This window comes from Lissotriton helveticus, chromosome 2_1, assembly GCF_964261635.1.
Source record: "Lissotriton helveticus chromosome 2_1, aLisHel1.1, whole genome shotgun sequence".
Lineage (NCBI taxonomy): Eukaryota > Metazoa > Chordata > Amphibia > Caudata > Salamandridae > Lissotriton > Lissotriton helveticus.
Window position 1 is genome coordinate 1,325,885,320 of NC_136059.1, and position 72,089 is coordinate 1,325,957,408.

Genomic DNA, 72,089 nt, shown 5'->3' on the forward strand with positions numbered 1-72,089 from the left:
GGAATTAGCATTTAAAAAACCTTATTTTACTCACACAAAACCATTGAAATTCCATATATAGTTAGTTGTACTAACTATATATCGCGCACCCGCAATCCACTGCTGATGATGTCACATATTACATAATTCATGACATGGTCAGTGACATCACTGATGACATCACTGATGACATCTCAAATGACATCACTGATGACATCACTGATGACAACATCCAGTGACTGTATGTTTCAGTAAAGTTAAAATATGTCTTATATATTGAAGAATGAGTGGATGTATAAGTGTCTGGATGATGTATTTAGTAGGTGCATGACTGACTGTATAAGTGAGTGATTAAATGTGTCTCACTGAGTGCATGGGTTAGTGACTAAACTGTTTTAAATTGTGCACCATTGTGTCTGTTGTTTTGTAATCTGATGCAATTGTTGATCATTAGCTATATGACTAACTATATGGGTTATTGATTAGTTGGCCAAGTATTTGTATGGGAGACTGAGTGTGTGTGTGGGTGTCTGGGAGGTGTATGACTCTGTGCATAGATGTGTGAGCAGTTGATTCACTAGATGTATGGGTTCAAAAGTGCATGTGGAAACACCTGTATGGGCGGTTTATTGTGTGCATGAGTGTATTGGTGAGTGAATGGATATCTCAGTGCTACATGTCAAAGTAAGTACATATGTAAAACACAGTACATGTGGTAGTTGACATATATAAATAACTGTGCATAAGAGCCAGTGAATGTGTGAGTGGCTGTATGGATTATTGTGAACTTGTATCAGGGATTGTATAACAGAGTAAATATGTGTTATTATATGTTTCAATAAGTAAGGTGTGTTTAACTATATAGTTGAGGAAATGGAGGTGTGATTGATTCTTTGCAAGACTGATTAGGTGTGTGAGTAACTCCATGGATGAGTGACAGTCTGTGAGTGTCTGTTTACACTGAGTGTATCTAAGGTTATATTAGAGTCTGAAGAGGTTCATCGTATCATCACATGAATGATGTCATGAGTAATGTCAAATGAGATGTCATCAGTGATGTCATCAGTGATGTCATTTGAGATGTCATCAGTGATGTCATCAGTGATGTCACTGACCATGTCATGAATGATGTAATATGTGACATCATCAGCAGTGGATTGCGGGTGCGCGATATATAGTTAGTACAACTAACTATATATGGAATTTCAATGGTTTTGTGTGAGTAAAATAAGGTTTTTTAAATGCTAATTCCTAACTATATATGGTCTATAACCTATGGTTTTTTCAGTGAATTTTCAAGGTTTTGTAAATGCTAATTCCTAACTATATATGGTCTATAACCTATGGTTTTTTCAGTGAATTTCATAGGTTTTTTAATAGCAAATCGTTATAAAAATAATACATTTTAAATCGAATTTTATATTTTATAATTTTTTTATTTTTTTTTATATTATTTTTGGTGCGCTCCCGGGGCGCGGACAGGTGAACGCACGGGTAAGCGCAATCTTGCGGCGCGACCTGGGGCGCGTACTGATGCGCGTCCCGGAAGCGCTATTGCCGCGAACGAAAACAACATCGTGACGTATCGCGTAGCCGCCACGCCTTGCGTCATAAGACACGTATCGCGTAGCCGCGAGATGCGTCTTATGACGCACCGCGTAAGCGCACCCGGAAGCGCATACGATCGCGCAACGTAAGCGCCCCGATGCGCTTACGATACACGCCCGGGACGCGCCCCGGGGCGCGTAGCGTAAGCGCGTCAAACCATGTGACTTTAAAATAACACTTTTCATTGGTTCAGAACTTTTTTATTTCCAAATTGTGTGAAACCCACCCATTTCTCTCACTATTGCTTTGTACTTGGAGAGAGCAAGAGCTGTTCTATCTACTCTATCTCCTACTTTTCTGATCTCCAGCAATGGCTGCAAGAGAGTCATCCAGCAGTGATTCAGATGGATTTTTAGATGAGGACCCTCCTCAGCAAAAGAAAAAAAGCCATTTCATCTGGAAATTTTACGACATCCCTGAAGGACAGAAAAAAGTCAACGCTCCCAAAGTAACCTGCAAAATATGTGGGAGTAGTTTATCCAGAGGCAATCCTCTGAAAAAATATAGTTTTGGGAATGCTAATTTAATCAGGCATGTGAAAAGAAGACACCCTAACAACTTTGCCAGGGAGAGTGTCAGAGAGCTGGCACGGAATGTACCAACAGATGGCGGCAGCACCTCCACTGGTGGAGCAACACCTTCGGGACCACCCCGTGGAAGAATGGTCCCTAACATTCAGCCGGTGTTTGCAGGCATCAAATTTTTGTGCACGGAGTGTGACGAACTGCTCTGCTATGGGGAGCAGAGTGTTGAACTCATTGCCCTAAAGAAACAGCAACACCGCTGCTCTTCCAGTCCCTAAATTTTCTAATTTTTTTGCTCCTGTTGAGCAGTTTTGGAATCCTTGTTTTTGTTTTTCCCTTGACAAAAATCCAAAAAAAATATAAAATTGTTTTAAAAAGTCTAAAAAAAATATAAAACAACAAAAACAAAAAAAAATATATAAAACAACAAAATAAAAAAAAAGTTCTTTTCAGAACTACCTCCAATTTATAAAAAGAAGCTTTTTTTTTTTTAAAAAAGTCTGTCATTTTTTATCTCCATGGTACGCTCCCCAGTGCGCTCCCCGGTACGCGTACCGGGCGCTCCCCCCCGCGAAAATCGAATTTTTTTAAATTTTTTTTTCACCCGCGGGAGCCTTTTATGGCCCCCACATCAAAAGTAGGGGGTCAGGGGGGTGTACCCTGCCCCCTTTTGCTCATTTCCCCCCTTTGATTTTTGCCACCTCTTGTGTCTCAATCCTACCGAGACACAAGATGGCGGCCGCTGAGGACTGTTTCGAATGTTTACAGACACCCGAGAACCAATCAGCTTGCCGTGCGCAAAGTCGCGTGGCGCGCCCGAAGCGCTCCCCGGTACGCGTACCGGGCGCGGCTCTAGATATATATCTTTTTTTTAACCTAATTTACTCAAAATTCACAGAACCACATATCTTGAGACCTAGCAAAGGCACATCGGGCAAACAATATCTACAATTTTGCCAAGTTTCGTGGAAATCCATTCAGCCGTTCGAGCTAAAAGTGAGGCCAACCGCCCTATGGAAAATTGCATTGTAAAAACTCGTTTTGGGACCCCCCTTTTTTCTCGGCCCCCCCTTGACGACCCCCCCCCAAATTTTCAGGGGCTGCTCAGAAACAAAATGTTCCATTTTCCTGAAAATTTCAGCCAATTCCGTCCACAAACGCCAAAGTTATTAGATATAGAATTTTCAAAAATCCCATAGGAAAAAAATCCTAACTATATATACCTACTGGCTATCGCCAGTAGGTAATATATACATGTATATATTAGTATACACTTTGCTTTCCAGGGTCAACAAGAACGAGCAGCCAAGCTTGCTCCCGCAGGAATTAAGAGGGATTGTATCTCAGTCAGACCTAAAAAGGGAAGAAGAAACCAGTGAAAACAGGGGCATAGTATGGAGAAGGCATATAAAATGGTGAAAAACGCATGAAGGAACCAGTGAGAATGAGGAAAAAACAGGGAGAAGACAAAACCGATGCCGCTGCACTGGGAGAGCTGGGCATAGGCCACGAGTAGCATGCCTCAGGCCCCCCCAACTCCCTCCCCACACCTGCCCACCAAGCACTGCCTCCCGTCCCCGTGACTTCTGTTGGGCGTGTGCTGTGCCTGTGCCAGGTTCCCTGAAGATGCCATCAGCTCAGGTGACAATGATCAGATGTGGGGCATTACAGGATCATTACAAAGAGGCTGAGGGCGACCTCCTGAGGGGAGGCACTGGCCGATGACAGCAGGGAGCGGGGAAGGTCGGTCTGAGGTAGGCTCCCCCTTGCAGCGCATGACACTGAGTAACGAGGTGTCCCGTGGGACCTTAGACTGGTTCTTAGCAAGGAAGACCTCATACTGCCTGGGAAGTACTGAACAGGCACGTCAGAGTTTAACAGGCACGTCAGAGCTTGAGGCAGTATCAGCGTGTTCCACCCCTGCACCAACGGACAGAAGACACAGGGCCCGCCCTGCACCCCTACGAACAGAAGGCACAGGGCCCGCCCTGCACCCCCACAAACAGAAGACACAGGGCCACCCCCTGCAACCCCCTGAACAGAAGACACAGGGCCAACCCCTGCCCACAAACAGCATACACAGAGCCACCCCTGCACCGACGAACATAAGACACAGGGCCACCCCCTGCACCATGAACAGCAGACACAGGGCCAAAGCTGCACCCACGAACATAAGACACAGGGCCACCCCCTGCACCCACAAACAGCAGACACAGGACCACCCCCTACACCCACGAACAGCAGACATAGGGCCTCCCCCTTCACCCACAAACAGCAGACAAGGGACCACCCACTGTACGCACAAACAGCAGGTACAAGGCCACCCCCTGCACCCACAAACAGCAGACACAGGGCCACCCGCTGCACCCACAAACAGCAGGTACAAGTCCACCCCCTGCACCCATGAACAGCAGACACAGGACCACCCATGCACCCATGAACAGCAGAAAGTGAGCCACCCCTGCACCTACGAACAGCAGACACAGGGCAACCCCCTGCACCCACGAACAGCAGACACATGCCCACCCCCTGCAACCACAAACAGCAGAGACAGGGCCACCCCCTGCACCCACAAACAGCAGACACAGGGCCACCCCTGCACCCACGAGCTGCAGACACAGGGCCAACCCCTGCACCCACAAACAGCAGACACAGGGCCACCCCCTGCCCCCACAAACAGCAGACACAGGGCCACCCCCTGCACCCACGAACAGCAGACACAGGGCCACCCTTGCACCCAAAAACAGAAGACGCCATGACCAGGAGCAAAGACAACCTGCAGCTGACACCTCAAACACCTGTAGCCCTCCCTTTGCTAAGGGACCCCTCTATAACCACTCCCCCCACACACAAACCCTATCGAGGCCAAGTGCACTGCAATGCCCCCCAGGGGAGCCCTCTACCCCCCCATTGTCCAGTGAAAGCACAGATGGAGATCACCCAACCCCTTTCTTCCATGACAGCTCTGCGTCTGCCAGCTCCCCAAACTTGGGGGAAAACGCCAGTGTGCAGTCCCACACACCTGGGTGGGGTGAACCCTAACACAGCCCATACAGGCAAGGCCCAAAGTCCGGGGGGGCAGTCGCACACACCTGGGTGGAACCCCCAACACAGCCCATACAAGGAAGGCTCAGAGTCTGTGGGTTGTAGCGACAGTCCTGGGTGGGGTGACCCCCAACACAGCCCATGCAACCAAGGCTCAGAGTCGGGGGTGAGTCACACACACCTGAATGAATCAGAACAATATCTATTGTATTTCACTTGCAGGAGACTGTAAAAGTAGCGATATCCGTAGCATCTTCTAAGCCTAAATCACAGGCTATATTATGAAGGAACACTTTGTAATCAGCCCTCACTATTCTGAATGTGGCGGTCAGACGCCACACTCAGAATAGTGAGGGTAGACCAGCAGTGTGGTGATGGTCAAACCTCCACCATGAGTACAGCGGTCCTGAGGACAACTGTACTCGTAATAAGGCCCTCTGACTAAGTTTGTCAATCAGTCCCAAAAGCAGATATAATTGATATGGGTAGGTGATTGTAACAGTTATCTGTAAATTCAGTAAAACTCCAGCCTGTAGTTTCACAGATGCGCATGGGGAGAATACATTGTATTTCAAGCATACCTCATATGGGGAGGCTTGTACTGCGGCTGTAAACCAGCCATAGCACAAGCTCCCGTAGAGAAATGGGAGAATCTGTTCATCCCTGCACCACTTGGCAGGCACCTCAAGGTGCAGTGATTAATGGGGGGGGCATCATAGGTACCCCCTTGGTCCCGAAACCAGAGGCCACAGGAAGAAGGGGGCCCTGCTAGGGGTCCCCAATGTTGGTTTCTAACAGGCTTTCCATTTCAGAAAGCCCGGCATGGAAAGCTAGTCAGAAACCGACATCGTAATCCAGATGACAGAAACGCCGTCCATAGGGATTACTGTGTGGCCTCCGACTGGCTGATAGAGTTCTTGAGGCCATCAGAATCCAGCTGAAATGACCGGCCAGTTTCACTTTCAACTGACTGCATTGTAATGCGGCGATCGGAAGTGAAACCTACGATGTGACTTGAAAAGGCTCCGACCTGTGGTCGGAGGCTTTCCAGGTCACATGGTAATGAACCCCTTTATGTGGCTCTTCTTCTAGACAGCAATTTGGTAGGGGGCAGCCATCCAAAGGTTTTTCATCATCCTAACTGGGGAAATGATAAATGGTCCATCTAATCCAGTTTGCCTGTACTGGTTCCTCACACCTGCCACTGTTCCAGGTATGCACTTTCTTGTAATCTATAGATGGCTCCTGGTAAGGTGGTAAACTACACAGTACTGTTGAAACTAATGAACTTTAGAGATGCAATAGAGCCTGAGCAGCAGCTCCACTGATAATATATGGGCATGCCACTCAGACCATTCTATCAGAGGTGTCATGTCTGTGGTACCTGAGCATGTTGATTTGGCTTTGCCTAGATACATTCATGCGTGTATGATAGACCTCTTGAGGGGATATGTATGTATAGTGTATAGTGTATATATAAGGCTGTGCCTCTGCTTCTGTATTTCCCTTTTCAAGTTGTCTTGATCTTGTTGTCATGTGTCTGTACATCATTATAATGTAAATCCATTTACAGCTGGGCAATTTAACATCACACTGTCACACACAATATTGCAGAAGAAAGTCTGTCACAAAGGGTGGGTATTGCGAAGAACAAGGTGTGGCTTGGCATGTGAGTTTGTGAGGACCTAAAAACTCATGAGTTTGTGAGCTTTCACAAACTTTCTCACCATGAAAACGGATGGAGATATTCAATTCAAGAGGCAAAGTAAATTGATTTCATGTGAGGGAAGGAAAACAGAGCACAACCTCACTTGATGAACTGCATGGTAAAGAGTTTTTCCATGAGGTAAATGTTATTCAGTAGAGAAAAAAAAGAATTTCACACACGGATGCCTTTAAACTATTTAGAATTGTACCGTTTACATAATTCTGCATAGGACAAATTGCAGTGCTTAACACAGTCTCATGACAGTCTTAGAAGTACACTGCAAAAGCAGAGTGATTAAAGGAATGTTTGAATTAATCTCAGCTGCTGGGGATTGCTCGGGCTCATCCCAGACCTTTGTTTTTCACTCACTGTGCCACTCTAGACAGCGGTCAGCCTTATGTCAATCAGTCTTAGACCTCCTGCACTAGGAACATTCTAGGCCCAAACTGCCTGGCAAGGCCCCCTCCAGTTGGAAATATAATCAACCTAATACTAGTTTCAACCTACTTAGGTTTCATCTGCGAGGTATAGCTTGAGTCCTACGACAGAGTGAGCAAGCGACCCATGTCTGGGCATACCCATTGTACCTAGAATTTCTACTGCAAATACAAGGTGATGAAAGAAATTCTTGAATTAATCTCAGCTGCTGACATTTGCTCAGAGTCATACTGCAGATCATTATTTTTCTCCCCTCATACCACTCTAGACAGAGACCCACCTTATACAAATCATTCTTGATCCTGCTCCAATACGAACAGTGCAACCCACTATACCAAGCTAGGCCAGGGCCCCTAAAATGGGAATACAAGACTGGTTTTAACCTACTTAGGTTTCATCAGTGAGGTACAGCTAAAGTCCTATGGCACAGGGAGCATAGGACGCAGGTCTCGTCATACTTTTCACACTTAAGGCATTTACTGCAAAAACAAGATGATGGAAGAAATGCTTGAAATAATCTCAGCTTCTGGTGATTGTTCGGGCTGCCTTCCAGACCATCGTGTTTTGCTCAATGTGCCACTCAAGACAGAGTCCCGCCTTATGCAAATCAGTCTTGAGCCTCTTCCAATAGCAATACTCCAGCCTGAACTGCCAGTCTATGTCTCTTCCAGATAGGAACACTAGCAACCCCAGACTAGTTTTGACCCACTTTGGTTTCATCAATGAGATATAGCTTAAGTCCAGTGACACTCCCTATCCGTATGTCTGGAAATCTGCGAGTAGCAGATCTTTACAGGCATATTACTGGGAATGAATGTGACTAAGGAAAAAATGTAAACCTGTACCCATGCACAGAAGTACTTTTATGGACGCAGGTTACAATTGTCTTTGTGATTCTGGCCCATTATAAGGTCTATTTGTGTTTATTCTATGATCCTGCTCCTGAGCTTATTTCATCAATCTATTCCTATTAGACTCTATACATTCCTCTTCATCCACTGTGTCATTTAATTATTTTATCAAGAACTGTCCTATTACACAGCCACTGAATGTACATTATGCTCTCCACATGCATTTCATGGCCTCAGCACACTGCTTCTAGGCCTATTTAAAAAATACTCCAATGATAAATAACCCAAATTCTGGAAATAGTGCTAAATCTCTCTAATTAATCTGACAATTTGCCAATGACACCCAATCCTATAAGAGGTCCTTTTGTCTGTTGAAGATTTGTATTAAGAACACCTGCTGAGATAACCATGAAATTGGCAATATAGAAAAATGTAATACATTTTCTGTTACTTCTAAGCAAAAAAGGTGGAAATTTGTTGCCTGATCTTTTCCAGTTTCCAGCCTCAGCCTACTACAAATTGTACATTCACTACTAAAGATGTTAGTATAGCATTAGATTGTGTGACCGGGGGCAGAGCGCCAGGCATTTACGGCATCCCTACTGATGTTTTTTTAAGTGATAGATCGTCTTGGTGCCAGTATTTTGCAATGTTAGCTAATTCAGAGGCCAGGGGAGCTCCGATTCCATTTTCGTGGAAAGGAGCTGAAATAATTCCGGTTTTTAAAAAGGGTGACAAATCGCTCCCAAATAACTATAGGCCTATCAGTCTTATAGACTCAGCTCAAAAACTCACAGGCCGATTAGTCCAAAACAAAGTACAGACATGGGTAGAGGAACACAATCTCTTATCCCATTTCAAGCTGGTTTACGTCCCTGCACTAGTTCTATCGACCAATTCTTCTATTTTATTGCACTTTATTGGAGGAATGTTGTCTTAACCAAAGGGTCACTCTATGCAGTCTTTGTTGACCTGAAATCGGCTTTCGATTTAGTCCCCCGTTCCAAACTTTGGAAAGTTCTTGCTGATTTGGGGATGTCACCATAGCTATTGACCTTCCTTGTCCGCTTACACGAGAACAACTTTGCTAGAATTAGATGGGGGGTACAGGGTGAGGTTACCGACTCATTCCCTGTCAAGCGTGGCGTTCGGCAGGGGTGTGTCTTGGCCCCCACCCTGTTTTCCTTATATATAAATGGAATAGTGGACCATCTTTGTAGTTCCCCCACAGATGCCCCTGTTTTAGCCGGGGTTCCTGTACCCGTCCTCATGTTCGCGGACGACACCCTTATTGTCTCTCGGACTCCGAGTGGGCTGCAGAAGGCTGTCAACACCTTCTGGGAATTTTGACAACTACGTGGACTTGAGATTAACACCTCAAAAACCAAATTCATGTCCCTGAATCAGCGCAAATCTTTTAAAGGTAAAATCCTCCTGAACGACATACCCTTAGAGCAGATGGAGGCATTTACCTATCTAGGTATTTTACTCCAGAGTAATATGGGTTGGAAAGGTCACACAGACATGGCTATTTTAAAATCCCATCAGCTTGCAGGTGCCCTATCCTCCAAATACAAATCTTCTCTCACAAAGCCAATTACACCTGCTTTGGAGATTTATAATATGAAAGTAATAAGTGCTACCCTGTATGGATCAGAGCTTTGGGGATTTTCAAACTTGAGCCAACTAGCAAAATCGGAGAATACATTTTTATGTAGTTTAGTTGGTGTTCCCCAAAGCACTCCTACTGTTCCGCTCCTACTTGATCTAGGCAGGAAAAATGTGATAGACATAGCGAGGTTACGGCCACTATTGCATTGGAGAAGAATTTGGACCACCCCTGAACTTGCTCATTACGCCCATGCACTGAAGGACGTGATCTCGGTAGATCGCTTCCACACAATCCAGTGGCTCAAAGAGCTTAGGTCACTTTTAAAAAAGCTGGATCTTAGCCATTCAATGGGACGAACTTGATATATCAACTTTCCCATCTAAAAAACAACTGAAAGAAAAATATTGGGAAATGGCTCTGGTAACATCCCATAGTGTCAGCAATAACACCAACCTAACTGGACGTTTTTTAGATCATAAATCACGCCCTTTTGGTGAAGCGTATTGGGATATCATTGAGAGCCCTTTAGACCGCAAACTGTACTTTCAATTCAGGGTAGGGACCCTTTCAGTCAAAGCTTTTACCTACAAATGGGCGCCATCAGGAGATGATAAATGTCACAACTGTTTAAACTCGGTAGAGACTATAGCACATTTATTTTTTGTATGCCCCCTTTATGTTGCCCCTCGACGCAAATGGCTTAAACCCATTTGCTTAAATCTGGGCACCCGGAGGCACACAGAAGCCCTAAGGATATTAGAGTCAGACTGTTCACCCTGTATAGCGGTTTCTGTAGCTAAATTCATAAGGTGGGCCTGGATTATATGCACACGCACTTTTCAGCCACTTGATGCTAGCTAGTACATTGTATGACGTTATTAAAGCTGTTTTTATTCCATGAAGTAACTTTTATTAGTTTACAAATGATTTTTAACTTGCTTCTTAAACGACAGTAACCAAGGAATTTAATAACTTTTTACTATGTGTATTGTTATGTACTCTTTTTTGTGTTTTGTGTTTGATATATTGTGCGTTGCTTTTATGACTTTCTGACGAATAAAGCTTTTGAAATTGATTGATTGAAAACATTTTATTGGACAGATTTTACCTCAGTCAAATGTGGCTCAACATGGAAGGGTTTTTAATGCATTTATTTAGATAAGACAGAATAAGCACCGGGTTATGTGCATATTTTTATTATAAAGGTGGCAGTTAACCCATATTAAATGATTAATCTAATAGGTTATCATGTGAAAAGTATAAATTTTTATTAGTTTATTATTTTTTTAAATATATTTTCAATATATTTTCTTATTATACTTTTGTCAAGACAATGAAAAATTGTACATATAGTAGTCTTTAAACAATTAATTCATTTGACATTCAACACGATAATATTTGTACAATTTTCTATACGTAAGTCTTCCTATTGAACACCCAAATGAAGATGTAGTCTACAAAATTGATGAATGAACATAATTATATACAGAACTAAATATTTCCAAATCAACACGTTTCGGCATTTCCTTCCTCAGGAAATTCTGTATAAATTTCAATTTGGTAACTGGTGAAAAGTAAAGAAACTATTTTATTTATACATATATTTTTATACAGGGTCAACAAACTTAGCTTTAAACATTTTATTATATTTAATTTCTTCATTCCATGAGGATACCCTAATCAAAAGTGAGGAGTACCAAACGACTCTGTCAACTATCTACTATACATAATTCAAATACCTATACAATCTGATAAAAACAAGTGTATTTACAATCTCTATATACAAGTGTGCAATTAATACAATAATTTATACATTCCAGTAAGTACAATCCTATACTAGTACCTCTAAATTCCCATAGGTTTTGCAGTTCCTATGAAACCTAGAGTTACCACTTAATATGTTCATATTATAAAGTGGGGAAATTTGAAAGCCATGTTGTGACCTATTGACCAGGCAAACTTGCTGGCTAAATGACCTTTCAATCTTAAATGAAGAATTTATTGAATGGGACTATCTTCTGTAAGTATGGATAAGAGTAAAAAGCCACATCTTCCAATGCGCGGTAACACCAGAGAGAGAAGGACTTGACTACCATGCCCGATCGCTAAACTTATGAACTGGCAATCTATCTAAAAAATAATGTAAACTGACCACTGGTACCTGTTTAACATAACAGATGAGGGTCTCATGGGTGGCGAGTTTAAGATTCAGAACGAAGGTCGAAGTGCTGGGTATCCAGATATATCCTCTTAGAAGAAGTCTAAAATTTAAATCACAAATGTGCTAGAGTTATAATGGTTCAAGCTATACGAGGAGGCTAGTAGGTTGATGTCAATAATTGTCTTCTTACCTCTTCCTAAGAATGCACTTCCTATATGGTAAAATTTCTTCGTGGGTGTAGTCCACCTTATCGATAACTTGTCGAGTGGTTAAAATCTAAATAAGTCAAAGATAAAGTGCCATTACTATCTAAACATTAGCTGGACCCAAAGTTGTCTATAGATAACATTTTGTACCAACCGCAACTGTAAGTACACCTTATCAATTAGTAGGACACATGTGCGCCATATAGATGTAAGGTACTGCAAGCCGGTCTCTATAGATATGGATTCTGGTGCTCTGAAAAATAGATAGAGCAGTGTAAGATTGCGATTAATGGGAGTATTTTCTTATTTACAGTGCGGAATATTTGTGATCAAAGTGGTTATCACCACACAGACACAATGGTTGTCACACCGGTACGGCAATGCAACACCCCTTCCTCACAGCGCGCCATCTGTCAAACCCCGGCATCCACAGCAAAGGCTCGGCGCATCCCACCTCCCGGCGGTACAGTCCCAAGTGCAGCACAACCCGCATGCAGAGCCACAGCGCCGGTAGTTAACCACCGACCCTGCTGCTCCACGCGCAAGCCGCGCCACACCCAAAACTGCAAGACGCCAAGACGTAAGACACGCCGCGCCTCCACCACGGACGCCAAAATCCAACAAATAACACACAACAGGAACCGGACGTCACCCAGCCGCCCCCGCACGACCCTCACCGCATCTATATGGCGACAACCACCCCGATTCTACTATGGGCATGCTTGGACTAAATTTCTCTGAGAGAGAATAGGGTGGCAGTACTATCTGATAGCGAATAAGCCGCATTGTAAGCAGAGATTTCCTACACTCAACAAAAGCCGATATATTGGTCCGTTGCTGCCCGATACGAAAAAGGGCTATTGTAATACCCAACCCCGCCGATGTAAATGGGGGTTATAAGACGGCGAGTGTATTAAACAGACGCAATACGATTTGCCTAATCAAGCCAGTCTTACTAGATCGGGGAAATAAACTTACTTGCTATATTCGAAGTGCCCAGCTTGTCATCCGTATTTCGGCGCCAATGGGATAAAATGGCACGGCTTTACAGCTGTATTTGAATAGAGATCTGACGTAAAGGGGGCGGAAAACTCTCGCGATGGTAGCACGCTGATCTATATGATCTTAAAACATGCAAATGGGCGCTCCATCTTGAAATGGTGTGTCGACATAAAGATAGGTGCGCATACGTAGGTCCTAGGCTTGAAAAGTGCTAATAAAAGAAAAAAGAACCGGATAACAGTGTCCAAACCGTCTGAGCATGAACAGTGGTTCATACCTAAAGAGAGGCAATTATGAAATCGTTAGAGAATAACGATAACAATATAGATGGACTTGCTAGTTACTAATTCTAATGATGGGTCCCTAAAGGCAATTTTATGAATGCTTAATAAAAAAAGGGAGTATGGTCCTGCCCGGAGTCAAATTCTCTTACTTGAAATGAACACTGTAATGGAACAGTGGGCAAACCACAAATTGTGGTTAGGGGTCCATGTTTTAGTGCTGGCTATGAGCGTGACTTAATATTAGCCTTAGATCACTGCATATCATGGGTGCATTGGTGACATAGTGAAGATTATAAATGTATCCAAAATATAAATCAAAGACTAATTGTAAGTTATTAGAGTGTTACAACTATTTATGTATGGATGCCCTCTCCACTGATCTTATGGTGACATTATAATCAATCCTTGCAATTCTCCATAATACCACGTGTGAAGCTAGGTACAAGATACGATATTAACTGCAAAAGTTAACTTCACATGTGGTGTTACTAGGTGTTAGCACGGAATGTCAGAATATAGTCCCCCACACCTATCCAATTACTGAATAACATACTGCTATGAACGACTACCTCATCTTGAATTAATTTATACAATAACTGGAGTTTAGGGACACTTTATTAAATGATAGCTTGCTCCCACGGTATTTCCATGTTCAATCCTGCAACAGCTGTGCCCAATACAAAGATCCAATATACTTCACGTAATTTTCTGTCTTTTTGATTTTGTCTAGATCTAACCCTCTTTTTTGGTGTATCCTCTCCAGGATATACCATCTCATGTCCTCTGGTGCGTGGTTATGTTCTACATAATGGGTAACCATGGGTGCTGCCATTTTGCGAGTTCTAATGGCAGAGCGATGTTCTGTTAATCTGACATTCATGGCCCTGCCTGTTTGCCCTACATAGCCTTGCTGACAGGGGCAGATGACCAGGTATATAACATTACTGGTTTTGCAATTGTTCAATTCCTGAGGGTTGACTATTTGTTTATTAAAATGCAGAGATGGTCCTTGTATCACTGTGTTGCAGGATTTGCAACTGGAGCATTTGTATGTACCTGTGACTGGCTTTCTATTTAAGAGATCTTGTGGTTGGGGTACAGTATTTGGAGCCATGCAAGATCTGACAATATGGTCCTTCAATGATTTATTCCGCTTGTAAGAGAACATGGGTTTGGGTAAATGACCTTGCTTCGGAATATTTACATTAAGTATGTGCCAATTGGCACATACCGCTTGTTTTATTCTCTGATTTAGAACCGAGTGTTTGGTAATAAATACTATTCCTGGGTCTCTTTTGGGTCTGGTTGGCTCCAGAAGATGTTGGCGATCGTAAAAACGAGCCCGCTTATATACGAATCCCGAACTATCTTTCTGGGATATCCTCTTGCATAGAATTTTGCTTTCATGTTCGTTGCTCTAGTGTCATAATCCAGAAGGCTTGTACAATTGCGTCGGAGACGCAAAAACTCTCCAAAGGGGACACTATTTCTTTGGGTGGTCGGGTGGAAACTATCATAATGGAGTAAGCTGTTCCTCGCAGTGGGCTTGATGAACAAGTCCACCGCAAGGAACCCCGCCTCCTCCTTAATCATAATGTCCAGGTATTCTACTTGTTTATCATCGATATGATGGGTGAACCTGATATTTGTATCACACAGATTGATCCAATCGATAAATTGATGGAGAGTGTCTAAGTTGTTGTTCCAGATAAAGAATACATCATCTATGTACCGTGACCATTTGGTCACGGATTCATAGAACGGGGCTACTTCATTGAATATGAAGCGATGCTCAAAAAAGGACATGTAAATATTTGCGATAGTCGGTGCACCTGATGCTCCCATGCTTACTCCTTGCTTCTGCTTAAAGAGATTGTGTTAAACTCAAAGATATTATCTTGCAGTATTATCTTAAGACATTCCAGAACAAATATTTTTGGACATTCTATGTTATACTTTGTATAAACCAGTGTACTGCTTCTAAAGCTCCCATAATTGGTATGTTGCTATATGGGGCTTCTATGTCCATAGTTACCAGATGTTGTGAAGTGGCACAAAATTTCACATTTTCCACTAGGTTTATAATGTGTCTTGTATCTTGTACATATGCCGGAATGCGCGCCACATGGGGGCAAAGGATGGCATCCACATACTTGGCCAATGGTTCTGTTACAGAGCCAATTGTTGTAACTATCGGCCTAAGAGGGGGATTATGAATGTCCTTGTGGACTTTCGGAATGCGATATATATAGGCCAGTTTAGGGTTATGTACGTTAAGGTATTGTCTCTCTTTTTCGCAAATCTCACCATCCCTAAGACCCTTGTCAGTCAGTTTTTTGATTTTGTTGGCCATTTGGGCTGCACTGTCTCTAGTGAAAGGTGTATAAAAATGAATATAGCATCTCTTCCATTTTGGTATTGTAGGTAGCTGTGTCATATGCCACTATCCCTCCTCCTTTATCACAGGCTTTTACCACTAAATTAGGATCTGATTTTATCTGTGCGAGGGCTTTATATTCCTGTTTATTCAGATTAAATGGAGTGTTGGGGATATGGGAAGTAATGGTAGTAACTTTATCAGAGATGATCTGTTCAAATATTGCAACCGGAGGAGGAAGTTGATCTATTTTAGGTGTGAAAATAGATTTGGGTTTTAAGCCTGAAAGATTGCCATCATCTGCTGTTCCTTCCTGTCCCAAGAAAAAGAATTTCAACCTGATTTTACGAAAAAAGGCTTGAAGGTCTCTGAATAAATCAAATTTGTTAAGACCTGAATGGGGGGGGCGAATGACAAGCCTTTAGACAGAACAGATATGGTGTCTACAGTCAGGCTGGATTTACTGAGGTTAAATATAGGCAAACTCTCTAGTTTCTCCAGTATCGGTTGTTTCTGGTCTCCAGATACTGATTTTTAATCATTGGTGGAGGTTCCTGGTAATGATTGAACTGCTGATGTGTCGTATTCTGGAACCTGGGTTGGTATTGTGGTCTCCAATTGCTGCGCCTCATCTGGCACCACCCTAAAAAAGGTTGTCTATTTTGTTGTCTAGTATTAGTTCTTGAGCTCTGAAAACCACTGTCATAATATGACCCCTCATTTTCAGAATCTGAAGACTCCGAGAATGTGTAAGCCTTTTTTCCAAAATTGGATGGTCTATAACCCCAGGTGTCTGTCGTACCTTCTGTGTTTTTATAGTAGTGTTCAGACAGATATAGGTAAGTGGTCTCTTTATTAAACAGCTTAATATCTTTTTTATTGCATAGCATACTTATTCAAAGGTGATAATGAATTGATGGCTGAAACATTTTCCATCAATCGAAAAAGGAAAGACCCCTTCTTCTTGCTGGTGAGGTTTCTCAACTTCCATGCCATTCTCCCTTTGCAACTTATTTGAGGAAGATCATTGATTTGAGTTTTGTCATTGAGTTGCCACATCAGATGTACTTTAATGTAGTAACACTCCAAGTCATATTTATTGATACATTTGTGACATTTTTATTTTTAGTCTTCCTTTGGCGCATTTACATAAATATAGGTGGGCAGGCCAAATGAAACTGTAACATAAACACATCTGAAGCACAGTTCAAAATTCACAGCATTTAATGGAGCCTTAAAGGTAAGCGTATACTAGATTGTAGGAAATCATTTTATATGTTCTTGATGCATGAAGTATAGTTCCACACTTCATTGCCGTAACCAATGGCACAAACAGTCTTTGATTGGGGTAGGGGGTAAGGATCTAATGTAATAACACCTTTTTATACCTCATACAGTCAGTAAGGCCTCCTTCATTTTTCATCGATAGGCTTTGGTTATTTTACATTCTCTGAAAACAGGAGTCCCAGTTAGAATGAAACCTCCGTCCTTATAGAATTTCCATTAAAATCATTAAAAACGGTATCTGCTGAAAACAAACAGGCTCTGATTTTTAAAAATGTGAGTTCACTTTTTAACGTTTATTTTCATTAACTAAACACAAGGAGATGATGGACAAAGAGCTGAAATTGTTCAGACATTCACCCCCAGTCACAGATCTGGGTTGAATCCATCATCGTTCTTTAGCTCACTACGCCACCCCAGTTCAGACCCAGCTCTATGGAAATCAATCTTGTTGACACTGTGCCTCATGGGAAAATTCCAGCCTGAACAGCCAAGCCAGGTGATCCTTGGATCAGAAACAAGCATCATGGGACCGGTTTTGGGGTAACACCCTTCATCAGCCAGGCTTGCTTGAATCCAGTAGCAAAGTGAGCAAGGGACCCACTTCTGGGCATACCCTGCCAACTTAGGGCAAACAAAGCAAACACAAGGAGATGATTGATGGAGCGCTGAAACTTTTCAGACACTCACCCCAGTCACAGATCTGGCCTGAATCCATCATTCTTTTTCAGCTCACTTTGCCACCCCAGTTCAAAACCAGCTATAGGCAAATCAGTATTGACCGTGTGCCTCATGGGAACAGTCCAGCCTGAACAGCCAAACCAGGTCTTCCCTGGACCCAAAACAAGCATCCTGTGACAGGTTTTGAGGTAACACCCCACATCAGCCAGGCTAGCTTGAATCCAGTGGCCAAGTGAGCAAGGGACCCACGTCTGGGCATACCCTGCCAACTTGGGGCAAATTAAGCAACCACATGGAAATGATGGAGGGATTGCTAAAACTTTTCAGACACTCACCCTCGTCATAGATCTGGGTTGAATCCATCCTCAATCTTTAACTCACTTTCCCACCCCAATTCATACCCAGCTATATGCAAATCAGTCTTGACACTGTGCCTCATGGGAACAGTCCAGCCAAGGGCCGGCTTTAGGGAGTGTGACTGGTGCAGCTGCACTGGGTGCTGACCTGTGGAGGGGACGCCGACCTCAGGGGTGAGCGCTGTGTTTAGCAATAACTTATGATTGGAGAGATGAGGGACACCTATGTCCAGTGGTAGTGAGAGAATCCAAAGAGGAGATCATAGGGTGTGGGGGCACCAAAACTGATTGTCGCACCAGGCGCCAAAAGTGCGACAATCAGTTTTGCGACTGAACAGCCAAGCCAGGTCTTCCTTCGACCAGAAACAAGCATCCTGGGACTGGTTTCAGGGTAACACCCCTCATTAGCCAGGCTAGCTTGAATGCAGTGGCAAAGTGAGCAAGGGACCCTCATCTGGGCATATCCTGCCAATGTAGGGCGAACAAAGCAAACACAAGGAGATGATGGACAGAGCACTGAAACTTTTCAGACACTCATCCCCAGTCACAGTTCTTGGTTGAATCCGTTATCGTTCTTTAGATCACTTTGCCACCCCAGTTCAGACCCAACTATGTGCAAATCAGTCTTGACCCTGTGCCTCATGGGAACAATCCAGCCTGAAAAGCCAAGCCAGGTCTTCCTTGGACTGGAAACAAGCATCCTAGGACCGGTTTCAGGGTAACACCCTTCATCAGCCAGGCTAGCTTGAATCTATTGGCAAAGTGAGCAAGGGACCCACGTCTGGGCAAACCGTGCCAACTTAGGGCAACAAAGCAAACACAAGCATATGATTGATGGAGCGCTGAAACTTTACAGATACTCACCCCCAGTCACAGATCTGGGTTGAATCCATCAGTGTTTTTCAGCTCACTTCGCCACCCCAGTTCTGAACCAACTATGGGCAAATCAGTCTTGACACTGTGCCTCATGGGAAGAGGCCAGCCTGAAGAGCCAAACCAGGACTTCCCTGGACCGGAAACAAGAATCCTGGCACCGGTTTTGGGGTAACACCCCTCATCAGCCAGGCTAGCATAAATCCAGTGGCAAAGTGAACAAGGGACCCACATCTGGGCATACCCTGCCAACTTAGGTCGAACTAAGCAAACACATGGAGATGATGAACGGAGATCTGATTTTTTCAGACATTCACCCCCAGTCATAGTTCTGGGTTGAATCCATCATTGTTCTTTAGCTCACTTCCCCACCCCAATTCAGACCCAGCTATATATAAATCAGTCTTGACACTGTGCCTCATGGGAACAGTCCAACCCACGGCCGGCTTTAGAGAGTGTGACTGGTGCAGCTGCACTGGGTGCTGACCTGTGGAGGGGGTGCAGAGCGGATGAGCGCTGTATTTAGCAATAACTTATGATTGGAGAGATGAATGACACTTATGCCTGGTGGTAGTGAGAGAATCCAAAGAGGCGATCATGGGGTGTGGGGCGCCAAAATGTATTGTCGTACCGGGCGCTAAAAGTGTTAAAGCGGTCCCTGGTCCAGCCTGAATAGCCAAGCCAGGTCTTCTTTGGACCGGAAACAAGCATCCTGGGACTGGTTTCAGGGTAACACCCCTCATCAGCCAGACTAGCTTGAATCCAGTGGTAAAGTGAGCAAGGGATCCACATCTGGGCCTACCCTGCCAACTCAGGGCAAACAAAGCAAGCACAAGGAGATGATGGACGGAGCGCTGAAACTTTTCAGACACTCACTCCGGGTCACAGATCTGGGTTGAATCCATCCTCATTCTTAAGCTCACTTCGCCACCACAGTTCAGACCCAGCTATATGCAAATCATTCTTGACCCTGTGCCTCATGGGAAAAGTCCTGCCCGAATTGCCAAGCCAGGTCCTCCTTGAACCGGAAACAATCATCCTGGGACCGGTTTCTGGGTAACACCCTTCATCAGCCAGGCTGTCTTGAACCCATTGGCAAAGTGAGCAAGGGACCCACTTCTGGATTTAGGCTCAGATCTCTGTACTGGGTGAATGTATGACATTGTTCTGCATTCTATCCATCAATTGTTGTTTTTTGCATTTGTCACCCCAAGTGGGACGGATATGCCCAGACGTGGGTCCCGTGCTTTCCATGCCACTGGAGTCAAGCTATCCTGGCTGAAGAGGGGCCAAACCCCAAAACCGGTCCTAGGATGCTTGTTTCCAGCCCACTGGGGACCTGGCCTGGCAGTTCGGGCTGGACTGTTCCCATTGGGCACAGGGTCAAGACTGATTTGCACATAGCTGGGTTCAAATTGGAAAGGCATGGTGAGGAAAAACATGATAAATATATAGGCCCAGATCTCTGTACTGGAATGAATGTATGACATTGTTCTGCATTCTATCCATCAATTGTTGTTTTTGCATTTGTCACCCCGAGTGGGACGGGTATGCCCAGACGTGGGTCCCGTGTTCTCCATGCCCCTGGAGTTAAGCTATCCTGGCTGAAGAGGGGTGAAGCCCTGAAACTGGTCCTAAGATGCTTGTTTCCAGTCCAGGGAGGACCTGGCCTGGCAGTTGGGACTGGACTGCTCCCATTGGGAACAGGGTTAAAACTGATTTGCATATGGCTGGGTTCAACCTGGAATGGCATGGTGAGCAAAAAACGATGGATTTAGGCCTATATATCTGTACTGGGGTAAATGTATGACATTGTTCTGCATTCTGTCCATCAATTGTTGTTTTTGCTGTAACCCACACAAGCATGCAGATCTCCTTCCTTCTTAGAAATGAAAAAGATGGAAGATGTCACCAGTGAAGAAGATGGTCGTATATATCCATATGCCTACATTTAATTTAGATACACCCACAAGTGCTGCTCCTCTAGTTCAGACAATGGATAAATGTGACTACATAGCAATGTAGCTCCAGGCATCAACTTAATACAACAATCAAAAGCCCTGTGTGGAAGCAACACACTAGCTTGTACCTTGTCAAAACATCACTATAATACACATAGGGACAAGGGATATCGCTGTGACCTATACAAGTGCCCCCTGCACATGTTAAAGGCACAACCAAATCTGTAGCTTCCCAATTATAATGTTGTTAACAATGTTCAGAGTCTAATGAAACAGTCCTCCTCACCCAATCAATCTTTGGGTTGTGAATCTGCAGCCAAGATACTCCGAGTATGACCCCAAAAGAAGGAGCATCGATAAGGCCAAAGCTAATAGTTTCTGCGTGCCCATTATCACTAACCCTGGGGAAAGCACTACGCTACACTCGCGTAGTGTGCGAAGTTTGGGCAACTTTGCACTACGCGAACTGCACATAGCACAGTGCAAACATGCGTAGCGTAGTGCAGCGGTCATTTTTTGCTTGCTCGTGGTCCTCAACGTCAAGTTGGCAACCGCGAGCAAGCAAAATGACATCCTCGGGAGACTTTTTCTTTGTTCCCGATCAGCAACATCAAGTTGCCGATCACGAGCATATAAAGTAAACCTCCCGGCGAGATTCTCAACACGGGGAGGTCAGGTTTCCATTGTGAGTGGTCACGCATGCGCGACCTCTCACAATGAGAAACTACCAGTCCGCGTTGAGAAAGCTGCAGCTCGAGTAAAAATCTAATCGAGCAGCAGAAAAGTACAGCTCGTACTGTGCAAGATGCCATTTTCAATGATTGCACAGTGCCGGATGCTTGTCCGCACTGTGCAATCATTGAAAACGACATCTTGCACAGTGCGAACATGCTACTACGCAGTTCGCGTAGTGCGAAGTGCACTTTGTGTAGCTACGCATAGCGCTACTTTGCGAACTATGACCACCCCTAATTATCAGACAGTAACAAAAGAGGTTCTGTTTGCTGAATTATCGACCCAGAGGACAGTTCCGTTCCACCAATTACTCTTACTGGTTCAGGGTTTTCCTTTATACACACACAGAACATTCAATTTGTCAGCCAACCGAATATCCCTAAAATTTCCAGTAGCACCGGAATCAAGTAACACCGACATGGTAGACTTGCTGCTTTTAGACAACACCAGACACACCTTAACGGTGAAGTGACGTGGGAACCTTTGAACAGCACCCGGTATTACATACGGGCTGCTGCAACCAACCTCTTCAGGGAATAAACCACCAACCTTCTTCCCAACAAAAGTCACTGCTTTACTTGCATGTGAACTGGACGATTTCACAGGACATTTGCTAGCATAATGCCCGCTCTTCCACAATACAAGCACAACTTTTGAGCTTCCCGTCTCCCCTTCTCTTTGCTTGTAAGAGGACCCCTTAGCCCACCAATCTGCACAGGTTCAGGCATTTGTTTAGACTCTACATTTTCCTTTGGCTCCTCTCTATCAAGTACCACACGAGATGCCTGAAACTGATTCCTCTTACCTTTCCTTTCAGACAACTGATGGTTCAGCTTCACCACCAAATCGAAAAACTCAGTACAATCTTCTGGAGGGTTAACAACCTGGGAGACTATATCTTTTAACTCTTCACACAGCCCCTGATAGAACAATGAAGTACTTTTTGCAAGGGGCCAATGCGTTTCTTAAACAAGACGGATAAAGGAAGAAACATAGGTTAACAAATCCTACTTCCCTTGTCTTAATTTAAGCAACTCAGCATCACTAGCCTGCTTAAAAGCATGCTTCGCAAATAAACAACGCATCTGCTCTTTAAATGCAGGAAAATTGTACAATACAGGGTCATCACCATCCACCAGAGGAACATCCCACATCGCTGCTGTTCCAGCTAAGTAGGAAATTATAAATGCAACTTTAGCTGAGTCGTCCAGGAATGCAGTGGGACGACATATGAAGTGCAAATGGCACTGGTACATAAAAACCCAAACTTATTACTATTCCCAGAAAACCTTTCTGGAACAGCCAAAGGAACCGGAACCAGAGTGGTAACTGTGATTGCTAAAGGTGTCCGGTCATACTGAAAGGTAGCGGGTTGTACTTCTGGTCCTTGCACTTTGGAAGAAGGACCCAGACCCTTCCCCCAGGGATTTTCTCTAGCTCTGAAGGCGTTCAATTCCTGGTGCAACCCATGATTCTCCTGCCTCAACTCCCGAACCTCTGTCTGAAGGGTGGTAAGAGCAGCCATCAGCTCCTGACTTCAGGGAACCACCCCCCTACCCTCATCATCTAATGACATGGGGTTCACACCTTCCTGATCCAGCTCCGCAGGCAGTGTTCACTTATTCATGGGCATCGTTGACTGTTCTGGCACCACTCTGATCAGTGCCCAACACTGCAGGAGTGAAGAATATCCCAATCCACTACCCACTCCACAATCCCTGTCACCCATACATATATCTCAGGGAGACAGGCGACAATGGCACAGGGAGAAGGTGGAGGGAAAAGAAAAACAACAATCAGGGCAGAGTTTCTCCTCGATCAGTGATGGAATGTAAAGAAGGAACAGGAAATCCTTTAGAAGAGAGAAAAGAAAAAGGTGATAAGCAGGGTGCTATACAAGAATAGCAAACATACATGACTAGGTACACAATAGTGCAGGCTTAACGGATTTCTTACCCCTTCTTGATGGTCTTGTAGCCTAGAGGGAAAAAATACTTGAGTTAGGCCAATTCTGACTTTTTATCCACTAGCAGGAAGTTGTGCAGTAAATCCACATAAGGAAGGCAAAAATAACATAAATTGTCCGATTCCCATTAATGCCAAGTGACACCTTCTCCGAGCCGAAAAACAAGGGGGAAAAGGACGAGGTTAGCCCCAAAAAAACCAGACGTTATGAAGGAAGAGGTGAGCTCGCCGGTTACAGGCTTGGGACTTACTCCGTGAAAGTGCCCAAAAAGCCCATAACGATGTGTACAAGTAAACTAAATACAGGAAACTGAACCTAGGGGAGACGGGAACGTGTTCGCGCTTTCCTCTTTTTTTTTTGTCCTCATGTCACCACTGTTTAGCATCTGTCTATGCACCCCTTTGTGAGTGCCCAAAATCGTCTACAGATCAATCAGAATTACTGGGATGTTTCGAAGTTTGCACTGCCCTCGCAGTTATTGAAATGAGAGGGTCTAATCTTTGGACAGAGAGGTCTGCAATATTTTAGCAGGTTCCAAAACCAGAGACTACTGTTATCTATTTCCTTGAAAAAGCCCACTGAGTTCATCCAACCCTGCCAGCAGGGAACCTCCGATTGAGCCCAGATTTCTTTTCTTGCCAGTAGAATTAAGTAAAAAATCAAATAATGGCAGTTTACTTGCAGATCATGCTTATCTATAGGCTGCTGGGATATCCTGAACATGATTAACTCAGGGCTTTCCTTTATGTTGACACCCACAGGGCGCGAAATGGTCTTACCCACTGCTGACCAGAATCCTGTCAATTTTGAACAGTTGGCAAACATGTGCATGTCAGCAGCATCTCTGCTGCCACATCGCTTGCACTTTGAATCTGTGCCTCCTTTTATCTTTCCCAGCCTATTTGGGCTCCAATAGATTCTTTTTTTTAATTTTTATTTATTACTCCCCGTAGGGACAAATCATCTGCACAGGAAAAAACAATATATACATATCTCATACTAATTAGCTTTTCACATCTCCAAATGTTCATGGATGGTTCCCCAAATTAACATTCCCAATTGCCGTTTCCTAGCCCCTTTCAGGGAGTACAGACTCCATTCCAGTTCAAAGAGATTATACAATTTCGAGCGCCAGAATTCAAATGCAGGGGATTCTTCTTGTAACCAATCAGAAGCGATACAAAGGCGAGCGGCAGTCATAGCCACAAATAACAAATATCTCAATTTAAATAAAGGGGTACCCTGCTTCACATTTTCTCCTATATCTAAAAGCATCAATGCTGGAGAGATTTTCACAGTAGATTGTGTAATCATAGATAGAACATTTTCAATATGAATCAAAAATTGACTTAATTTACAACAGCTAAAAAAAATATGAATACTATCCGCATTATCAGATTTGCGTCGGAAACATTTCCCATTATAATGTGAACCCCACTTCATCATACGCTCTGGAGTATAGTATAAACAAAAAACAGTCTTAAAAAATTGCGCCTTCAAATTGGCAGATAGGAAAGCCTCCTTAGACATAATTATTGCATCTTCTATTGATAAAGAAGGTTCCCCCAGCTGATTCTGACAATATGGTCCTTCAATGATTTATTCCGCTTGTAAGAGAACATGGGTTTGGGTAAATGATCTTGCTTCGGAATATTTACATTAAGTATGTGCCAATTGGCACATACCGCTTGTTTTATTCTCTCATTTAGAACCGAGTGTTTGGTAATAAATACTATTCCTGGGTCTCTTTTGGGTCTGGTTGGCTCCAGAAGATGTTGGCGATCGTAAAAACGAGCCCGCTTATACGAATCCCAAACTATCTTTCTGGGATATCCTCTTGCATAGAATTTTGCTTTCATGTTCGTTGCTCTAGTGTCATAATCCAGAAGGCTTGTACAATTGCGTTGGAGACGCAAAAACTCTCCAAAGGGGACACTATTTCTTTGGGTGGTCGGGTGGAAACTATCATAATGGAGTAAGCTGTTCCTCGCAGTGGGCTTGACGAACAAGTCCACCGCAAGGAACTCCGCCTCCTCCTTAATCATAATGTCCAGGTATTCTACTTGTTTATCATCGATATGATGGGTGAACCTGATATTTGTATCACACAGATTGATACAATCGATAAATTGATGGAGAGTGTCTAAGTTGTTGTTCCAGATAAAGAATACATCATCTATGTACCGTGAACTCAGCGCTCTACTCAAGAAACCATCAGCCGACCCCACCGACCTCAAGAACTACCGCCCCATCTCGCTGCTCCCGTTCCCGGCAAAAGTCATCGAGAAGACCGTCAACAAGCAACTGGCCGCCTTCCTCGAGACGAACGGTTCCCTCGACCTCTCGCAGTCTGGCTTCCGGGCCAACCACAGCACCGAGACCGCCCTCATCGCAGCTACCGATGACATCCGAGCCCTGCTCGACAACGGAGAAACAGCGGCCCTCATCCTCCTGGACCTCTCCGCGGCCTACGACACGGTCTGCCACCGTACCCTAGTACAGCGCCTCAGCAACGTCGGAATCCAGGAGAAGGCACTGGAGTGGATCATCTCCTTCCTCGCCGGAAGGACACAGAGAGTCCGCCTCCCCCCGTTCAGATCGGAGGCCACCAAAGTCATCTGCGGCGTTCCTCAAGGCTCCTCGCTCAGCCCAACACTCTTCAACGTCTACATGAGCCCCCTCGCAGCCATCGCACGCCAGCACAACCTCAACATCATCTCCTACGCCGACGACACCCAGCTGATCCTCTCCCTCACCAACGACCCCGCCACCGCCAGAGCCAACCTGCACGAAGGGATGACAGACGTAGCCAAATGGATGTCGAACAGCCGCCTGAGACTGAACTCGGACAAGACGGAAGTCCTCATCCTGGGATCCTCACCCTCCGCCTGGGACGACTCCTGGTGGCCCCCCGCCCTGGGCAGCGCACCCAAACCAACAGACCACGCACGCAACCTGGGCTTCATCCTGGACTCCTCCCTCTCCATGACCAGACAAGTCAACGCCGTCTCCTCGTCATGCTTCAACATCCTGCGCATGCTACGTAAGATCTTCCGATGGATCCCCACCGAGACCAGGAAGACGGTCACCCAGGCCCTCGTCACCAGCCGTCTGGACTACGGCAACTCCCTCTACGCCGGAACCACCGCCAAACTCCAGAAGAGACTCCAGCGGATCCAGAACACCTCAGCACGACTCATCCTGAACATCCCCCGCCGCAGCCACATCTCCGGACACTTGAGAGACCTGCACTGGCTCCCGGTCAACAAGAGAATCACCTTCCGGCTCCTCACCCACGCACACAAAGCCCTACACAACCAAGGCCCAGGATACCTCAACAGCCGCCTCAACTTCCACGCTCCCAAACGCCAGCTTCGATCGACCAGCCACGCCCTCGCTACCGTCCCCCGCATCCGAAGAGCCACCACAGGAGGAAGGTCCTTCTCCTACCTGGCCGCCAAGACTTGGAACTCCCTCCCGACCCACCTCCACCTGACCCAGGACCACCTTGCCTTCAGGAAGCAGCTCAAGACCTGGCTGTTCGAGCAGTAGCGGACCCCCTCCCCCCCAGTGCCTTGAGACCCTCTGGGTGAGTAGTGCGCTATATATATAAATGCCTTGATTGATTGACCATTTGGTCACGGATTCATAGAACGGGTCCACTTCATTGAATATGAAGCGATGCTCAAAAAAGGACATGTAAATATTTGCGATAGTCGGTGCACCTGATGCTCCCATGCTTACTCCTTGCTTCTGCTTAAAGAGATTGTGTTAAACTCAAAGATATTATCTTGCAGTATTATCTCAAGACATTCCAGAACAAATATTTTTGGACATTCTATGTTATACTTTGTATAAACCAGTGTACTGCTTCTAAAGCTCCCATAATTGGTATGTTGCTATATGGGGCTTCTATGTCCATAGTTACCAGATGTTGTGTAGTGGCACAAAATTTCACATTTTCCACTAGGTTTATAATGTGTCTTGTATCTTGTACATATGCCGGAATGGGAGCCACATGGGGGCAAAGGATGGCATCCACATACTTGGCCAATGGTTCTGTTACAGAGCGAATTGTTGTAACTATCGGCCTAAGTGGGGGATTATGAATGTCCTTGTGGACTTTCGGAATGCCATATATACTGGCAATGTTTAGGGTTATGTACGTTGAGGTATTGTCTCTCTTTTTCGCAAATCTCACCATCCCTAAGAGCCTTGTCAGTCAGTTTTTTTATTTTGTTGGCCGTTTGGGCTACACTGTCTCTAGTGAAAGGTGTATAAAAATGAATATAGCATCTCTTCCATTTTGGTATTGTAGGTAGCTGTGTCATATGCCACTATCCCTCCTCTTTTATCACAGGCTTTTACCACTAAATTAGGATCTGATTTTATCTGTGCGAGGGCTTTATATTCCTGTTTATTCAGATTAAATGGAGTTTTGGGAATATGGGAAGTAATGGTAGTAACTTTATCAGAGATGATCTGTTCAAATATTGCAACCTGAGGAGGAAGTTGATCTATTTTAGGTGTGAAAATAGATTTGGGTTTTAAGCCTGAAAGATTGCCATCATCTGCTGTTCCTTCCTGTCCCAAGAAAAAGAATTTCAACCTGAGTTTACGAAAAAAGGCTTGAAGGTCTCTGAATAAATCAAATTTGTTAAGACCTGAATGGGGGCAAATGACAAGCCTTTAGACAGAACAGATATGGTGTCTACAGTCAGGCTGGATTTACTGAGGTTAAATATAGGCAAACTCTCTAGTTTCTCCAGTATCGGTTGTTTCTGGTCTCCAGATACTGATTTTTAATCATTGGTGGAGGTTCCTGGTAATGATTGAACTGCTGATGTGTCGTATTCTGGAACCTGGGTTGGTATTGTGGTCTCCAATTGCTGCGCCTCATCTGGCGCCACCCTAAAAAAGGTTGTCTATTTTGTTGTCTAGTATTAGTTCTTGAGCTCTGAAAACCACTGTCATAATATGACCCCTCATTTTCAGAATCTGAAGGCTCCGAGAATGTGTAAGCCTTTTTTCCAAAATTGGATGGTCTATAACCCCAGGTGTCTGTCGTACCTTCTGTGTTTTGATAGTAGTGTCCAGACAGATATGGGTAAGTGGTCTCTTTATTAAACAGCTTAATATCTTTTTTATTGCATAGCATACTTATTCAAAGGTGATAATGAATTGATGGCTGAAACATTTTCCATCAATCGAAAAAGGAAAGACCCCTTCTTCTTGCTGGTGAGGTTTCTCAACTTCCATGCCATTCTCCCTTTGCAACTTATTTGAGGAAGATCATTGATTTGAGTTTTGTCATTGAGTTGCCACATCAGATGTACTTTAATGTAGTAACACTCCAAGTCATATTTATTGATACATTTGTGACATTTTTATTTTTAGTCTTCCTTTGGCGCATTTACATAAATATAGGTGGGCAGGCCAAATGAAACTGTAACATAAACAAATCTGAAGCACAGTTCAAAATTCACAGCATTTAATGGAGCCTTAAAGGTAAGCATATACTAGATTGTAGGAAATCATTTTATATGTTCTTGATGCATGAAGTATAGTTCCACACTTCATTGCCGTAACCAATGGCACAAACAGTCTTTGATTGGGGTAGGGGGTAAGGATCTAATGTAATAACACCTTTTTACACCTCATACAGTCAGTAAGGCCTCCTTCATTTTTCATCGATAGGCTTTGGTTATTTTACATTCTCTGAAAACAGGAGTCCCAGTTAGAATTAAACCTCCATCCTTATAGAATTTCCATTAAAATCATTAAAAACAGTATCTGCTGAAAACAAACAGGCTCTGATTTTTAAAAATGTGAGTTCACTTTTTAACGTTTATTTTCATTAACTAAACACAAGGAGATGATGGAAAAAAGAGCTGAAATTTTTCAGACACTCACCCCCAGTCACAGATCTGGGTTGAATCCATCATCGTTCTTTAGCTCACTACGCCACCCCAGTTCAGACCCAGCTCTATGGAAATCAATCTTGTTGACACTGTGCCTCATGGGAACAGTCCAGCCTGAACAGCCAAGCCAGGTGATCCTTGGACCAGAAACAAGCATCATGGGACCGGTTTTGGGGTAACACCCTTCATCAGCCAGGCTAGCTTGAATCCAGTAGCAAAGTGAGCAAGGGACCCACTTCTGGGCATACCCTGCCAACTTAGGGCAAACAAAGCAAACACAAGGAGAGGATTGATGGAGCGCTGAAACTTTTCAGACACTCACCCCAGTCACAGATCTGGCCTGAATCCATCATTGTTTTTCAGCTCACTTTGCCACCCCAGTTCAAAACCAGCTATAGGCAAATCAGTCTTGACCGTGTGCCTCATGGGAACAGTCCAGCCTGAACAGCCAAACCAGGTCTTCCCTGGACCCAAAACAAGCATCCTGGGACAGGTTTTGAGGTAACACCCCACATCAGCCAGGCTAGCTTGAATCCAGTGGCCAAGTGAGCAAGGGACCCACGTCTGGGCATACCCTGCCAACTTGGGGCAAACTAAGCAAACACATGGAGATGATGGAGGGAGTGCTAAAACTTTTCAGACACTCACCCTCGTCATAGATCTGGGTTGAATCCATCCTCAATCTTTAGCTCACTTTCCCAACCCAATTCATACCCAGCTATATGCAAATCAGTCTTGACACTGTGCCTCATGGGAACAGTCCAGCCAAGGGCCGGCTTTAGGGAGTGTGACTGGTGCAGCTGTACTGGGTGCTGACCTGTGGAGGGGGCGCCGACCTCAGGGGTGAGCGCTGTGTTTAGCAATAACTTATGATTGGAGAGATGAGGGACACCTATGTCCAGTGGTAGTGAGAGAATCCAAAGAGGAGATCATAGGGTGTGGGGGCACCAAAACTGATTGTCGCACCAGGCGCCAAAAGTGCGACAATCAGTTTTGCGACTGAACAGCCAAGCCAGGTCTTCCTTCGACTGGAAACAAGCATCCTGGGATTGGTTTCAGGGTAACACCCCTCATTAGCCAGGCTAGCTTGAATGCAGTGGAAAAGTGAGCAAGGGACCCACATCTGGGCATATCCTGCCAATGTAGGGCGAACAAAGCAAACACAAGGAGATGATGGACAGAGCACTGAAACTTTTCAGACACTCATCCCCAGTCACAGTTCTTGGTTGAATCCGTTATCGTTCTTTAGATCACTTTGCCACCCCAGTTCAGACCCAACTATGTGCAAATCAGTCTTGACCCTGTGCCTCATGGGAACAATCCAGCCTGAAAAGCCAAGCCAGGTCTTCCTTGGACTGGAAACAAGCATCCTAGGACCGGTTTCAGGGTAACACCCTTCATCAGCCAGGCTAGCTTGAATATACTGGCAAAGTGAGCAAGGGACCCATGTCTGGGCAAACCGTGCCAACTTAGGGCAATAAAGCAACCACAAGCATATGATTGATGGAGCGCTGAAACTTTACAGATACTCACCCCCAGTCACAGATCTGGGTTGAATCCATCAGTGTTTTTCAGCTCACTTCGCCACCCCAGTTCAGAACCAACTATGGGCAAATCAGTCTTGACACTGTGCCTCATGGGAAGAGGCCAGCCTGAAGAGCCAAACCAGGACTTCCCTGGACCGGAAACAAGAATCCTGGCACCGGTTTTGGGGTAACACCCCTCATCAGCCAGGCTAGCATAAATCCAGTGGCAAAGTGAACAAGGGACCCACATCTGGGCATACCCTGCCAACTTAGGTCGAACTAAGCAAACACATGGAGATGATGAACGGAGCGCTGAATTTTTCAGACATTCACCCCCAGTCATAGTTCTGGGTTGAATCCATCATCGTTCTTTAGCTCACTTCCCCACCCCAATTCAGACCCAGCTATATGTAAATCAGTCTTGACACTGTGCCTCATGGGAACAGTCCAACCCACGGCCGGCTTTAGAGAGTGTGACTGGTGCAGCCGCACTGGGTGCTGACCTGTGGAGGGGGTGCAGAGCGGATGAGCGCTGTATTTAGCAATAACTTATGATTGGAGAGATGAATGACACTTATAACTGGTGGTAGTGAGAGAATCCAAAGAGGCGATCATGGGGTGTGGGGCGCCAAAATGTATTGTCGTACCGGGCGCTAAAAGTGCTAAAGCGGTCCCTGGTCCAGCCTGAATAGCCAAGCCAGGTCTTCTTTGGACCGGAAACAAGCATCCTGGGACTGGTTTCAGGGTAACACCCCTCATCAGCCAGACTAGCTTGAATCCAGTGGTAAAGTGAGCAAGGGATCCACATCTGGGCCTACCCTGCCAACTCAGGGCAAACAAAGCAAGCACAAGGAGATGATGGACGGAGCGCTGAAACTTTTCAGACACTCACTCCGGGTCACAGATCTGGGTTGAATCTATCCTCATTCTTAAGCTCACTTTGCCACCACAGTTCAGACCCAGCTATATGCAAATCATTCTTGACCCTGTGCCTCATGGGAAAAGTCCTGCCCGAATTGTCAAGCCAGGTCCTCCCTGAACCGGAAACAATCATCCTGGGACCGGTTTCTGGGTAACACCCTTCATCAGCCAGGCTGTCTTGAACCCATTGGCAAAGTGAGCAAGGGACCCACTTCTGGATTTAGGCTCAGATCTCTGTACTGGGTGAATGTATGACATTGTTCTGCATTCCATCCATCAATTGTTGTTTTTTGCATTTGTCACCCCGAGTGGGATGGATATGCCCAGACGTGGGTCCCGTGCTCTCCATGCCACTGGAGTCAAGCTATCCTGGCTGAAGAGGGGCCAAACCCCAAAACCGGTCATAGGATGCTTGTTTCCAGCCCACTGGGGACCTGGCCTGGCAGTTCGGGCTGGACTGTTCCCATTGGGCACAGGGTCAAGACTGATTTGCACATAGCTGGGTTCAAATTGGAAAGGCATGGTGAGGAAAAACATGATAAATATATAGGCCCAGATCTCTGTACTGGGTTGAATGTATGACATTGTTCCGCATTCTATCCATCAATTGATGTTTTTGCATTTGTCACCCCGAGTGGGACGGGTATGCCCAGTTGTGGGTCCCGTGTTCTCCATGCCCCTGGAGTCAAGCTATCCTGGCTGAAGAGGGGTGAAACCCTGAAACCGGTCCTAGGATGCTTGTTTCCAGTCAGGGAGGACCTGGCCTGGCAGTTGGGACTGGACTGCTCCCATTGGGAACAGGGTTAAAACTGATTTGCATATGGCTGGGTTCAACCAGGAATGGCATGGTGAGCAAAAAACGATGGATTTAGGCCCATATATCTGTATTGGGGTAAATGTATGACATTGTTCTGCATTCTGTCCATCAATTGTTGTTTTTGCTGTAACCCACACAAACGTGAAGATCTCCTTCCTTCTTAGAAGTGAAAAATATGGAAGATGTCACCAGTGAAGAAGATGGTCGTATATATCCATATGCCAACATTTAATTTAGATACACCCACAAGTGCTGCTCCTCTAGTTCAGACAATGGATAAATGTGACTACATGGCAATGTAGCTCCAGGCATCAACTTAATACAACAATCAAAAGCCCTGCGTGGAGGCAACACACTAGCTTGTACCTTGTCAAAACATCACTATAATCCACATAGGGACAAGGGATATCGCTGTGACCTACACAACTGCCCCCTGCACATGTTAAAGGCACAACCCAATCTGTAGCTTCCCAATTACAATGTTGTAAACAATGTTCAGAGTCTAATGAAACAGTCCTCCTCACCCAATCAATCTTTGGGTTGTGAATCTGTAGCCAAGATACTCCGAGTATGACCCCAAAAGAAGGAGCATCGATAAGGCCAAAGCTAATAGTTTCTGCGTGCCCATTATCACTAACCCTGGGGAAAGCACTACGCTACACTCGCGTAGTTTGCGAAGTTTGGGCAACTTTGCACTACGCGAACTGCACATAGCACAGTGCAAACATGCGTAGCGTAGTGCAGCGGTCATTTTTGGCTTGCTCGTGGTCCTCAACCTCAAGTTGGCAACCGCGAGCAAGCAAAATGACATCCTCGGGAGACTTTTTCTTTGTTCGCGATCAGCAACATCAAGTTGCCGATCACGAGCATATAAAGTAAACCTCCCGGCGAGATTCTCAACACGGGGAGGTCAGGTTTCCATTGTGAGTGGTCACGCATGCGCGACCGCTCACAATGAGAAACTACCAGTCCGCGTTGAGAAAGCTGCAGCTCGAGTAAAAATCTACTCGAGCAGCAGAAAAGTACAGCTCGTACTGTGCAAGATGCCATTTTCAATGATTGCACAGTGCTGGATGCTTGTCCGCACTGTGCAATCATTGAAAACGACATCTTGCACAGTGCGAACATGCTACTACGCAGTTCGCGTAGTGCGAAGTGCACTTTGTGTAGCTATGCATAGCGCTACTTTGCGAACTACGCCCACCCCTAATTATCAGAGAGTAACAAAAGAGGTTCTGTTTGCTGAATTATCGACCCAGAGGACAGTTCCGTTCCACCAATTACTCTTACTGGTTCAGGGTGTTCTTTATACACACACAGAACATTCAATCTGTCAGCCAACCGAATATCCCTAAAATTTCCAGTAGCACCGGAATCAAGTAACCCCGACATGGTAGACTTGCTGCTTTTAGACAACACCAGACACACCTTAATGGTGAAGTGACGTGGGACCCTTTGAACAGCACCCGGTATTACATACGGGCTGCTGCAACCAACCTCTTCAGGGAATAAACCACCAACCTTCTTCCCAACAAAAGTCACTGCTTTACTTGCATGAAAACTGGACGATTTCACAGGACATTTGCGAGCATAATGCCCGCTCTTCCCACAATACAAGCACAACTTTTGAGCTTGCCGTCTCCCCTTCTCTTTGCTTGTAAGAGGACACCTTAGCCCACCAATCTGCACAGGTTCAGGCATTTGTTTAGACTCTACATTTTCCTTTGGCTCCCCTCTAGCAAGTACCACACGAGATGCCTGAAACTGATTCCTCTTACCTTTCCTTTCAGACAACTGATGGTTCAGCTTCACCACCAAATCGAAAAACTCAGTACAATCTTCTGGAGGGTTAACAACCTGGGAGACTATATCTTTTAACTCTTTACACAGCCCCTGATAGAACAATGAAGTACTTTTTGCAAGGGGCCAATGCGTTTCTTAAACAAGACGGATAAAGGAAGAAACATTGGTTAACAAATCCTGCTTCCCTTGTCCTAATTTAAGCAACTCAGTATCACTAGCCTGCTTAAAAGCATGCTTCGCAAATAAACAACGCATCTGCTCTTTAAATGCAGGAAAATTGTACAATACAGGGTCATCACCATCCACCAGAGGAACATCCCACATCGCTGCTGTTCCAGCTAAATAGGAAATTATGAATGCAACTTTAGCTGAGTTGTCCAGGAATGCAGTGGGACGACATATGAAGTGCAAATGGCACTGGTACATAAAAACCCAAACTTATCATTATTCCCAGAAAACCTTTCTGGAACAGCCAAAGGAACCGGAACCAGAGTGGTAACTGTGATTGCTAAAGGTGTCTGGTCATACTGAAAGGTAGCGGGTTGTACTTCTGGTCCTTGCACTTTGGAAGAAGGACCCAGACCCTTCCCCCAGGGATTTTCTCTAGGTCTGAAGGCGTTCAATTCCTGGTGCAACCCATGATTCTCCTGCCTCAACTCCTGAAGCTCTGTCTGAAGGGTGGTAAGAGCAGCCATCAGCTCCTGACTTGAGGGAACCACCCCCCTACCCTCATCATCTAATGACATGGGGTTCACACATTCCTGATCCATCTCCGCAGGCAGTGTTCACTTATTCATGGGCATCGTTGTCTGTTCTGGCACCACTCTGATCAGTGCCCAACACTGCAGGAGTGAAGAATATCCCAATCCACTACCCACTCCACAGTCCCTGTCACCCATACATATATCTCAGGGAGACAGACGACAATGGCACAGGGAGAAGGTGGAGGAAAACAGGGAAAAGAAAAACAACAATCAGGGCAGAGTTTCCCTCTGTCTCTCCTCGATCAGTGATGGAATGTAAAGAAGGAACAGGAAATCCTGTAGAAGAGAGAAAAGGAAAAAGTGATAAGCAGGGTGCTATACAAGAATAGCAAACATACATGACTAGGTACACAATAGTGCAGGTTTAACGGATTTCTTACCCCTTCTTGATGGTCTTGTAGCCTAGAGGGAAAAAATACTTGAGTTAGGCCAATTCTGACTTTTTATCCAATAGCAGGAAGTTGTGCAGTAAATCCACATAAGGAAGGCAAAAATAACATAAATTGTCCGATTCCCATTAATGCCAAGTGACACCTTCTCCGAGCCGAAAAACAAGGGGAAAAAGGACGAGGTTAGCCCAAAAAAAACCAGACGTTATGAAGGAAGAGGTAAGCTCACCGGTTACAGGCTTGGGACTTACTCCGTGAAAGTGCCCAAAAAGCCCATAACGATGTGTACAAGTAAACTATATACAGGAAACTGAACCTAGGGGAGACGGGAACGCGTTCGCGCTTTCCTCTTTTTTTTTTTGTCCTCATGTCACCACTGTTTAGCATCTGTCTATGCACCCCTTTGTGAGTGCCCAAAATCGTCTACAGATCAATCAGAATTACTGGGATGTTTCGAAGTTTGCACTGCCCTCGCAGTTATTGAAATGAGAGGGTCTAATCTTTGGACAGAGAGGTCTGCAATATTTTAGCAGGTTCCAAAACCACAGACTACTGTTATCTATTTCCTTGAAAAAGCCCACTGAGTTCATCCAACCCTGCCAGCAGGGAACCTCCGATTGAGCCCAGATTTCTTTTCTTGCCAGTAGAATTAAGTAAAAAATCAAATAATGGCAGTTTACTTGCAGATCATGCTTATCTATAGGCTGCTGGGATATCCTGAACATGATTAACTCAGGGCTTTCCTTTATGTTGACACCCACAGGGCGCGAAATGGTCTTACCCACTGCTGACCAGAATCCTGTCAATTTTGAACAGTTGGCAAACATGTGCATGTCAGCAGCATCTCTGCTGCCACATCGCTTGCACTTTGAATCTGTGCCTCCTTTTATCTTTCCCAGCCTATTTGGGCTCCAATAGATTCTTTTTTTTAATTTTTATTTATTACTCCCCGTAGGGACAAATCATCTGCACAGGAAAAAACAATATATACATATCTCATACTAATTAGCTTTTCACATCTCCAAATGTTCATGGATGGTTCCCCAAATTAACATTCCCAATTGCCGTTTCCTAGCCCCTTTCAGGGCGTACAGACTCCATTCCAGTTCAAAGAGATTATACAATTTCGAGCGCCAGAATTCAAATGCAGGGGATTCTTCTTGTAACCAATCAGAAGCGATACAAAGGCGAGCGGCAGTCATAGCCACAAATAACAAATATCTCAATTTAAATAAAGGGGTACCCTGCTTCACATTTTCTCCTATATCTAAAAGCATCAATGCTGGAGAGATTTTCACAGTAGATTGTGTAATCATAGATAGAACATTTTCAATATGAATCAAAAATTGACGTAATTTACAACAGCTAAAAAAAATATGAATACTATCCGCATTATCAGATTTGCGTCGGAAACATTTCCCATCATAATGTGAACCCCACTTCATCATACGCTCTGGAGCATAGTATAAACAAAAAACAGTCTTAAAAAATTGCGCCTTCAAATTGGCAGATAGGAAAGCCTCCTTAGACATAATTATTGCATCTTCTATTGATAAAGAAGGTTCCCCCAGCTGATTCTGCCAATACAGATTAAACTTCTTCAAATCATCAAGTCTATATTCCATTAACAAATTATACAAAAGCCCAATTTTCTCGCCTTTGCGAATCGCCTCTACTACCGGACTTATTACAACATTAATGTGTCTTCTGTTAATAAAATCTCTTAATTGGAGATATTTAAAAAAAGACGATTTGGGCAATTGGTATTTTACAGTCAGTCTCTCGTAAGTAGCCAAAGGACCATTTAATTCAAACATATCCCCAATTTGCACTATCCCCCGATGTGTCCACTCTAACGCTGCCCTGTCCTGAAAAACAAAAGGTAATATTTTCTCTGCACTGAATGGTGTATAATATGACACTTTCCCGATTTTAATCATTCTAGCCACCTTTCGCCATACTGTAAAAGCTGATTCCAATACCTGATAGTGGGTTCTCTTATAGTAATTCCCTTCCAGCTCTTTAAATAAACTACGTTTTGCGTGAATTCCCAGCAATAAATGGTATATGGAGGGTGATTCTGCCTTATTCTCAACCGATTCACCTGTTAATAACAATCGCATTTGTTGTAAAAACAGGAAATCCATTAGAAGAGAGAAAAGGAAAAAGGTGATAAGCAGGGTGCTATACAAGAATAGCAAACATACATGACTAGGTACACAATAGTGCAGGTTTAACGGATTTCTTACCCCTTCTTGATGGTCTTGTAGCCTAGAGGGAAAAAATACTTGAGTTAGGCCAATTCTGACTTTTTATCCAATAGCAGGAAGTTGTGCAGTAAATCCACATAAGGAAGGCAAAAATAACATAAATTGTCCGATTCCCATTAATGCCAAGTGACACCTTCTCCGAGCCGAAAAACAAGGGGAAAAAGGACGAGGTTAGCCCAAAAAAAAAACAGACGTTATGAAGGAAGAGGTGAGCTCGCCCGTTACAGGCTTGGGACTTACTCCGTGAAAGTGCCCAAAAAGCCCATAACGATGTGTACAAGTAAACTAAATACAGGAAACTAAACCTAGGGGAGACGGGAACGCGTTCGCGCTTTCCTCTTTTTTTTTGTCCTCATGTCACCACCGATTAGCATCTGTCTATGCACCCCTTTGTGAGTGCCCAAAATCGTCTACAGATCAATCAGAATTACTGGGATGTTTCGAAGTTTGTACTGCCCTCGCAGTTATTGAAATGAGAGGGTCTAATCTTTGGACAGAGAGGTCTGCAATATTTTAGCAGGTTCCAAAACCAGAGACTACTGTTATCTATTTCCTTGAAAAAGCCCACTGAGTTCATCCAACCCTGCCAGCAGGGAACCTCCGATTGAGCCCAGATTTCTTTTCTTGCCAGTAGAATTAAGTAAAAAATCAAATAATGGCAGTTTACTTGCAGATCATGCTTATCTTTAGGCTGCTGGGGTATCCCGAACATGATTAACTCAGGGCTTTCCTTTATGTTGACACCCACGGAGCGCAAAATGGTCTTACCCACTGCTGACCAGAATCCTGTCAATTTTGAACAGTTGGCAAACATTTGCATGTCAGCAGCATCTCTGCTGCCACATCGCTTGCACTTTGAATCTGTGCCTCCTTTTATCGTTCCCAGCCTTTTTGGGCTCCAATAGATTCTATGCAAGGTAAAGAAGTGATTTTTCTTTAAAGCAGCAGGTTTAACCACCAAGTAAAGTGTAGCGCAAGATACTTGCCATAAATCGGCCAGCTCCGCTTTCGGCAAACATCCATCCCATACTGTGTGGTGATTTCGTTTCCGCCAGTTCTGCTTCCAGAAGAAATTGATACAAAGTGCCACCTCTTTTTTCCTTGCCGTTGTGATCTGAAGTTTCAGCTCTCTTTGTTTTGAGACTATGTCTAACCCCTTCTGACTCGTAAGCCAGGAGTTAATGTTATTGATTTGAAATCTAGATATTGCCCCTTTTGTCTTATCATGCCAATAACTCCAAGTTAGCTTTTGTCCGTCGTCTATCAGTTGGCCCCACTGCCTAATATCTGGCTTTTTCAGTGGTGTTGCTAGACTACCTGATAGACATTCCAGGGGTACCTGGAGAATCCCAAATGGGAAACAGTCTACTGTAATAAGGTACACCTAGGATCAATCTTATTTCATAATACATTTTTGTCGCTGACTGGAGGCATTTTAATTGGACTTTTTTGAAAAATGTTCGAGCCCCCTATTTATAAGAGAAGCCCTCCTCAGGTAAGCCCACCAACAGGGATTTAAACATGAACCCTATTAGACATTCATCAGGTCTTTGTAGAAGTATTCTATTGTTTTTAAATTGGAACGCCCAACAATAGATCTAAAGGTCAGGAAACCCATGCCTCCCAGTCCCACTTTCCGTCTTAGCTTTTTCCATGAGAGGCATATTCCTCTACTAGCCCATATAAAGGAAGAATTCTTCCCCTGCAGCTTTAGGAGTGGATTTTTTCAAAGTGCAATGGAATACTATCAAAGAGAAAGGTGAGTTTTGACAAGATGGACATTTTCACCAAATTAACCTGACCGTAGATCGTAAGTGGAAGGTTCAGCCATCTTTTTAATAATACATCTCTCTCCTTTCCTACTCTTTTCCAATTAACAGCCGCTATCTTCCCAAGATGTTTACTTATTTTAATCCCCAGATATCTCAATTCCTCTGCTCATTTTATTTCTTCACTATCTTGGTTCCACAACATTACTTCTGTTTTTTCTTTGTTTGTCACATATCCCACCAATGAACCAAATTCCCTCACTTCCGCATTAAGGTGTGGTACAGCTGATACTACAACTGAGTTATAAACCGTAAGGTCATCAGCATAAAGGGAGATCTTGCTAGAGTATGCCCCAATTTTAAAGTGTTTAATCTCTTGGTTTAGCCTCAAACTTTGAGCGAAAAGGCTCTATATAGAGATCAAATAAGACAGGAGACAAAGGACAGCCCTGTCTTGTACCTCTCTCAATTTGCACAGGGGGAGACAGGCTATCATTAACTAGAATCTTTGCTGATGGAGCTCTGTAGATTTTAAAGATAACGTGTATCATATTTTCGCTTAAACCAAAATGTTCTAATGTAGTCTTTACATATCTCCAATTGACGCGATCAAATGCTTTTGTAGCATCTAACGTGACAATTGCGAAGGGGGCGTTATGCTTTGTGGCTAAATCTATGGAACCTATCAAGGAACAGTTAAGCTCATTCATATATCTACCAGGGAGAAACCCTTTTTGATCATGATGAATCAGCAGGCCCATTACCTTATTCAAACGTGCGACAAGAACCCCAGGGAATATCTTACAGTCATTCACGCTTCTCAACCTGTACTCTCCCTAGCGCTAGCGAAAGCCAAAGAGGGAAGGGGGGTATAAGGTAATGTCCCAGCAAGGGTCCATACAAAAACAAAAAGAATAAAGAGTCCAGATCCTGAGGCAAAGATCCGCTGAAGGGCAAAGATCCAGGAAACAAGGTGCACACCAGAAACACCGCCTGCATAGACCATCCAGAGACCAGAACCAGAAGCGAAACCAGGCAAAGACGTCAGTCAGGCAGGGGCTTAAATACCGGCCGCCGGCAAGCTAATTATCCCCGCAAGTGCACCCGATCATGTGTGTGGCAAACAGAGGTAAGAATGGGACGTGTAAGGAGGCTCCAATCACCCCTGCTAACCCTAAAACCCAAGAGAAGTGAGCTAAAGAATGATGATGGATTCAACCCAGATCTGTTACTGGAGGTGAGTGTCTGAAAAGTTTCAGCGCTCTGTCCATCATCTCCTTGTGTTTGCTTTGTTCGCCCTAAGTTGGCAGGGTATGCCCAGACGTGGGTACTTTGCTCACTTTGACACTGGATTCAAGCTAGCCTGGCTGATGAAGGGTGTTACCCTGAAACCGGTCCCAGGATGCTTGTTTCCGGTTCAGGGAAGACCTGGTTTGGCAGTTCGGGCTGGACTGTTCCCATTAGGCACAGGGTCAAGACTGGTTTGCATATAGCTGGGCCTGAACTGAGGTGGTGAAGTGAGCTAAAGAATGATGATGAATTCAATCAATATCTGTGACTGGGGATGAGTGTCTCAAAGGTTTCAGCGCTCCGTCCATCATCTCCTTGTGTTTGCTTTGTTTACCCTAAGTTGGCAGGGTATGGCCAGACGTGAGTCGCTTGCTCATTTTGCCACTGGATTCAAGCAAGCCTGGCTGATGAAGGGTGATATCCAGAAACAGGTCCCAAGATGCTTGTTTCCGGTTCAGGGAAGTCCTGGCTTGGCAGTGCAGGCTAGACTGTTCCCATGAGGCACAGGGTTAAGACTGAACTGTATATAGCTAGGTCTGAACTGAGGTGGCGAAGTGAGCTAAAAAATTATGATGGATTCAACCCAGATCTGTGAGTGTCTGAAGTTTCAGCGCTCCGAAAATCCTCTCCTATGTTTTTGTTATTTTCATTAACTGCAAGCAGTGTATTCTGTGGACCTTTCTGAGTAAACCACAAAAGGGTAAACTCAGCTGCATACAGTAATAATCAGTATAAAACATATTTTTTTAAATAAGAATTGTGAATAAATGACTCCATCTGCATGATCACCCCAAAGGTTTTGGACTGGTACTGCTGACTTTTCGACTCTGGGAGTGCACTGAGGCATACTAACAGACCTGAGTGCCATTGCCAGTGTTTTGACCCTTAAAAGTGTAAAGTTAGATTGGCTATTCCCAATTGTTTTAACTTTACTTACTTTTACATCCCTAGTATATGGTACCAGAGGTACCCAGGACCGGTAAGTTAGAGTGGCCCACCAGAACTGCATCATGGATTGTGCCTCCTTGGATGTGACAACATGAAAACATGTCTTTCGGCCTGCCACTGCAGACTGGCAGAGCAATTTTAAACTACTAACTTGACTTTGCCATTTAAACTGATAGCAAAGCCAAAGCCTAAACCTCACTTTCATATTTATCTAAGACAGCCCTACACTGGGTGTCTCGAGTCCTTAGGCAGGATGCTGTATATTAAGAAGCAGGGCATGTATTTTTGTACTTTCTAATAGTAAAACCCCCAAATTGTCATTTTGCTATGGAAAGGCTGGCAGCCACATTGGCAAGTACAGGGTTATGTGCTGACCACTCAGCTGTGCTAACTTCTGAGTTAGACTACTAAAGTTGGTACTTCAAGATATCAAATTGATCAACACATTAAATCTTTCCGAAAGTTGCCACTGTGTTGCCCAAGATTTCGGGTGGCAGATGTCTGTCACAAGACAGCCTTCTGCCCTCCTAGGGAGAAATCTCCCTGGCAGAAAGCCTCATAGGATATAAGCCCAAAAAGCAAGTTTCAAAGGAGAAGACTCCTTTGAAGGGAAAATGATGTACACACTCAAGAGGGGCTGCTCTTTTGTTGAAGTAGTCTGGGACAGAGAGGGGAGACTAGTTCCCAAACCCTTTTTTCTTTGGGCATTAGCCCTCAGTTAACCACACCTCTGCTGGACCCTTGTGACCAATGTTGCCCCACCTGGACTATGGACTGAGGAGTAGCACAGGAAGACACCTGTCAACTGCACAGCATTCTCAGAATCTTACAGCATGTTCAGCATTCTGTATCCCTTGCATCAAGACTATGGTGGGCGGAACTCATGGAGTTGTACTCTGCAAAATTACAAGGAGTTAAATAAGAACTCCGCAAGATTCCGCAGAGTTCTGCCCACTGCTACTCTGCCAGTCCAATGTATTATTTGTGTGCTGTTCATTTCAGTTAGCACGTAGGAGCACAAAGTACTGACAGGCCAGACCTTGGTGACATTTCTGGTTTGCTGTGCTCGGTCACAGCGGGTTCCTTCAAGAGTCCCTACTCTCTGGCCACGCAAAATGTCAAGGCAAATGACACTTGTCACTCAGTGCGGATAGGGAGCCCTTTTTATTACACTTCTGTTCTTGCATGCACACTTCGCCTATGTTTCCTAATAGTCAAGGTAGTACATGTTCACGCTCTGGGCATTAGTTGAAGATTTTAAGAGTGACAGCGAGTAGCCCCAAGCAGGGGTGAGCTTTCTCAGAAAAAGATTACTAAACACCCCAGACAGAGCACATCTCCATTCAGTTTAGGTATATATTTACTTATTTATTTGTGATATGTTAAATATATATCAGGACAAACTGGACAATTGCAATATGCCCTGGCCATTATAATGCCCAGAAATCGCAGCAGTCCGCTTTTTCTCACAAACATAAATACAAATGACTCCCGACTTTTAGGACAAATAGATTTTATGAGGCAATTGGGTTTAGATGTGTGAGGAAAGTAAATGTGAACACCCACACATGAGCATACACAGTCCATGCAAACAGTATACACTTCGCAATGCAAGCACCCATACCTGCTAAGTAGTAAGTATTGCACACCAAGCACACAGCCACCACAGATATATTACAGGTCGTACATTGGTCTATTTGCTGAGCACTTCTCTACACACTATTCCACATTCAAAGGGGAGGGGGTAACTGAGTACAAATTTTGACCCTTTAAAACTTCGGTTGTGCTGTGACTGTAAGCAGCTGGAGCACAAGAGGGGAGATGCTATGTGCACCAAAAAGACCCTTTTGGTGACCATCACAAAAGCATTACTAGTGTCTGGGTGGAGGTGGAAGTTGTCCTTGGGAATTGCAAAGGTTACAAAGGGGCTACATACATTAGTCTCCCTGGGTGGGTAGAACGTTGATCCCTTGGCCCACTGATCTCCAAGAATGCAGAAATACAAGCAGTGGGTAAAAATAAATGGTACAAGCTCTGACGGATTCAAGGTGCCAGCATAACCATTGTGATGTCCAAGCTGGTTTCCCCAGATCAAATACTTTCTGATGAGTTCCAGAATATTGTCAACTCTGACAATGTTACAAAGGCACACCCTTTAGCTGTGGTAGACTTTGAGTAGGGAGGGGTCACTTGGCTCAAAGAAAGTAGCTATGTCCCTTTCCATGTCAGCGGAGTGTCTGCTGGTAAATGACCTTACGACTTCTGCCTGGGCAAGTGAAGATACTGACTCATGCAAAAATGCTTGGTCTTTCTGAGTGGTTGAGTGTCTCCACTAGAGAACAAAAAGCCTTGGGGGAATGTCAAGGGTTCCTAGAGCCTGGAATAATGGCCCTGGGCTCAAGTGCATAGACAAAGGGCAGGAATGCTGGGGAAACAACGTCCAAAAGTTCTATGGCCCAGGAGGAGCCTAACCCTGAGTGGGAAGGGTTAGTCCCTGAAGAAAAGGATGCTTCCTTAGGAAATGTCCAAGAGTTGGCAGAACTCCAAGGAGCATGAGGTCCCTCCAGAGATGACTTGAATCAGGGAAAAATGAGTTGTCCCACTCTTAAATCCCTGAGACAGTTGGATATCAAGAAAAAACAAGGAGATGCCAGTGGTACCCATAGGATATAGTGGGAAGAGGGCCTCTGTATAGTGAGGCAAGTGACCCCAAATCAGGGACAACCAGGAGACTGGTGGTCCCCAAACAAAATAGAGTTCTTCCTAAACATGGCTCAGTACATCCCCTTAGCTGGACATCTGGGGCATACCAAGACGTGGGAAAGGTTGGTTAATAGTTTCTATTGGTCTCAGATGTCTGAAAAGATGAAGGAGGTCTGTCATACCCATGTCACCTCTCAAGCTAATGGCAAGACAGAGGGCAAACTAAAAGCTGCTCTAATTCCACTAATTTGGTGGGGTCTCCCTTTGAGAGGGTGGGGATTGACACTGTTGGTCCTCTAGACTCACAGACTCTGGAAACAGAATCATCTTGGTGGTAGTGGACCATGCCACTAGATATCCAGAAGCTATCCCACTTAGGACAGTCACTGCTCCTGTAGTGGCATGAGACCTCCTTGGAATGTCCACTAGGGTTGGGTTGCCTAAGGAGCACATCTCAGATACGGATACTAGCTTTATGTAAGCCTATCTGAAAGTCATGTGGAATGACCGTTGTGTGACTTATAAGGTCACCACCTTCGACCATCCCCAAGGAAAAGGTACTGTGGAAAGGCTCAACAAGTCCATGAAAGGCATGAACATTACTTTAATGAAATAATCAGAAGGAGATGGGATGTTCTTCTGCCATGACTGTTGTTTGCCTACAGGGAGATTCCTCATAAAGGAGCAGGCTTCAATACATTTGAGCTAATCTTTGGATAGTCTCTGAGAGGTTCACTAAGTATGGTAAGAGAGGGTTGGGAGAGACCCCTCAAAGAGCCCAAGCAGGATATTGTGGATTACGTATTAGGCCTTCACTTCAGAATGGCAGAATACATGAAGAAGGCAAACACAAATTTGGTGGGCAGCCAGCAGCTTCTTAAGCACTGATCTGACCTAAAGTTCCCAAAGGTGTCATACCAACCAGTAGAGTTGCTGTGGGCTTTACAGCCTGTAGCACCCTGGCACTTCAGGACAAGTGGACTGGGTTCTACCCTATTCTGGAGAAGAAAGGGGAAGTCACCTATCTGGTAGACTTAGAAACCTCAAGAAACCCTCACAGGGTTGTCCATGTAAACAGGCTGAAGCTCCACCATGACAGAGCAGACATAATGTTCTTGGTGACAGATGGAGAAGAAAAACAGGTGAGTTAGGCTCTCCTTGATTTGCTGTCATAAAATGTTAAAGATGAATTAGTGGAGGAAGTAGTTCTGGCTTCCACTCTAACAGACCAACAACAGAGGGACTGTTACAAGTTATTAAGGCAGTTTGCTGCTCTGTTTTCATTAACCCCAAGCCTGACTACTTAGTTTTCCCATGATATGGACAGAGATGACAGTTTACCTGTCAAAAGTAAAATTTACGGGCTGTTGGAGCTAGAAGCAATACTGATGTTGCGAAGATGCTGGAGTTGAAGGTGACAGAGCCACTTAGTACTTTGTGGGCCAGCTGGAGGCACTTATGCTTAATTCAATCCCACAAGAGGGAAATCTGTGATGAGGCTCTGCGTGGATTACAAAGTCCAAAATACATTCCCCAAGACTGATGCCCAACCATACCCTGAGCTGATGAGCTTGTCGATGAGTTGGGGGCTGCAAAGTGCCTGAGCAATTTTGACCTGACTTCAGGTTATGGGTAAATAGCTCTCACCCAAGGAGCCAAGGAAAGGTCTGCTTTTTGTACACCTGAAGGCCACATTCAGTTTAAAGTGATGCCCTTTGGATTAAAAAATGCCTTACCAACTTCCAGAGGTTGGTGAATAGAATACTTTCTGGCTTGTAAAATTTCAGGGCAGCATATTTGGATGATATTGCTGTATTCAGTTTCACCTGGGAGAATCACCTGGTCCACCTCAGGGAAGCGCTTCAGGCTCTGCAACAGGTAGGTCTGACTTCGAAGACAAGCAAGTGCCATACAGGGCAAGGTTCTGTGGTATATTTGGACTTCCAAATAGGTAGAGGCCTCTTACAACCTCTTCAACCCAAGATGCAGACAATTCTGGTCTGGGAGGCTCCTAAGACTCAAACTGAAGTCAGAGCTGTCTGTCTGCTCTCTTGGTTATGTGTGTATATGTTGTAAAGCGCTCTGATACTCTAGGGTCTTGTCAGCGCTATATAAACTCTCTAAATAAAATAAAATAAATAAAGAACATTTCTTATATCGTTGTTTTGATACTTCTAAATTCTTTACTTGTTCCTATGTTTAAGCATGACTGCTCAAAGCCACAGTTGCCCAGGGTTGAGCTAAGGTTTAGCAAGCGAGTCTGACGGGACCCAAATTGGGTTTTGTGAGTGTATTTCACGGTGAGGTTGCACTGCTACACTGTATAACACACTACATTTCCTCGCAGGAATCATTAGTGTCTTTGCTACTGCATAAATGGGGACCTCCTCTAGAATAAATTCATTTGAGGCCAGGGAGGAGAGGGGAGAAGGCACAACATACAATGAGAGCGCTCCCTCAGGGCCTATATTTCTTTTATCATAAGAACTAAATAATTTATGGGCTCAATATCAATTAAATCGTTTTAGTAACACTAGCATTTGTAATGTAATTATCATTTTTTTATTTCATTTTTTTATTTATTTTATAACAATTTTTTTTTCCTTGTTTCATCTTTAAAACTTTTAGGGGATGCATATGTTACAATAAAAAGAAAATACTGTTGTCACATCAAATACAAAAGCAAATATAATGTGTTATTAAAAAAGAAAACCCCCGGAGAAAATGACATCAATACATCAACGATACAAAGCTTATTCAAACACGTACAGACTCATACAACAATCATATGAAATGCAACTGGGAGAGGGGGAGACTTTAAATAGTAAAATCTCCACAACCAGGTTGGGTAAATATGTTCAAACGGGTCTGAACATAGGGTCGACACGCGTTTCTGCGGTGTATGGAGAGTAGGAAAACCACCTTCTTCAGGACCTTTCCAGACACCCACACAAATCTCACAAAACCCAGGGGACAAGAATTGAGAATGACCACAAAGACCGCTGGCAGAATCAAAAATGGTATTTAATCTAAAGATCTTTTCTTGTTGTGCCCAAATTATGAGGCAACCATATTATCCGCAAAAGTAGCGTCCCATTAGGGACTCAAGATTCGAGTTGAATAAAGGATACCATCTGTTATTAATCCCTTGTTATTTTTTCACAAATCCACAGTGGTCAAAGTTCTAGCTTCCTGCAACTTATAACTATTATGATGTGTAGAGCGACACCCTCATACCAATGGGTACCCAGTGTAAATAGAACTGTAATGAGATGTCCGTAATTCTTTTAAAAACGTAAGATGATACGAGTGTTTCATGGCCTAATATCACGGCGTGTAATGCATCTCAGTGTTCTCCATGATGGTGTGTGTCAGTATTTTCCATTGCACTCAATTAGTGTCTTTGGCCAGTCAGCCGTTATCATCCGCCAAGAAAACTATGACTAACATCAGTGCCAGAGTGTAACCTTTCTTAACACCTCAGTTCATTGGTAAAGGATCATTATACCACCCTCGTCTGTCACATCTTACAAATGCAATAATTTGAGAGCTGCTTGCACCACCGCTGACAGCCCTTTATTTAGTTCAAGTGCATGACGTGGTATCAAGAGTAGTTTCATTGACACAATCTGAGACAGAGAGATATCAAGTGGGTGGTCTTAAGTGATGTGCTTTCATTGCTTAATTATGATGTCAAATGTCATGCAGTTGTTAATTTTGGAATGGCTGTGTTGAAATCCTAAAAGATAGCTTTGAGAGCTAATGGTGTTTCCCGCTCAGTGGCCATTTTTGTTAACTCATTTCATGACACATCCAAAAGCATAATTGATAAAATAGTGTTATGGATTTCACCTCAATTTTTACTCTTCAATACCATTACTCTGGCCATTTTTGATATTCTTTTAGAAATGGGGGTCTCTAGCTGGCTAATTTGTATCCTGTCCAAGTAGGGACACTTTCTTCTAGTCAGGATAAGTGAGTTACACGTTTAAAATAACCCCTGCTCATCCCCTTGGTAGCTTGGCCTGAGCAGTCAGGCTTATCTCAGAGGCAATGTGTAAAACATTTGCATATAATAATACAGTGAAAACACTATAAAAGGATAGTACACCAGCTTTAGAAAAATAGGCAATATTTATCTGTGTAAAACAAAACTAAAATGATAAAGATCCAACATACAGTAATCAAATATATGAATATAGCAAAAGTAAACATAAAATACAGTTCCTTGAAGTTGATAGCTTCGAGTGGGGCTATCACCATGTGAACAATCAAATCCAACAGTTCGGGCCAGCAGTGAGGTCGTGGGCCAGCTCTATTGTCGAGGAGACCCGCAAACAGTATCTTGGAAATGCAGGGCATCATGGACCTTGTGATGAGCTCCGAAGAGGCAGCATCGGCAGGTGTCGGTCCCAGAGGTCGGTGCAGGAGTCATCGGTCCCTTGAAGTCAAATGCGTTGCAGATCGAACTCCGTGAGGTTGAAGTCAGGAGCGCTGAAGTAGATTGTTGCAACATGCAGTGCCTTCAGGTCACAGTGCAGGCAGCGGCTCGGTGACAGTGTTCAGTGGTGTTGGTGAGACCAGGGTTGGGATGCGAAGTGGGGCAGTGCTCGTCATGGTGTTCGTAGGTCACGGGGTAAGCAGAGTTGTCGCTGCTGGTGAAGCACAGGAAAGGGACAGTGCATTGAGTAACTTACAGGTGGTGCCCCCAGGCCATGATGCAGGCCGCTGTGTCGATGTCGGAATTGATTTGCGTCGTCTGGGAGACCAAGCTGGCGATGTGAAGTGAGGTGGTGTGAAGTGCAGTCCTCTCAGGTCACAGTGCATGCAGCAACCGCGTGACAGCATTCAGTAACATTGATGAGACCAGGGCTGAGATGCGAAGTGGGGTAGTGCTTGTCGTGATGCTTGCAGATTACATGGCAGACAGCATCGTCGTCGTCGTCGCTAAAGCGATGTTGTCGGTAGACCCAAGGCTGCAGTGCAAGATGGGGCAATGTAGTGTGCGGGGCCCACAGGTCACGGTGCAAGTAGTGGCATCGGTTGATGACCTGAAATTGTTAGCGCCGGCGTTGATGGGCCAAGGCTGTGGTTTGGGAGGGGGAGGTGCGTTGAGTAACTTACGAGCAGTGCCTCATGCCATGGTGTAGTCAACGGCGTCGATGTCAGCGTGGATCGACATTGTCGGGGAGACCAGAGTGGTGATGTAAAGTGATGTGAGCAAAGTGCAGTGCCCTCAGGTCAAGGTGCAAGCAGCGGCTCGGTGTTGGCATAATCGGTGAGACCAGGGTTGCGGTGGGAAGTGGGCGGTGATGTGCTCTCTACAGTGCCTTCAGGTCATGGAGACAAGAGCTGCGTTGTTGACACAGTCATACTTGTTTTTCTTCTGTTGCTGCACAAAACACACAGTTCCCCGTACTGTTGGCAGATGAACCAGCAGTCTTTGATATTCCGGAGACTTCCAACAGGAGGCAAGCTGTGCTACAAGCCCTTGGAGAAACTCAGGCAATCAGTTGCAGAAAGTTCACTCCAGTCCTTTCTCTGCCCAAGACAGAAGCAGCAACTGCAGGCCACCTCAACAAAGAAACACACAGCAAAGGGGCAGTACTCCTCCTGGCAGCACGTCCAGCTCTTCTTCTTGGCAGGGCTTAGTCCAAAAGAGTTCTAAAGTTCTGAGGATTTAGATCTAATACTTATACCCCTCTTTCCCTTTGAAGCTTCTGCTCAGAAAGTTTCTCTAGGTCAGCAAAACCAGTTCTGTCCTGCCTGGTCCAGCCACACTACAGGGGGTGGAGACAGTATTGTGCAGGGCAGCCACAGCCTATTCAGGTGCTAGTGACAACTTCTCCCACCACTCTAGCCTAGGGTGGCTCATCAGCAAATACAGGGCACACCTCAGCTCCCTTTGTATGCGTGTCTGGAGTGAATGCACAAATCAGCCCCTGTCAATCGAAAACCAGACGTTGATTCAACAGGAAGGCAGAGGCACCGGCTGGCTAAGCAAGAAAATGCCCAATTTTAAAAGTGGCATTTTCAAACACCCAATTTAAAAACTGTGAATCTGTCTTGGTGATATGTGGTACTTTATAAGTCACATAATTAAACAAATACTTAAATACTTTATTTAATAAGCCCTTTTCAATACAGAAAATAATTTTCTTTGCCTTACACAGACCGCTCAATGTGTCAAAAGTCACTCAACTCCACAATAAGCAAGCTTAAAAGCAAATAATTGAGAATCAAACATCTAGAGAGATTGCAGAGAACTCGTAATTTCCTGCCTAGGGGACAGCATTGTCCATAGACTCAGGTATGATTGGAGTTCCTGACTTCAAGTCCTAATGCGTCATTTGTGGTTGTTTCTCACTCCTAGATCTACCCCAGCACAGGAAAGTATTTGTAGTCATGCCAAAAGCAAACATGATAGCATCGTCCAACTAGGCCATACTCGGGCAAGTAGACAACTACATTATCCGAAGCACATTCCAAGGAACTCATGAGTTACACCTAGACTTTTGAAGAACACATATTAGAAAAAAAGGGTTGAAGAGAATGGATGTATTACTCTTAATAGAGCAGAGAAAAACCATGAACTGAGTACGTTTTGGAAGCAGATGGCAGCAGTGATCGCGAGGGTAAGTGGTGCTCTCGGTTTTGAGGGACTCGCTTCAGAGGCAGAGGACATGCCACGCAACATTGGGGAGTGCTTTGGTTGCGTATATGTAACTTTGCAAAGATGAGATATTTGTATATCGAAAACATAGCTGAGAGACAGGGGAGCAGTAGATGGGTCGAATTCGGTGATATAGTCAACAAGATACTGGAGGGATAACAGGCTTCTGAGGGTGGATAAGGACTTGTACTGCACTGTGATGTACTGTCCTTTAAAGCTTTAGCTTCCTCCTCAAGCGGAAAATAGTTAGTGTGGGCTGATGGATGGAGTGGTATTGTTCCTGGTCCTGGGTACACAGATGGGGAAGGTGTGGTGACTTCTTTTTCAGTTTCTTTCTGTAGCTGGACATTGAAAGTAAGAGAAGTCATAGCCAGAATTCAAAATGGAGGTCTGAAATGAAATGTAAGAGGCAGGCAAAGCATAGATGAAAGGCAGAAGGGAAGGGAAATGCGTTAAAGATGTGTAAGGGAAGGAATCATTAGTGGGGTGCTCCTTGTAAAATCTGCTGAAAGAGCAGGTGGATGGGGGGTCACAGAACTCAAAGTAGGGAGAGTCGATCCGACCTGAAAAGCGATTCACTGGACGCACTCAAGCATGTGTGCGCTAAAACCCTGCTTTTGGCACATTCAAAAGAACATTATTCATATACAACAGAAGTGAGAGACCTTCTCATCAGTCCAATCGCCCCATTTTGCCAAAAGCTTCTTGACATTAAACCTGCTCCCCTATGAGAGATTTCTCGTAGCCACACTGCACTTTGTCTCAGGGGAGGGGGCAGCTTAGCTGCCGAGACATCTTGATGGAAATGTGACAAAAGGCAAGCAGTATTTGTGATGCAAAGCACCTCATTGTGAGAAGGCTAATCGCTGCTAACTGGATTACAAAGATTTAATGATGTGACTATGTAGACTCGTGTCTGTGTGGCTTTCCAATCCTTCGCAGCTGTCATGCTTTGTTACTCCGGGCACGAAAACTGCCTTGCCATTGTGATAAAAACGTTTTGTTCACAAAAGCCCTTTTTTAAAGAAAATAAGAGGCTTGGTGCTTAATTAAATCGACAGCGTTTTGCAAATGATCTAATGTCATCTCGCCATTCAAAATCCTTGAGAACATTTTTTTGAATTTTTCTAGAAGATGCCAGGGCCCAGTTTAGATTAATACTAGACTCTGATCATACAAGACCCACTCCGCCCATATTTCAATTTTAACCATTTACGTGTGCCTACCTGATAAATTAGAGAAAACGTTTGCCTCCTGCTTAATTGTATTTATTGTGTACAAGTCAATTAGGGGATGTGGACTCAACACACACCCCGACATTCTCCAACTTGAAGTAAATTGAGCTGCAGAATTGAGAGCCACGAGAAGACTCTTGAGAGGATTCCTCTTTACTAGTTCCTTCTCAGCTCATGTGACACTGCCACTATACAGGCATTCTTACTGTGAAATGGACGCCATGTTGATGTTTGCTTTTTCTTTTGGTAAAAAAAAAAAAACCTGCTCACACTTTGGTATCAAACAGGATTTCAGGCGTGCAACCATGCCAAAGGTCGAACTTCATTCAACTCCTTATGGAAGATTCTTTAAGTTGACATTGTGGCGTACTTGTTAGCCTAATTGTCAAGATTTACTTCATCTGAAAGTTAGGATTTTAGCACCTCATTCTTTTCTACGTGTTTCTGTTTGATGTGTGGACACCTTCCAGCTTTCAACAACCCTAAAATTGAAGGGTAATGTTCTGGCATTTTGAAACTCGAAAGAGTAGAACAATGCAACTAGGTCGTGGTGAAGAGGATTACACCTATTCTGTGGAGTGGACAAGCAGAAAGAGTGCTGATTCAGGGCCCAACACATAGATAGAAATTAAGATACACTGTTCGAGAGGTAACATGGCAACCCACAGAGATTTGAGGGGTTTGCAGTAAATACTAGAAATACAGAATTTTTAGAAGAAAAAAGTAAAAGCCAGAAATGCAGAAACCGAAACATTAATGGTAAAAAATATGTGACTTAAGTACATTAAAACATTTAAAATAAAATTGTGTAAAGAATGGAAAGGATATACAGCCAGATTCATCAAGCGAAATGCGCTCGCAAAAGGGCCAGATGCTGAGAATCTGGCCCTTTGCGAGTGCAATTTTTGCATTTGGGATTCATCATCCCAAATGCAAAAATCGCTTATAAAGAATTCGCAAATTTGCGAGGGTTAGCATTTAAGGAATCTCTATTAGAGATAAATGCTATTCATGAAACATTTAAAAATTGCGAATTCGCAATTTAGGACCGCTATTTACCACGAAGTCAAACCTCGTGGTAAATAGCGAAAACTTAGAAAAATGCATTTAAATGCATTTTTCTAAGTTGCATGTTACACACACACATGTCCTTTGGACATGTGTGTGCACAACATCAGTGTAAATTCACATTTCAGGGGTGCTACAGGGTGTCCTTTGGACACCCCTGCACCCTTGAAATCGCATCCTTACTTGCGATTAGCAAATTGCTAATCGCAAATAAGGAATAACTCCCCATTCATTCCTATGGGCCTAGGCCCATAGGAATGAATGGGGAGTTATCCCTTATTTGCGATTAGCAATTTGCTAATCGCAAATAAGGAACATGTAGGAATCGCAATATTTTTTGCAATTCCTACATGAATCCCGTTTTGCAAGTCCTTAATAGCGATTCCTTATGAATCGCTATTAAAGACTCGCAAAACGGGTCTTTGATGAATCTAGCTGATAGTTCTTTAAACTCCAGGATAGCTGCAACATTAGAGGTGTGCAGGAAGGCCTTGTAACATCTCAGCGACGGCAAAAAGTGAAGATTGCAGGTGTGAATAAAAAAGCGAGGCAGCAGGGGCGTAGCTTAGTCGGTGAGAGTCGGGGTGGTGTGAATCTCAAATTTCCCAACTATAAAGGCATTGAGCTGCTAGTTGGGGTGGTGAGTTGAACAAGTTTGGGGATAGACTGCTTTCATGAGGAGCAGGGTTGGTACCGATCTGCATTAGGCGGGCCTCTTTCTAGAGTGGTACAGTGAGCGAGAAACAATAGGTTGCAACACTTCCCGAGCATTTGTCACTGGTTAGACTATTTGCAGGCCTTCTTCCCATCACCATTTGGGTGTTTGATTGCCAGTAGTATACCTGGAAACTTGAGACTCGTGCACTTTTCCAACCCTACAACTGCCAATGTTGGTGAATTCCAAAACGTAATAAATGTGTTCCCATTCAAGGAGTACTTCTATGACAGGAGGTTTACTAGTTTTTGGTAAATCGATCACTATATATATTTAAGATCCCAGTCCAAAAAATGAACAAGTTGAAACCATTTGATGAAATGAGAATGACAAGAATACATAGCAGACCTGAATCAGGGCCCACAGCCCCAACTAGCAAACCAAGAGCTTGCTTAATCTCCACAACGGCCCCAACAGCGCTGGGATGCCTGGCTTCACCTTGGGGGTGCCCAGGAGTGGACATTCCACAGGGAAAAACCAGGAAGGGTTCCTAAGCGGTATACGGACAGTGCCGGGACACCTCCGTTGGAGGCAGCTGTGCGCTTTAACAAATGGCATTTACAAGAATGCATTTGATGAACGTCCCACCCTAAAGACCCCCCCTGAAGCTACTCCCTTGAGAAGTAAAAGAGTGCAGCTGATTAGGCAACAAAAAAAAGAGTGGTTCATAAAAGGTACTCTTGGCATGGTATTTCCTGTAGCACCATGAAGGGACAAAAGCTTGAGGGGAACTGGATAGCAATAGTATTGTGATAATCACTCTGTGTACCTCATTTCTGGAAGAAAAAACAAACACAGACTAAAGCAACAGGCCGGGTGCTCTTGCAGTGAATCAGACAAACTCAAGCATGCATAAATGCTGTGGTGAGGGTAATGGTGGTGGTATTGATGTGAATAAGAAAACTGTTGGTGGTAATAGCTTGTCTTTGAGTCCTGACAAAAAGATTTAAAATTGCCTACAATGGTAAAAAAAAAAAATAGTACAAAAATGATTGCTTTCTGAATACAATGCATTTAAGAGATAAATAATTTAATGTACGTAGATTGAGTGCATTTTTCAGATGTAAAAATGGTGCATTACAGTGCAAGGACTCTAGCGTTGCTGGAAGGATACAATAAACATCCAATAGTATGCAGTGGAAGAGTGATACTCATCTGGGCGGAGCTAAAGCCCATCCTTTTTCTATAACAATTAAAACAAATAATTCAACAGTGCCAGGTCTCAAATAGAGCATTGGACAACAGACACATTCAAACCTTAGTGCTTAGGAGTGGTAAAAAGGCACTGACCCTTATCAATTTCTACAATGCAGCGTCATCAAACAAGGAGTGTAACATTCTTACTTTACAAAAATCTTTACAAGCAAAAGTGGATAGTCTACCTCGAAGTATCATCATCGCTGGAGATTTTAATGCTCACCCCTGCGGCAATCCTGAATTGACACCTATTGGCCTTCTAGGCTGCAATAATAGGTCTGGTTTTCATTTTGACCACTCGCTTCGTGGCACCTGCATTAACAACCTAATTGATGATAGGAATCTAACTGTCGCAATGACTACGCTGGAGGACTTATATATATTTAATGTCCCTACGTATAAAGGCTATGGTAAAGGCTCCTACATAGATCACATCTTTCTTTCAAGTGACCTTGTTGATTTAGCCACTGACTTTGAAATTCAAACAAGTATCTTCAGTGACCATAATCCCCTGTCGATCAGGATTGGAGGCGGCCTTTTCGATCTTAGAAAGCCTCGTCCTGATCATGGCGTCCTAAAATCTATCAATGGAAACCGTCGTCTGAAGTGGTCAAAGGTTAACAGTGACTCCTTGTACAGCTCAATCAACACCAGTTGTGGTAACAATTTAGACCTTTGTGTCTCTCCTTCTACCTTGCCGGAAGCGACTTTGATTGCCTTTGCTGCTGTTGTTGATAAAATTGGCCAATTGCTAACTGTACCAACAAAGGGTCATCATGAACACCAACCAGGGTGGTTTGATCAAGCTTGTTCAAAAGCCGGACGAAATCTTAAAAAAGCACTTAAGGCTACCCCAAGAGACCCTGTCCTTATAAAGTCTCTGAGATTTAATTACAAGACAGTCCTGGCAGCTCGGAAAAAAGAAGTAAAAGCTGGTATTTGGGAAACCCTATGTGACCCTGCAATTTTGGGCAACAGTTCCAAGTTTTGGACTATCATAAACAAACCTATGTTTGATGATCCCATTAACCCTATGGCTGGGACTAACATACCCGAGGAAGAGTGGATATCACACTATAGCACAATTTTTAAAAGCGATAAACCACAAGCAGACTTTGTTTTTAAATCTATTGATGAAAATTTGTTGTGTTTTACAGTGGGGGAGGTAGTAAAGGGGATCCAAGGACTATCGTGTAATAAAGCACCTGGCCCTGATGGTATACCACCCGATCTGTTTAAATCAAATACCCTTTTAAGGGCACCAGTTATCACTGCAGTTGTAAACGCCGGAATTCTGGCTGGTTGCCCAAAAGCTTGGGGGACCTCGACCATCGTCCCTGTTTTCAAGAAGGGCAATCGAGGCAGTGTTACATGCTACAGACCCATATCACTGATTAATTCAGTTGCAAAGGTGGTGGGGGGCATCATTCTAAATAGATTAACAGCTTGGGCCAATGAAAATAATATACTGTCATCAATACAATACGGGTTCAGACCAGGCCACTCCACGATAACCCAATGTCTGAATCTATATCTAATAAACAGTAAATACACCCTAGCAAGAAAAGGGACGATCCATATGGCCTTTATGGATTTATCGTCTGCCTTTGACTGTGTAGACAGAGGCAGGCTTTGGGAGGTCCTGCTAAAAATGGGAGTGGAACAAAACTTGGTCAACTTCCTTGTTGACCTCCACTCGGACACAAGAGCAAATGTCCGCTACACCCATGACATGAAGGTAACAAGGGATTTTAGTATAAATCGAGGCGTCAGACAAGGGTGCATCCTCGCCCCCTTTCTTTTTAATCTTTATATCAATGAGTTGGAGGAGCACTTATTAAAAACCGGTACAGACTATCCTTATATTGGCAAGGAGGGCATACCTGTCCTATTATATGCGGACGACGCCGTTTTAATATCCAGAACGGCGCTCGGTCTTCAAATCTTGTTAGACTCTTTTAATAATTTTATGAACTCCCGTGGCCTGAGCATCAATAACTCGAAATCTTTTACAATGATGACAGGTGTAACTTCCAAAAAAATATACCCTCACTTTGTAAATGGGGACAAAATACCGACCACTAAGACCTTTTCGTATCTTGGTGTGCTTTTTGATCATAAATTAACGTGGGCACCAGCAATACAAAAGAAAAAGGGTGAGGTAGTGCGGGCCAATGCAGCAATACTGGACTTCTCCAAAAAAATGGGTAACAGTCCGGTGGCGGCTGTTTTGAAGTTATATCAAGCCAAAAGCACTGCAATCGCATGTTATGGAAGTGAAATATGGGGATCAGAATCACTAGGTGCCCTTGAAGTTACTGAGAATAACTTTCTAAAACAGGTTGTACGGCTACCTAGGGGCACAGCCAACTTCCCAGTACATGAGGAACTTGGTATCCCATATCTAAGTGATAAGTTGGCTATGAATCCTCTGTTATGCTGGCTAAATAGCTGGCTAAACATAGCCATACCCCTTACCAGAAATATCCTTCAAGAGGCACTAGAGTGGGACGGCAGACTCAAGATCCCATGGCTAAAATATGTAAGTAGATGGCTCTTTGAACTAGGCCGACCAGATCTATTTCTATCCCCTGAGACAATAACTAAAACTGATGTAACCTTCATTAGGAATACTTTTATGTTGTCCAGGTGCATGGCGCGGGAGGGAAATGAGTACAAGAAAATTAGTGTGAGACAGTATGCTCTAACCAAAACTTGTTTACATATGGAATCTTACCTGGCTTGGCCTTTGTCCGGGTATGACCGTTTTTTACTAACAAGGTTCCGTTTTAACATGTTCCATCTCTTACTAGCTGTACCAAGTGGAGCACATAGAGGACAAGTGTTGCCAGCTTGCGGCTGCGACAATAAGTCTCCGCAAGATTTGGCACACTTTTTATTTTTCTGTCAGTTTTATACACTCCCCCGTAATCTGTTTTTAAAACCGTTACTCAAACAGTTGAACTTTGTACAATTCAGACCCGCACTCTGTCACCTCCAAATGCTTAACAGTGAATGTACTATGTTTGTATGTAGTTTTTTAAAACTTGCAGTTAAACATAGAAAAAGCATGGAAGGGTAACCAATTTTGCTGCTGAATGTACTCTTATTCCCACTGTATTTTTATCTTTTTTAACCATATTACCGTTTTTTATGCTTGTGACTGTCTGCTGCAATATCACTCTTCCTATTTCTATTTTATTGTATGGATAAATGTTTATGAAATGTACTTTTATGATTGTTATGTGCAAACAATCGAATAAAGATAATATCTATCTATCTATCTAATTCAACAGTGTTTCTTGCAGACAGATGTGATGTCATCCCGGACTTTAAAAAGAAGAGAAAAGCGAGTCAGTGACAAGTGGAAGCAAGAATTAAGAGAAAGCAATAGGGTTAAAGAGACTCTCCCCATTAAAAAGTAAGAACAAAAACGCTAAAAGTTGAGACAAGCATATTATTGTATGGGGAAAAGGTCACTTAGTGAAACGTAATGTGCATAAAAATATCAAAATTACATTTAATCAGATACATTTAGAAACACAACGTTTTTGTATTACTAATTGATCTTCCTGCTAATGATGTCATTTGAATAACATTTACGATATTATATTTCTGCATACAGGTTTTTATTTTATACAAGCATTGGAGCCAGAAGAGTGTTTCCTACACCTCTCATCGCAGTGTCCAAATTCAGATCTCCCATGCAGACTCTCCTTACCACATATATCTTACTCTGAACCTACTCCTGAATAGGGAGTTGAGGAAATGAATTCATAGGGAGACTACTGATTTCTGTAGACGTTCAGGCTTCTGGGAGGGCAGATGCAATATGGTTTGAGGAGGAAAAGTACAAGGAGTGCTGCAGGCTTTGCCCAACAACTCTCATAGCAGGGTGTAAAATGGTTTGGGGTCATCCTCACTTTGCTTAACTGATGACTCTGGTGAGACCTCATTTTGTTGTTCAACAAAGGAAAGAGTCTGATGATGGCTGAAACCTAACACACCAAAGAGGACCAGGTGAGATTTATAGACCTGTAGGTGTTGGTTACCCAATTACAACTTCACAGATGAAAAACGCCTGGGTCTTAATAAGAATAACTTATCTGAAAAGGGGAAATTCCTTTTTAGGGACAATTTACGTCACTCACAATAGGTGGCATGCTTCATCATTGGGAATATCCTCACATCATGACAGCTGATCAAGGTGCTGGCAACAACTCCTTCACTGAAAAGGAGGAGCTCTTCAAAGGTTTAGAGCTGTTGATAGAAACCCTATGGTGAACTAAAAGGAGGTGAGGTATGCAGAGTTTGCAATAGTGATAATACGATTTAAAAGTAACTCAAGGGTAAGCGTCCAATCTTATTCATGTGTACCCAGGTTAGGGTTAAAAAGAAGACACTGCTTAGGTGTGTCACTGAAGTAGGTCAACATGTTTCTGCCATTTGTACCCTCGGAAAGGTGTATTGGTGTTCATCAGGACCTGTTAAAATCGCTCTTGCTCAGAAAAGCATACTAATACAGAGAAGATACAAAACCAATCAGTAGTCCACTGCAAAATTCAGGGAGGATCCACTGTCAATCAGTCCGCTATCATCGGGTGTCATGCCTCAACTCAGGGACCCTGAAAGGGCTCAGGGTAAACTCTGATTGTACTAGAGGCCCCTGAGAGATATCCATCCGCCGCCAGTATAAGGATGGCTAAAACTCACCCTGGGTACAGGTAGAGGACACAGGCTAAAAACCCCACACTATTTTGCTTCAGAAACTCTGTAGGGACAGAAAAAAAGACCCATTTGCAGAATATGGGCCACATTTGACAACCATGAAAGTCAATTGAGCAACTCAGACCAATTTAAAAAATACTTTGGTTTTATAAGACTATTCTTGCCAAAGCATCGCCATACTATGTTACCCTCTTTTAATGTACATTTGTCACCCATGTACCCACAAAAACGTATGCAAATGCACGCAATGCTGTGCAACTAGAAACCCCAAGCCCAATCATCTCTTTCACCCCGAGTCTCTGTTACCTGTTGCTACGTGATCGCCTTATGCCTACTTCCATGTTTTTTTGGCTGAGCCTCATACTGGGGCAGCTTTCAGCACTTACTGGACTTTTAGTATTCTAGCATGCTGTTTATATAGGTCTTCTGAGATAGAGTGTTTGTTAGTTTGCCTCCATCCCTCATTACTTTATAGCCTTTCCAGGGATGTACATGTTATTCTGTTGGTCGCTGGAGAACCAGGACACAAACACAAAGTTCCAAAAAGTCATAGAGGGCTGATGGACCTAGAATAAAAGGAGGAGCAGATAGATCTTTTTAACCTGGTGGGTTTACATAAGTCTGCTCTCTTTTGCCAGAATAAAATGCTATAACAGGTCACCATTTGATGGGAGGCCCTTGTTTAAATCTTAGGAAGTTGCACTGGTCTGTGCAGAGTACAGGCATAGAGGTACAAAACATATATGTTGATCAACGTATGTTTACATTAGTGCATGTTCCTAGCTTACAGTCACTACTTCTTTTCCTCAGAGCCCATTAGATTTGTCCCCTTTCCTGATTCTCTGAGAGAAGAACATATACTGAGTTTCTCAGACCTCTCCTTATGGGAAATCTTTGTTTATTTATTGACCTGCTGTTACTAAAGCTGAGAATACTTTCCAGCGTATTTCTGCTAAATCATTATGCTCATGCTCGATTCTCTCATCAGAACTCTTCATGGGTTTCTGAACTATCACCTTTAACCCTTTTGACATTCATCTTGTCTTAGCTTAGAATAGGTACACAAGGTTCTTGGTGATGAGTATGTGATGAGATGAACCCTGTGCTTTAGCATACACATCCTTGAAAAGGCTATCTAGAGGTGAGGGATAGAGGCAGACTACAAAACACAGTATGTAAAAAAAAGGCCAACTCTAGCTCCTAGTTCCTCTGCCAGCTGAATGAGAGGAGCCATGTACACATTGAACAGGATTGGTGTCACTACAACGCATGTTATTACAACGAATGTTTTTACATCGCATTTTTTACATCGCAAAGTGTATTACAACGCGATTTTTTACAACGCATACCACTACATCGCAATATAATGTTATTAATGAAAAAGTACTAATACAACGCATTCTGTTACAACGCATACATTTACATCGAATTTTAATAATTTTTTTTTTGTAATATAAAATCTGCCACGGGATGCAGGGAAAATAGGGGTTTTGGGTGGGGAAGTGTATTAAAATATAGTGAAAAACTACACGTAAAAGTAACAATATTTTAATAAATAATTTAAACGTATACCGTTTTTTTTTTTGTAACATAAAATCTGGCACGGGATGCAGGGAAAATAGGGGTTTTGGGTGGGGAAGTGTATTAAAATCTGTTAAAAAAACTCCACAAAAACATATTTTTTTGGTTTGAAAATTAATAAATTAGGTTAAAATATTATAATTTTAAATTAATTAAATAAATTAATTTAAATAAAAAAAAAATATTATAGCCAAAAATCATACGGAAACACTATATAATCATCAGAGTATTAAAATTAATACTCGAGTATTAAAATAAATACTTGAGTAACAATAAATAAATTAAAAATGTTAAAAATTACATTAGTAAACAAAATGATTTCGTTAAATTATTTCATATTGTCACATTATCTGTAAACAAATATTTATGAAAACTATTAATTAGATTTTTAACAAAATATATATATTTATTATTTCAATGAAATAAATAAATAATTTGGCACGGGATGCAGGGAAAATAGGGGTTTTGGGTGGGGAAGTGTATTAAAATCTGTTAAAAAAACTCCACAAAAACATATTTTTTTGGTTTGAAAATTAATAAATTAGGTTAAAATATTATAATTTTAAATTAATTAAATAAATAAATTTAAATTAAAATAAAATATTATAGCCAAAAATCATACGGAAACACTATATAATCATCAGAGTATTAAAATTAATACTCGAGTATTAAAATAAATACTTGAGTAACAATAAATAAATTAAAATGTTAAAAATTACATTAGTAAACAAAATGATTTCGTTAAATTATTTCATATTGTCACATTATCTGTAAACAAATATTTATGAAAACTATTAATTAGATTTTTAACAAAATATATATATTTATTATTTAAATGAAATAAATAAATAATTTTTATTATTTAAGTAAAATAAAAAAAAACGACGTGTTGGTTATTAAATTAATGCCATAAATAAACGACCTATATTTGTATTATTACTACAACACAGATACAATGCAAATGCATAGAGATATTCTAATTAAAACGAGAATAATAAAAAACGTACTCGATAAATTTTACAAAGTAGTTATACTAAGAAAAATTATTATATATCAAGAAAATAACGACGTATTAAAATGTTAACGATTAAATGATTAGTAAATAATTGGTTTAAAAACTTTGTAATCAAAAAGAACACATTAACGAGGAAAGTAGCGCCATTTTACACACAGCAAACTAAAGTGAAGTCCATCTACTATTTCAATGACCTAAAATATCAACAAGAGTTTCAAGATGGATGCCAAAATGAAACAAAATATGAAAAGTTTACTTCTACATAACTTATTTTAAATTCTATGTTTCCACATGAAATGATAAAAAATAAATTTAGAAACGGAACGGTATAATTTACAGCTAAAATAATGATAATTACGAAAAGTTATAAATAGAAGAAACCACCATTTTGAAGCCAGTTGATTATCAACTAACAGAGTGAGCAGACGTGAAATCCTGACCCTCTGACCTCTTGAATTAAATGTGAAAGCAAAGGAAAATATACGCTTTTCTTTTTCTCATTGAAGTAAGTGAAATGAAATAAGAATTAAAATTATGTAGTGCTAACATATCAGCACCAATATATTTTAAAAATATTTTTTTACATAGATTATTTAATTTTACTAATAAGCATTTAGAAAGAAAGTCTTAAAACGATTAATAGCAACGTTTATATGTGTTAAAGTTTTTATAATTATTAAACAGAATACTTTGAAAAAATCAAATCAAACGTTGTTGAAAATATTTTAAACCAAGAATTGCACTATCAACAAGGTAACTACTGAATAAGTTTAGAAAGGTTATATTACACCTTAAACTATTTAAATAAATAAAGTAAGAAATGCATTACCATAAGGAAATAAAACAAGCAACATTACTAAACGTACTCTCCCTCTCCCTCACACCCTTCGAGAATTAATCGATAATTTAATATATTTAAAAAGTAAAATAGAGACATAATACAGCATAAAAATAAATGACAACTAAATGTTAGAATAATTAAAAATAAAATATGAATATATATTTATTTCCTTTGTATCTCATGCTAATCAACATTTAATTTTAGATATTTCAATGTATGTTGTGAAGCAGTATATATTTTGAAAACAACCAGAAAGGCCAATCGACTCAACAAAAGATTAAAAAATATAAGAAAAATAAAGGACTATCATCAAGGTAAATACTTAACAGTTTTAATGTACTAATAGAATATTTTTTTTAAATAATATACATTAGTATAAGAAGTAGATTATTTTCTTCAAAAATATATCATTGTGATAAAACTCGTATGTATTATGAAAGAATATATGACACGTTTTGAAATGTTTTTTTTACAGCAAAACCAGAACAAGCAAAACCGAAAAAGTCACCGAAAATCAGGCAATATCCAAACAATTTGGAAAAGTTGAAATAACACCACATTTTAACATTCAAATCTCAAAGGTAACTTTTAAATATAAACACATTAGGATAGTGGCAAAAAAGTAAATTATTAATCAAACTGTAGATAATTGGGTATTCGAAAAAAATGCTTAATATTAATAGAAACTAAGAAAAGTGCTAGATATTTAGAAAATGTGTCTTATTATTTCCATTCTGAGAAAGTGCATGACTTTAGAAAATAATGCGTACTCGAGAGAAACAACTTTTTATTTCAATTCTATTAAAATATATGATTAAGTGAAGTGCTAGATAGTCTTGAATTGCAACTTACTATTCCAACAGCAAATAAGTGCATGATACAATTTCAAGTCCAGTTAAATGCATGAATAACGAAAGTGCTGCATAGTATAGAAATTACACTTATAAATCTAAGTCCAGGTAAATAAATGATCTGAGAAACTGCTGGTTAATGTTAACATTTCACTAATTTCTAAACATTAATAACCATAATTTTTTTAAAGACATCGTAGAAAAGTGATAAATAAATAAAACATTATCCAAACATAACATATTTCCGAATTTATTTTTTTACATTCAAAGGAGAAGAACCAAAACTGTAAAAGCGACCAAAGCTCAGCCAATATCAAAGCAATTTACAAGACTTCAAAGAAACCCACAAATCATCCTTCCAAACTCAAAGGTAACTGTCAAATAAACACATTTGCTTTCCTGCTTATTTTGTATACGATATATAAATGTAACGTAGAAAAAGTGCAGAAAAGTGAAAAAATGTCATTTACTAATTAAACTGCAAGTAAGTGCTTGATGCGGGAAAGTGCTGTATAGTATTGAAATAGAAATTACTATTCTAACTCCAGGTAAGAGCATGATTACAAAAAGTGAAGGATAGTTTAGAAATGCCACTTACTATTCCAACACCAATAAAGTGCATGATAAGAGAAAGTGGTTGATAGTGTTAAAGTGCCACTTACTATGCAATGTTCAAGTAAATACATGATTAGTGAAAGTGCTGGATAGTATTGAAGTGCCACTTATTATTTTCACTCCAGGAAAGTGCATGATTAGAAAAAGTGCTGGATAGTATTGAAGTGCCACTTACTATTTTCACTCCAGGAAAGTGCCAGATTAGGAAAAGTGCTGGATAGTATTGAAGTGCCACTTAATATTCTAACAGCACATAAGTGCATGATTAGTGAAAATGCTGGATAGTGTTGAAGTGCTACTTACTATTTTCAAACCAGGAAAGTGCATGATTAGAAAAGTGCTAAATAATGTTAAAGTGGAACTTACTATTCAAAATTCTGGAAAGTGTATGATTAGTGAAAAGGCTGGATAATGCCACTTACTATTCTAACTCCAAACCTGGACTTAGAATTGTAAGTGGCACTTCAACACTATCCAGCACTTTCTCTAAAGAGCTGGATAGTTTTGAAGTGCCACTAACTATTCTAACTCCAGATAAATACATGATTAGGGAAAGTGCTGGATAGTGTTGAAGTGCCACTGACTATTCTAACTCCAGGAAAGTGCATGAGTAGGGTAAGTGCTGGATAGTGTGGAAGTGCCACTTACTATTCTAACTCCAGGAAAGTGCATGACTAGGGAAAGTGCTGGATAGTGTTGAAGTGCCACTTACAATTCCAAGTCCACGTAAAGACATGAGCAAAGAAAATACTGGTTAGTGTTAACATGTCTCAAATTTGTAATCATCAATAAATGTAGAATAATTTTTGCAACGTTTATAAAAGAAATAGAATGAAAACATTTTCAAACCATATAACACTTTTTTAAATCTTTTCATTACAGCCAAAGAAGAAAATCCAAAACCGAAAAAAGCAATCAAAGCTCAGCCAATCTCAAAACAATTTGCAAGACCTGAAAGAAACCCACAAAGCAACCTTCAAAAGTCAAAGGTAACTGTTAAATAAACACATTTTATTTGCTGCTCACATTGCATACAAAAAATATTTTTAAAACTAAAAAAGTGCAGGATAGTAAAAAATGTCAATTACTATTTAAACTCCAGGTAAGTGCTTGATTATAGAAAGTGCAGGATAGTTTTAAAGTGCCACTTACTATTATAACTCCAGGAAAGTGCATGAGTAGGCAAAGTGCTGGATAGTGTTGAAGTGCCACTTACTATTCTAACTCCAGGAAAGTGCATGAGTAGAGAAAGTGCTGGATAGTGTTGAAGTGCCACTTACTATTCTAACTCCAGGAAAGTGCATGAGTAGAGAAAGTGCTGGATAGTGTTGAAGTGCCACTTACTATTCTAACTACAGGAAAGTACATGAGTAGGGTAAGTGCTGGATAGTGTTGAAGTGCCACTTAATATTCTAACTCCAGGAAAGTGCATGAGTAGAGAAAGTGCTGGATAGTGTTGAAGTGCCACTTACTATTCTAACTCCAGGAAAGTGCATGAGTAGGGAAAGTGCTGGATAGTGTTGAAGTGCCACTTACTATTCTAACTCCAGGAAAGTGCATGAGTAGGGAAAGTGCTGGATAGTGTTGAAGTGCCACTTACTATTCTAACTCCAGGAAAGTGCATGAGTAGGGAAAGTGCTGGATAGTGTTGAAGTGCCACTTACTATTCTAACTCCAGGAAAGTGCATGAGTAGGGAAAGTGCTGGATAGTGTTGAAGTGCCACTTACTATTCTAACTCCAGGAAAGTGCATGAGTAGAGAAAGTGCTGGATAGTGTTGAAGTGCCACTTACTATTCTAACTCCAGTAAAGTGCATGAGTATGGAAAGTGCTGGATAGTGTTGAAGTACCACTGACTATTCTAACTCCAGGAAAGTGCATGAGTAGGGTAAGTACTGGATAGTGTGGAAGTGCCACTTACTATTCTAACTACAGGAAAGTGCATGACTAGGGAAAGTGCTGGATAGTGTTGAAGTGCCACTTACAATTCCAAGTCCACGTAAAGACATGAGCAAAGAAAATACTGGTTAGTGTTAACATGTCTCAAATTTGTAATCATCAATAAATGTAGAATAATTTTTGCAACGTTTATAAAAGAAATAGAATGAAAACATTTTCAAACCATATAACACTTTTTAAAATCTTTTCATTACAGCCAAAGAAGAAAATCCAAAACCGAAAAAGCAATCAAAGCTCAGCCAATATCAAAACAATTTGCAAGACCTGAAAGAAACCCACAAAGCAACCTTCAAAAGTCAAAGGTAACTGTTAAATAAACACATTTTATTTGCTGCTCACATTGCATACACAAAATATTTATAAAACTAAAAAAGTGCAGGATAGTAAAAAAATGTCAATTACTATTTAAACTCCAGGTAAGTGCTTGATTATAGAAAGTGCAGGATAGTTTTAAAGTGCCACTTACTATTATAACTCCAGGAAAGTGCATGATTAGGAAAAGTGCTGGATAGTGTTGAAATGCCACTTACTATTCTAACTCCAGGAAAGTGCATGAGTAGGGAAAGTGCTGGATAGTGTTGAAGTGCCACTTACTATTCTAACTCCAGGAAAGTGCATGAGTAGGGAAAGTGCTGGATAGTGTTGAAGTGCCACTTACTATTCTAACTCCAGGAAAGTGCATAAGTAGGTTAAGTGCTGGACAGTGTGTAAGTGCCACTTACTATTCTAACTCCAGGAAAGTGCATGAGTAGAGAAAGTGCTGGATAGTGTTGAAGTGCCACTTACTATTCTAACTCCAGTAAATTGCATGAGTAGAGAAAGTGCTGGATAGTGTTGAAGTGCCACTTACTATTCTAACTCCAGGAAAGTACATGAGTAGGGTAAGTGCTGGATAGTGTTGAAGTGCCACTTACTATTCTAACTCCAGGAAAGTGCATGAGCAGAGAAAGTGCTGGATAGTGTTGAAGTGCCACTTACTATTCTAACTCCAGTAAAGTGCATGAGTAGGTAAAGTGCTGGATAGTGTTGAAGTGCCACTGACTATTCTAACTCCAGGAAAGTGCATGAGTAGGTTAAGTGCTGGATAGTGTGTAAGTGCCACTTACTATTCTAACTCCAGGAAAGTGCATGAGTAGGTTAAGTGCTGGATAGTGTGTAAGTGCCACTTACTATTCTAACTCCAGGAAAGTGCATGAGTAGAGAAAGTGCTGGATAGTGTGGAAGTGCCACTTACTATTCTAACTCCAGGAAAGTGCATGAGTAGGGAAAGTGCTGGATAGTGTTGAAGTGCCACTTACTATTCTAACTACAGGAAAGTACATGAGTAGGGTAAGTGCTGGATAGTGTTGAATTTGAATTTTGAATTTTAATGGTTTTCTAAAGCGCTCTGTTACCGGGGCGGTTTCCTGGCGCTAAGTAGCGGTAAGCTGGAGGGGACGAATGCGGGTGCTAGACTGCTGGGGGTCTGGGAAACAGGAAAGTTTTGAGGAGTTTACGGAATTCCACGTAGGAAGTGGAAGCTCTGAGGGCAAAAGGTAGGGAATTCCAGAAAGAGGGGGCTAGGACCGCAAATCTCGTCCCCCCAGACCTCCGCTTCCTAAAGCGAGGAACTGTCAGTAGAGCTTGGTTGGAGGAACGGAGCTCTCTGGCCGGGAGGTAAGTAGATATAATCTCACAGAGGAAGGCAGGGGCTGTCCCAGATCTGGCCTGGTAAGTCATGCAGCCCAGCTTGAAGAGGGCCCTCTCCTTCACCGGTAACCAATGCAATGATTGCAACAGGGGAGTGGTGTGGTGAAATTTAGGGAGTCCATAAATCAGGCGAGCAGCCTGATTCTGAATCTGCTGAAGTCGGTGGATCAGATAGTCTGGGGCGCCATTGTAGACCACATTCCCATAGTCAAGGCGCGATAGCACCATGGCCATGAGGATGAGCTTAAGGGCAGGAACGGAAAAAAAACGGGAAACCTTACGGATAGTGCGAAGGGAGAAGAAGCAGGAGGACACCACCGAGTGAACCTGAGTGTGAAGCGAAAGCTGGGAGTTGATAAAGATACCGAGGGTTTTGACCTTGGAGACCGGGGAGGGAGGGGAACCAAGAGAGTCGGGCCAGAAAGATGGGGACCATGGGCTGCAACCACCCCCAGTCAAAACCAACTCTGTTTTGTCGGGGTTTAACTTGAGGTGGTTGCAGTTCATCCAGTTTTGGATGAAGAGCATCACCCTCTGAAAGTTCCAGGCCGAAGAAGGGGAGTGAGAAAGGTTAAAAATAAGTTGGAGGTCATCGGCGTAATTGAACACCGAGACCTCCATCTGCTGTAAAGCAAAAATGAGGGGTGAGATGTATAAATTAAATAACAAGGGGGACAAAGAGGAACCCTGGGGAACGCCGCATGTCACTCTGCGAGGGGGGGCGGCAAAATCTGCCAGGTGGACTGCCTGCTCCCTGTCCGTTAGAAAGGAACGGAGCCAGGCATGGGCCGTGCCCCTGATGCCCGCCGCCTCGACACGGTTCAGAAGAATGTCGTGATCCACCGTGTCGAACGCGGCGGACAGATCTAAGAGGACCAAGGCCTGGGGGGTGCAGATGTCAGTGCCCTCCCTCAGTTTGTCCATCACTGACACTACCACCTTCTCGGTTGAGTGAAGTGGGCGGAAGCCTGCCTGACGGGAGGAGAGGCGGCCTGTAGACTCCACAAAGGAACTCAGAGTGCAGGTGACATGAGCCTCTGAGACCTTCGCCAGATAAGGGAGCAAGGAGATGGGGCGATAATTGGCAGGTAGGGAAGGATCAGCGCCTAGCTTTTTTAAAATAGGGATAATAACTGCAGATTTATGGGCAGTTGGGACAATGCCAGAAGTGAGGGAGTTATTGATTAAAGTGAGGGGGGGGGAGTAACAACTGGAAAAGATCTCTTTAAGGGCGAATGCCGGTCCGATGTCATGCGGTGAGCCCGATTTGACCCGAGCCAGTAAGGGGAGAAGGGTGTCCCGTGTCAGAAGGGGGAATTGGGTAAGAAGTGAGGCAGCGGCATGCGGGTCCACAGTGGACAGGATAGGAAGTGAGGGAGGGATATTCGCCTTGATGAGAGCCACCTTCTCTATAAAAAAGGAATTGAGGGAATTGCATAGGGATTGGGACGGGGGGAAGTGCCACTTACTATTCTAACTCCAGGAAAGTGCATGAGTAGAGAAAGTGCTGGATAGTGTTGAAGTGCCACTTACTATTCTAACTCCAGGAAAGTGCATGAGTAGGGAAAGTGCTGGATAGTGTTGAAGTGCCACTGACTATTCTAACTCCAGGAAAGTGCATGAGTAGGGTAAGTACTGGATAGTGTGGAAGTGCCACTTACTATTCTAACTCCAGGAAAGTGCATGACTAGGGAAAGTGCTGGATAGTGTTGAAGTGCCACTTACAATTCCAAGTCCACGTAAAGACATGAGCAAAGAAAATACTGGTTAGTGTTAACATGTCTCAAATTTGTAATCATCAATAAATGTAGAATAATTTTTGCAACGTTTATAAAAGAAATAGAATGAAAACATTTTCAAACCATATAACACTTTTTTAAATCTTTTCATTACAGCCAAAGAAGAAAATCCAAAACCGAAAAAGCAATCAAAGCTCAGCCAATCTCAAAACAATTTGCAAGACCTGAAAGAAACCCACAAAGCAACCTTCAAAAGTCAAAGGTTACTGTTAAATAAACACATTTTATTTGCTGCTCACATTGCATACAAAAAACATTTGTAAAACTAAAAAAGTGCAGGATAGTAAAAAATGTCAATTACTATTTAAACTCCAGGTAAGTGCTTGATTATAGAAAGTGCAGGATAGTTTTAAAGTGCCACTTACTATTATAACTCCAGGAAAGTGCATGAGTAGGCAAAGTGCTGGATAGTGTTGAAGTGTCACTTACTATTCTAACTCCAGGAAAGTGCATGAGTAGAGAAAGTGCTGGATAGTGTTGAAGTGCCACTTACTATTCTAACTCCAGGAAAGTGCATGAGTAGAGAAAGTGCTGGATAGTGTTGAAGTGCCACTTACTATTCTAACTACAGGAAAGTACATGAGTAGGGTAAGTGCTGGATAGTGTTGAAGTGCCACTTACTATTCTAACTCCAGGAAAGTGCATGAGTAGAGAAAGTGCTGGATAGTGTTGAAGTGCCACTTACTATTCTAACTCCAGGAAAGTGCATAAGTAGGGAAAGTGCTGGATAGTGTTGAAGTGCCACTTACTATTCTAACTCCAGGAAAGTGCATGAGTAGGGAAAGTGCTGGATAGTGTTGAAGTGCCACTTACTATTCTAACTCCAGGAAAGTGCATGAGTAGGGAAAGTGCTGGATAGTGTTGAAGTGCCACTTACTATTCTAACTCCAGGAAAGTGCATGAGTAGGGTAAGTACTGGATAGTGTGGAAGTGCCACTTACTATTCTAACTCCAGGAAAGTGCATGACTAGGAAAAGTGCTGGATAGTGTTGAAGTGCCACTTACAATTCCAAGTCCACGTAAAGACACGAGCAAAGAAAATACTGGTTAGTGTTAACATGTCTCAAATTTGTAATCATCAATAAATGTAGAATAATTTTTGCAACGTTTATAAAAGAAATAGAATGAAAACATTTTCAAACCATATAACACTTTTTTAAATCTTTTCATTACAGCCAAAGAAGAAAATCCAAAACCGAAAAAGCAATCAAAGCTCAGCCAATATCAAAACAATTTGCAAGACCTGAAAGAAACCCACAAAGCAACCTTCAAAAGTCAAAGGTAACTGTTAAATAAACACATTTTATTTGCTGCTCACATTGCATACACAAAATATTTATAAAACTAAAAAA